Source organism: Prosopis cineraria, unplaced genomic scaffold, assembly GCF_029017545.1.
Source record: "Prosopis cineraria cultivar Desert tree isolate PC_DT_omini unplaced genomic scaffold, ASM2901754v1 PC7, whole genome shotgun sequence".
NCBI lineage: Eukaryota > Viridiplantae > Streptophyta > Magnoliopsida > Fabales > Fabaceae > Prosopis > Prosopis cineraria.
The window spans coordinates 31,708,364-31,769,311 of NW_026555338.1; the positions used below are offsets into that span (position 1 = coordinate 31,708,364).

At 34.1% G+C, this 60,948-nt stretch overlaps 6 protein-coding genes across 12 annotated transcripts; 5 read left to right on the forward strand and 1 right to left on the reverse strand.

Annotated features, from left to right (window-relative positions):
- The first annotated feature begins 4,017 nt into the window (after nt 1-4,017).
- Nucleotides 4,018-7,441, forward strand: LOC129316733 (cell division control protein 2 homolog). Its single transcript, XM_054961121.1, has 6 exons — nt 4,018-4,095; nt 4,473-4,606; nt 4,719-4,815; nt 4,918-4,971; nt 5,150-5,238; nt 7,174-7,441. The coding sequence occupies exons 1-6, from the start codon at nt 4,018-4,020 to the stop codon at nt 7,439-7,441; spliced, it is 720 nt and encodes a 239-aa protein (XP_054817096.1).
- Nucleotides 7,442-15,487: 8,046 nt separating this feature from the next.
- Nucleotides 15,488-19,272, forward strand: LOC129315081 (cyclin-dependent kinase A-2-like). The gene is made up of 9 exons (XM_054958602.1): nt 15,488-15,619; nt 15,970-16,224; nt 16,652-16,769; nt 17,097-17,267; nt 17,708-17,871; nt 17,952-18,039; nt 18,133-18,186; nt 18,734-18,818; nt 18,942-19,272. Exons 1-9 carry the CDS (start codon nt 15,579-15,581, stop codon nt 18,989-18,991), a joined length of 1,026 nt encoding a protein of 341 aa, XP_054814577.1. The 5' UTR covers nt 15,488-15,578; the 3' UTR covers nt 18,992-19,272.
- Nucleotides 19,273-20,120: 848 nt separating this feature from the next.
- On the reverse strand, nt 20,121-26,182 carry LOC129315686 (uncharacterized). 5 transcript variants are annotated; one of them, XM_054959597.1, is made up of 8 exons: nt 25,802-26,182; nt 25,400-25,556; nt 24,456-24,576; nt 23,763-23,818; nt 23,485-23,667; nt 21,603-23,340; nt 21,038-21,288; nt 20,121-20,385 (listed from the first exon to the last, which is right to left on the reverse strand). In XM_054959597.1, exons 1-8 carry the CDS (start codon nt 25,897-25,899, stop codon nt 20,314-20,316), a joined length of 2,676 nt encoding a protein of 891 aa, XP_054815572.1. In that variant the 5' UTR covers nt 25,900-26,182; the 3' UTR covers nt 20,121-20,313. The 5 variants fall into 5 exon arrangements, with proteins under 5 accessions (XP_054815572.1, XP_054815575.1, XP_054815571.1 ...); XM_054959600.1 differs by having other exon boundaries at nt 23,485-23,568; nt 25,802-26,181; XM_054959596.1 differs by having other exon boundaries at nt 23,485-23,831; nt 25,802-26,181.
- Nucleotides 26,183-30,464: 4,282 nt separating this feature from the next.
- LOC129315458 (translation initiation factor IF-2, chloroplastic) lies at nt 30,465-39,920 on the forward strand. The gene is given in 13 exon segments (XM_054959137.1): nt 30,465-32,427; nt 32,513-32,545; nt 33,628-33,741; nt 33,973-34,122; nt 34,228-34,326; nt 34,645-34,707; nt 35,157-35,312; nt 35,469-35,534; nt 36,528-36,764; nt 37,584-37,761; nt 37,764-37,858; nt 38,105-38,293; nt 39,396-39,920. Coding segments are annotated over 13 exon segments (3,069 nt in total). The 5' UTR covers nt 30,465-30,900; the 3' UTR covers nt 39,558-39,920.
- Nucleotides 39,921-43,992: 4,072 nt separating this feature from the next.
- On the forward strand, nt 43,993-49,361 carry LOC129315942 (kinesin-like protein KIN-14Q). Of its 3 annotated transcripts, XM_054960113.1 has the most exons (16): nt 43,993-44,284; nt 44,378-44,455; nt 44,638-44,952; nt 45,049-45,110; nt 45,204-45,402; nt 45,581-45,657; nt 45,735-45,834; nt 45,919-46,017; nt 46,105-46,281; nt 46,398-46,683; nt 46,824-46,985; nt 47,417-47,632; nt 47,741-47,778; nt 47,882-48,045; nt 48,142-48,267; nt 48,372-49,361. In XM_054960113.1, the coding sequence occupies exons 1-16, from the start codon at nt 44,242-44,244 to the stop codon at nt 49,140-49,142; spliced, it is 2,913 nt and encodes a 970-aa protein (XP_054816088.1). In that variant the 5' UTR covers nt 43,993-44,241; the 3' UTR covers nt 49,143-49,361. The 3 variants fall into 3 exon arrangements, with proteins under 3 accessions (XP_054816088.1, XP_054816089.1, XP_054816090.1); XM_054960114.1 differs by lacking the exon at nt 44,378-44,455; XM_054960115.1 differs by lacking the exons at nt 44,378-44,455; nt 44,638-44,952; nt 45,049-45,110.
- Nucleotides 49,362-58,402: 9,041 nt separating this feature from the next.
- Nucleotides 58,403-60,240, forward strand: LOC129316412 (serine/threonine-protein kinase WAG1-like). The gene has a single exon (XM_054960829.1). It carries the CDS (start codon nt 58,604-58,606, stop codon nt 60,044-60,046), a length of 1,443 nt encoding a protein of 480 aa, XP_054816804.1. The 5' UTR covers nt 58,403-58,603; the 3' UTR covers nt 60,047-60,240.
- The last annotated feature ends 708 nt before the right edge of the window (nt 60,241-60,948 follow it).

Below are 60,948 nucleotides of genomic sequence, written 5' to 3' on the forward strand. Positions count from 1 at the left end.
AGATCTTTCTGTGACTTTGTAGATAAAATCATTATTTGGAAATATTCTCTCATGGCAAGAAGTTAGTCATAATTTAATAGAATCTTCTGCCGTTGTTTGTTTTCATTTTCATTTTGAAAAAAAAAAAAAAGCATGTGTAAAATTGGTAGTAGTACATTTAAAGTTGGATGGGTTTTAATGACCAGATTTGAGGCATTTAAAATTAATTTTATTTCGATTTAAAATTTTTAAGTTGTAACTTTTATGTAAAAATTATTTTTTGATGGAAAAGGAAAATTTTATTAAGAACACAGAAGGTAGATGAGAAAACATGACGAAGAGATTCGATACCGTACAGAGAACATGACATTAAGACATAACAAAATATACACAGACGATCCCAAAAAAAACACATCGTTAGACTGTAGCCCGTCGAAGAAACTTCTGCAGAAAACTCGCAATCCGTGTAAAGCTGTTCAGAGAGCATGTGAACTCTGTTCGAATGAGCTACGTGTACAAAGTCCGTCTTGCCTCTTTTTCTATAACATACTTCTACATCAGATATAAATATCTTTGTACATACTGATCGTGTTTGGTGATTGATTGAGCAGCGGATTTTGTATCAAGTACTCTCTGCTGTAGCACATTATCATACATGTAAATGTAACGACCCTCAATTTTAAATTAAAGAAAATTCTTTCAATAAATATATTATTTAAATAAATTTTATAATAAGTAGAATTGGTAGTTTAGAGGAACTCATGATAAAAATTTTTCTGAGAATCTAAAGCTTAAATTTTTCTGAGTAAAAGTTTAGTTTTAAAATTATAGGAAAATCTTGTGCTCTTTTTTGTAAATTTTTTTTGTGCCTCTTATTGTATTTTTTTGGTGCTCTTTTTGTAATTTTTTTCATTGCTTCTTTTGGTCTGAATCAGTTTTTTTACACCAAAAAAAAAAAAAAAACAAAGCATCTCGATTTTTTTTCTCACCGCCATCATACACCTCTCTAGATCCTCATATAGTCGGTTCATCTCTCTGAACCTTACACACATTCTTTGCTCGCTGTCAGCGGTGAATTCACGTTGCTACTGTTGCTTATCTGCGGTCGTTCTCGTCGCTCTTGTTTTCTCGCCACAGTGAAGCCGAGCTGCTGCTTCTCTTTCCCTATCATCGGCTATTCGTTCATTATGTGCTCTCAATGATTTGTTCATCTCCGTCGTGTGAAGTAGCTGACAATCTCTTCCCCATTTCTGCTCTGTTTATTGGGATGAAAGTGTGTGTTTGCATGCTCAATTCTGTTTTTTTCCTTCTTCCTTAGCTGTTAAAAAGTTCGTGTGCGCGTGTGTGTATGGTAGATCGAGGATGTTGTTTTCCGGTTGGATTTTGGTCTCCTTCCTTCTCGTGCGTGTCGAAACCTGAAGCTCTTCTTTGTTCCTTCTTTGCTGCCATTATTGCTTCTGTTCAGGTTGGCTTCCGTGTGTATGTGCGTGTGCGTGTTTAGCTTCACCTATTATTGTTTCTCAAGTACTGAGTGTCTTGCGTATGTATATGTAAGCTCAAATCCTTTGCTTTCTTGGCCACGATAGCTGGTCTTCTTCCTTATCATCCGAGCTGCAAAACAGAGCATTTCGTTTTTCTCTTTTCCTTTTTAGCATTGAATACATGATGGTTCTAAGTTGTCATCACTACACCTCAGGCTAAGGCAAATCATTAATCCTCTCTTCTCCCTCTTCGAGTGCAACAACAGCCATGAAACAATCCCTTCCTTTCCCTAACTGCTTGATGTGGTCCGGTTCCTTCTTCTTGGTGTTTTACCTTCAACTAGGATTGAAGTGTTGCTTTTGGTTAAGGGCTAGAAATCTTTCAATTATGTTGAGTTTGAAAGATAATTAATAATAAAATAAAAATAAATTGAAGATTAGAAGTTGTTGAAATTTCTTGATTATTTATTTCATAATTTTGTCAATAATAAATGCATGCCTTCAAAGTAATTGTAAAAAGTAATTGTAAAAAGGTACAAGAGAAGAATTTGGTGAATTATAGTTTGTTAGTCTTTTATATTATAACTTAATTAAAGGAGTAAATGTAAGTTTTAGTTTAAGTTATTAATTAAAGTAAGGAAAAATGATGATATAGGATGCTTGTTTATTTCTTTTTTTAGTTTAGAGAAAGTTTAAGAATGATTGATATAATTTATAGTGAATTATGATTGACTAGGGTCATAAGGGAGTACAGGGATAAATTGAGAGTTGTCAAATAATTTGACTAACTCAAGTGTACTTGAAATGTAATTGGTTATAGTGTTGTTAGTATCAAATAGATTGAATGTTGATACCCATTAAGTGCTTGTAAGATTATTTGATGAATGATTTTAGAATTTTGACTCATTTGTCAGGACATTAAGAGCTTTATTAGAATAGAGATCAAAACTTAAAGGAAGCAAGTTTTAGAATTCTTGGAAAACATTCAGGTAAGTGGATAGCGTCCCAACTGATTTTTTTCAATTAAAATTTCCTTTATTAAAATATTGCATTTTTTTTTGAAATCATTTTAATAGCATTAATGCGATTATTGGATATTTGTTGATTAAAATTGCTTTATTTTGAGAAATTAGCTTTACCAAATTTGAAATGTTATTTGATCAATTAAATCAAGTTTGGACTTTAATTATGAGATTTTTATTTTATCAAATATTGGATTGATACAGAGAATGATTCTTGCGAGTTCGACTTCGAAATTTTTTTGATTATTTGATAAATACAAGCATGAGCATTGGATATGAATTTTATTCTGACAAGTTTTAATGCTTAAAAGTATTCATGTGAGTTTGATTTTGAGAATGAGAAATGTATCTTGAAAGTGATGATTTTCTCGCATGTTTGAAAATAATTTTAAAAAAGAGACTTTATACGAAATACTGGTTGTTAACGACAGTTCCGTTAGCCCTTGGCACACCATGGTACATCTAGCTAGCAGGATGTTCATAGGAGGTGCTAGCCCCGTGTGATGGCCAACGCACGTGGAACGGAGGGATGGTTATTTGTGAGCTTAGCACTCACGTTTGTTTCATGGCTCCAAGCCGCGTTTGATCAACATGACCCTCGTGGACTGTGTGTCCACACTTGTTTTGTGGCTTCAGCTGCATTTGATTACTTACCCTCCCTCATAGACTATGTGCTCACATTTGTATTCGTGGCAATAAGTCACGTTCGATTATTTATCCTTGTGGACTGTGTGTCCGTGTTTGTTTATTGTTCTAATAAGTCCTTAAAAAATTTGTGAATTTAATTATTTGGTGATTTTATATTCCATTAGTTTTTATCTAATAAATTATTTACAACCATTTATTTCATTTATTTGCTTTCTAAAAATCAAGTGATAAAAATATTTGTTATGATAATTCAATGGTTTAAGATTTTTTTAAATTTTATAGAATCATTTTATTTTAAATTTTATTAAATTTTTATGAAAATTGTTGTCTATTTGACTTACATAATTATTTCAAACTTTCCTTTTATTCATTGAAAAATATTTTTGGTCTCAGATACCTTAGCTGAAGCTGATCCTTATACTGATCTTGAGAATTTTTAAGCATGTTGAGTGGAGAGTTGATGGAAGTCTCTCCTTTTGATGTAATGATAATTTATGTATAATTCATTCTGAAAAATATGGCCAGGTGCTCCATGACTATAACTAGGGTTTCTATTTAATACACACACACACATGTATGTTGCTTGCCAGCTGGGAGGAGTTGAGTTCCCAATTGATATAAGATTTTTGTGGAAATTTTGTATTGTAGAATTTTTGAGAGCTTGTACTTACAGGAAAGGTTTTGTTAAAATTTCTACAAAATGTTAAAGCTTTGTTATAATTATTAGTATCAAGATAGATCTGATTATATTTTAGAAATGAAATTAATTTACGTTTTGAGACTTACGGGAATGTGTGGCACAGTTCATATCCCGTACCGATCACCCTCTATTTTTAGGATGTAACAGTGAGATTGTGATCGGAGATATAAAACCAAAATACCTGCAAATGACGTTCAATATGGAGATCAAGCTAGCCGACATCGGTTTCGCCGGTTCATTTGGAGATCCTTGGACAACTTATCCTGTATGATAATATAGCTCCTTAATTTTCTAGTGAACACTTTAAGAAAAGTCGAGACTGACACGACGTTCTTTGTATTTTTGCTTATTAAGGGCGCGGTTTTTCATTGGAGCTTACAGTTATCTTTAATTTATAAAACTGCCATGGTCTCTGCAATCGGTTTGAAAGAAAAAGCTAGCAACTAAAATCAGGAGACAATACTTCAAAATGGAATTATACATGATTCACGTCTGGGGCATATAAGCATGACATGATGCCTAAAATAATGGTTTGAACATTTTACGGTACCTTATGTATAGTATCCTGTATCTCTATCATTATACTCTCTTTAATCAGTATAATGTCCTCTTGACTTGACAGATAAAAACTTCTCAGTATAGTGCTCCTTTAGATCACGTCGATATTCAAAGGCAGCTGATATGTGGTCTGTTGGTTGTATATTTGGAGAGATGATAACTGGGAAACCTGTATTCCAGGGAAAAACTCAAATGGACCAATTGAAGTCAATTTTTCGGTAACTTCATTATATATACTAGAAAAACACATGTATTATTATTGTTTATGAGCCAAATATATCTGCTTCAATAATGCTAATCAAAATAACAATGGAATTTCAATGTATGAAGCCTGTTAGGTACCCGAACTGAGGAATCCTGGCCTAGAGTGACTGAGATATGCAGTCGCAGAACACTCTTATGCTTTCCCAAATTTGAACGAATAATGGTATGATTATCAAAGTATGATTTGCTTGCTCACTAGATGTCGTGTTGCGGATCCCTCGAAAGCTACTAGGTTTTATTTAACCTTGCATCTCTCGTCTTGTAGAACCTGGCAATGAAGTTCTTTGGTTTTGAACGAGAAGGCATTGATCTTCTTTCCGTAAGTTCATTTTTCCCCTTCGTTCATATTAATATTAGTTCAATTCCTTCTTATATCTAAATTAATTATTCGCATTTAATAAGAACGAGGAAGTGTGACGTGGAAGGAAAGTGCTTGAGGCGGGCAAGAAAACTATTATACATCTTGTAATCTTCTGTGCTTTTATTGTGCATGACAGAAAATGCTTTGCCTGGATCCGCGCAAAAGAATTTCAGCTGCTAATGCTCTTCAACATGATTACTTCAAAGATTTCAATCAGAGAGGAAGGTATGTTAATAATCCTTTTTATTTCTATTAAAGTTACTATTACTATTATTAGCTTGAGCTAATTCATGTTTATTATTTGTGGACGCTCCACAAATACTGTTATCCAAAGGAGCCCACCGAGCAGGATTTTAAATACAGCAGAAGCGATGGGAAGTCATAGCCAGCAGCCACCTAAAAGATCCGCATATTAATCTTGATGTGAAGAAGGAATACTTAGGGCCTGTTTCGTTTTGTAACTTTTAACATTCAGAAAGTATTTTTTTTACTTTTCAAAAGTCAAATGTTGTTTAATTTTTAATTTTTTTTAAAAAGTCTATTTAGAAAATTCTTTTTAAATGTTGCTGAATGTGCTTTTGGTCAACTTCAAATAATGGAGCTTTTTAAAAAATAAATTTAAAATTATAATATTATGTTATCATATTATTTCAAGTTTAATCTCTTATTCTTTTATTTAAAAAATAGTTAATTCATTAAAAATATAATTATCATTTCAATAATAATAATTAGGTATCAAGTTTTTAACATTATTAATTGAATAATTAATTATGTTAATTTTTAAATTAATGTATAATAAAAATTATAAATCTTTATCACATCTTTTAAAGTTACAAATTAAAAAATTACAAATAATTAGAGGTTAAGTTTTTAGCATTATAAATCAAATTTTATGTTATTTAAAATCTTTATCACATTTTTTAAATATTTTAAATATATTATATTTATATAATAAAAATTATAAATCATCATAAATTAATGTTCTTTTTAATAATTGTACATTCAAAAATACATTTCACTATCACAATTCAAATAACTGTTACTGTATCAAATTGAATTTTAAAAAAATATATTCAAATATAAATTTTATTATAACAATTGACTTTTCACTAAATTGATTTTTGCCAAATGAATCTTTACCAAATAAATTTTTAATAAACTGAAAACCAAACACACACTTCAAGTGTCGTCTTTTTCTACTACTGTGCAAGAACAAATACATTTTGACATATATGGTTCAAAATTTAGTACTATATATTCATTCTTATTCTAATTGCTTATGGTATTTGTTTTCTTTCCTTTTCTTTTCTTTCATTAAACTTTGAATTGTTTATGGTTATTTAGAAGCTGAACTTTAGGTTTTAAGGGTAAAAAATGCATCTTCTAATTGATGTGGAAAATAACGAACTTAATAATTTCCGTAGTTTTTATTTTTTTTATTTTACAGTTGAAATAGAGTTGAAACATATTCAAAAAATTATATAGAGGTTGATTAAAGTCTGGTTAAATCTCATGAAAAATTGAAATTTAATAACCAATAAAAATAAATTTATTTAGCTGCCCCTACTGCGTCAATTAAATTCACATCCAATCTTGACCCAAAAAATTTCGCATCGAATAGTTATGTATATTTTTAGGATATGCTATAGTTGATGTAGAATAAAAAAGGATAACTAAAATTTTTATTTATAATTAGAAAACGTATATATTGATTTAAATATATCTATAAATTCAAAACACTACATGACACGTCACTTGAATGTTTGAAATTTTAATTGACATGTGGATTAATATATATATTTTTTTCACTTTAGGAGATAGAGAAGGCTAAAATATATTGCATAACGGAAAGCCCATTATATTCTTTTAGATAATCAATGTGGTGGACTCAGACACTATACAAAATTTTAATCTAAGTTGGCACTTACTTGGCATTTATTTTTTCTTATAAAATTTGTATTGTTTAAATAATTTCAATTGGCTTTCTCTCTGCTCCGCAACACTGTTCTTCATCCATGGTCATACTACGCTGAACAAAAAGTGTCTGTGCAGTAGTGCCTTCGAGACTCTGTGAAATCGGGTTTTTAAGGATTGCTTTGAATACTGCAAAGTTCTTAATCACCAGTTCCTGGTTTTCTATTTCATTTACACATATTTCAGGGCTTTTACTGCAAAGTTCTTAATCACCAGTTCCTGGTTTTCTATTTCATTTACTCATATTTCAGGGTTTTTACTGCAAAGTTCTTACCAGTTCCTGGTTTGCTATTTCGTATACGCATATTTCAAATATCTGACGCTCCGTATGCTCCGCGTTGGCTTGTGGCAAAAAGAAGAGGATGAAGAAGCAGCCCTTATGGTCATAGATTTTATCCATGGAAACCGATATTGGACCCTATCGGAGAAGGCTCTCGTTCGGTTTGAGATGTAGAGAGCGTGTCTAAATCTACAAGACAATATAATGAATAATTTAAACAACATAAATTATCTAAGAAAAATATAAATGTCAGGTAAGGGGTGTTCATGGAGCCCGGTTGCTCGACACGCCCGCCCAAACCTGATAAAATTTTGCCCTGCCCGGCCCAAAAAAAATAGCCCAACATGATTTGGGCATTTTTGGGCTGGGCTGATATTCGGGCAGGGCTAGGCAACGGGCAAGGTATGCTGATCTGCCCGTTTGGCCCAGCCCGAAGTGTGCTCATATATTTTTTTTTGAATCCAAATTGTGGATCTGCTGTCTGCTTGAGTCCATCTGCCCAGTGCCCAGCGTCCACAGCCCAACTCCAGCATTTCAATTTTCAGCCGGACCAATTGACCAAGCAAAGCATCAACAACTCAACAATCAGCATTGCAGTGCAGATTCAGAGTCAGCGATAGCGTCCCTCCTACCTCTTATTCTCTAATCTCTAACCCTAGCCGTCTCTCCACTCTCCACTCCAGAGTCCAAACTCTAGAGTCCCGGCGGCGTCTCAGGCTCAGCAATCAGCAATAGCATCACTGGATCAGCGTCCCACAAGGCAGAAGCACAGACCAACACTGCCACACAGATCAATCTTCAACCTTCATTCTCTAATCTCGTCTCTCGTCGTGTCGTTCTCCCCTCACACTGCCACACCTTTGCCTGCCGTCGTTCTCCCCTCGGCCCTCACACAATCTTTATGGTTGCCGTCATTCTCCTCTCTCCCCTCTCCCTGTTCGAGTATTTCTCATAGTCACTCTCTTCGACCGTTCGCCATCAGTCTCCACTGGCAGTCTGGCACGATATCGTCCGTTCAGCGTTCGTCAACTCCAGCTGCGCGTGTTGATAGATTGCATGTTCTTCGACTTTATCTGTCCTGTTCACCTATTTTGTTGTTCACTCATCTCTGTCTCTAGTCTCCACTCTTAAATCTTATTCAGTTCACGTCTACCCAGTACCCAGGTTTTCAATTTGCTCTTCTTCATTTTTTTAGTGCAATAATCCTTCAATAGCAGTTACAAAATATATATGTACCTAGAAAAGTACTTTACTGGAAACATAATGACATACGAACCTGATAAATTGAGGATGATATGCTCTATAGTTTCCCCAGTACTAGAACTCGCCTCGTATTGAATATGCCTCATGATCCTATTTCATAGTTTTTAAATTCATAAAAAAGGGTCAATTACTTGGATCGTCATGATATATATATAGAGAGAGAGAGAGAAGAAATATTACGTGCCTGTGTTTGATGTAGGAAGAGTTTGCAAAATAGATAGGAGAACCCAGTTGAATAATGAGAACACTTGGGATTAAGGTAGAACTTGGATAATGCTCAATGTCTCTGTACAAAGTCGAGTCTGGTATCTTCCAAGCCTGCATGATTTTTCCATATTAGTCTTTGATTTGATTCGTTTCTGTCTGAAAAAAAAAAAAGCTTTGTTGATGAAAATAATGATATGAGATTGTGAGGGCAATTATGAGTTGAGTTCTGGCTTTATTGTTATAAATTATATTATAATGTATTAATGTTACATATATAATACATTACACACACTTTATCTGATTTGCTATTGATTTGATAAATGAATTTTATCCAATTACTGTATAAGAAGAAAGTTGTTGAAAATGGCAATTTCTTATTTCCTAATCTATAATCATTGCTTTTACATGACTGTTTTGCATCTCTATTATGTGTATTTCTTTGTGATTTTTATATCATTGAATAACAAGCTTGATTTTGTATTTTTATGAAATTTGTGGTTCTGTAATTTTGTTATGCTAGCATGGAGGATCAAGCTTCAGTTACATCACCTTTTAAAACATCTCAAACACCAACCCTTACTGGACCTTCCCATTCACCAACCCCTACCGGACCTACACAAACCCCAACCCATACTCATCCTACACAAACAGCAGCCCCTCCCCCTCTGCCTCCCCCTCCCCCTTAATCTGTCCCTCCACCTGCACCTCCTTCTCTTCCCCCTCGTGCTCCTCCCACCCAAACTCCCACAGAACATGTCACACAAGTAACAAATACTGAGAGAAGGGATCGAAAAAGGAAAGAAAAGGAACCTAAACATACATCGGAGGTGTGGGATTACTTTATTAGGTTGCCTATAGAAGAAACTAATGGGGAGCATAGAGCAGCATGCAAGTTTTGCCACACGACTTATGCTTCTGATCCATCACGCCATGGGACACATTCTTTGTTGAGGCACATCCCAAAGTGTCCAAAGAACCCTCACAAGGCCACCAAAGATAAGAAATAAGGAATGATAAATCTGTTATCAGGTAGGATAAGTGGGCAAGGAAAATCTTTAGTCACTCACTTATATGATGAGAAGAGGTGTAGAAGAGCTCTTGCTAAATTTATCATTTGTGATTCGTTCAGAATTGTTGAGAAGCCTGCATTTAAGAAGTTGTTGAATGAGTTTGAACCTCACTTTCCAATCCCTTCAAGAACAACAATTGTAAGAGATGTGTGGCAGCTATATCTTGGTGAAGTAAAAGTGCTAAAGAAGATCTTGAAGCAATGTTCTAAGCGTGTTTGTCTCATGACAGATTGTTGGACGTCAAACCAAAATTTCAATTATTTGTATTTGACGGCACATTTTATTGATAATGAATGGAAGCTTCGTAAGAGGATCCTAAGTTTTGTTATGATTGAAAATCATAAAGGTGAGACTATAGGGAAGACCATTGAGCAATGCTTGTTGGATTGGGGTATTGATAAGGTGTTTAGCATAACTATGGATAATGCTTCATCTAATGACACGGCTTTGGGATATCTTAAAAGGAGGTTGAGAAGTTGGAAGGGCTTGATTTGTGGAGGAGACTATCTACAATTAAGATGTTATACACATGTTCTTAATTTGGTGGTCAACGAAGGCATCAAACACATGAAAGATAGTTTTGAAGCCATTCGAAGTGCTGTGAGATATGTTTGGTCTTCTCCTTTACAGTTTCTAAAATTTAAAAATTGGGTTGAATTTGAAAAAATAGAAACCAAGAGCCTTGTCTACCTTGATGTTAGCACTCGATGAAATTCAACATATTTGATTTTGGAAGCTGCAATGAAGTTTCATAAGGTGTTTGAGAGGATGCGTGATGAAGATGATGACTATATTGCATTCTTTAGCTCTAGGCAAGAGAGAAGTATTTTCTCTGGCCCTATTCTTGATGATTGGAAAAATGCTAAAGTCTTCATCAAATTCTTGAAGGTCTTTTATGACATAACTTTGAAATTTTCAAACTCCCTTATTGTAACATCAAATGATTGTTTCCACCAAATTGCTCGTGTTCAGCAAATGTTGCAAAAGCATATTGGAAACAATGGTAATACTTTTTTGGGAGATATGAGCTTTAAGATGCATCTAAAGTTTGATAAGTATTAGGGTCATGCAGATAATATGAATCCATTGTTGATTGTGGTTGTGATCTTGGATCCTCGATACAAATTAGTTTATGTAAATCACATGTTTGAACTCCTTTTCAGTAACCCTGAGGAATGTGCATTGATGATGGAGAAGGTCAAAACTTGTTTGTATCGACTGTTTGACGAGTATTTTGTTAGGGTTTCTACTGAATTAGGGCCTACCCATACAAATAATGCATCTACAAGATCATTGCCCTCTCTTAATGATGATGATGATGACGACATTGAGGATCCAGGGGCAATGTGGTTAGAGTCTTTGAAGCAAAGAACTTCAATGGATCCATAAAGTGAGCTAGATAGATATCTTGCAACAGATTCTAGAGCTGAAATCTCATCATCTGATTCTGTGTTTGACATACTATCATGGTGGAAAGCCAATTCTGAAAAATATAAAATTTCTCCCACATGGCACGAGATGTATTGGCTATGCCAATTTCTACAGTGGCTTCTGAGTCTGCATTTAGTATTGGTGGACGTGTAGTTGATCAATATAGGAGCTCTTTATCTCCTAAAATGACAGAAGCATTGATTTGTAGGCAAAATTGGCTGCAAAGTGGCAATCTCTCTCTGAGTTGGTTGATAAGCTCCATGAGTTTGATAACTTTAATGAGACAGAAAATATTATTCAGCTTACAAGTAACATATTTTTTTTTCTAAAGTTTACACATGCACACATACACCCTTTATTTTAGTTTTTATATTAATGTAATTTTTTTTGTCTTCAGATGCAATACTTGGAAGGGAGAATGCGGCTGCTAGTATTGATTGAAATGTTTCTTTACAGGTATATCTTGACCCTTTATTAACTCTTTGAAAAATTAAATAAGTTTATAGATTTGGTTAAGTTGGATGAAGTGAACACTAGTGATAGGTCCCTTATGCATGCATGCCCCCTACTAGTCCCCTTTATTCTGCTTTGCTATTTATTAAAGTTATGCTTCGGCTACTATAGATTCCATTTCTTTTGACTACTTTTATCTAGAAGAGGGCAAATCTGATGCATTCCAGAGCAAATATTGGCTTGCATGTGAGTTTCCTTTTACTCCATTCAAGATTCACCATGCATTTGCCTTGAATAAGGATTTTAATATGTTTAGTTATGACATATTTTTCCTCTTCCATTCATGCAGGTTGAGAGTTGGGAAGAAGTCTTTTGTGAATTGGAGTCTACTCTTTCAAATTGTTGTTTCTCATATGATGCTCTAAGTTTTTATGAATTTTGTTGTTTTCAATGATCATAGCTGTTATTTTGGATTCAATTATGGATAATTTGATATTGTGACTGTTACTGTTATTGTGGATTTATGGTTTTTGACTTTATAGATGCTATTTTGAGTTGATACATAGGACTATTGTTGATTTGTGAAAGTTTTATCTTAAAATGATAAAAAGAGTTGTGATTTAATGGGCACGATGATTATTTAATGGGCTGGGCAAAGCTGCCCAACCAACCCTGCTCAGCCCAAACTAATAGGGCATTTTATGGGCTGGGCTGGGCTGGACTTCGGGCTGCATTTTGCAGCCCATTCATTCTTTGGGCTGGGCATCAGGCAGGCTCCTACCCAGCCCTGCCCTGCCCATGTGCACCCCTAATGTCAGGTGAGTACCGGTGTCGTTTCGTAATTTTGTTGGGTCAGGAGAGTATCTTGGATGAGGGGTGAACAGCTGGCTGCCAATACCACGTCTTAACAAAATCTTAAGGCATTTAATTTATAGGTATTTTTTATATATATTTATATATATTTTCTCCAACCCAACTCTATTCAATATGATGGAACATTTTTCCCAAATTGAGTCAACACAAACATGCCCCCTTCTATTCACCCATGCATTAAAGATGCCAACCTATTACAAAAGGTCAAAACCAATAACATTATTTGTCGACTTTTATGGCTTTTTCTATCATCTTCATACTATATTTTTTTACCAGAGCATGGGTTTGAAACCTCATATTGAAGCATACCAAGATCATACCGAGAAGAAGGAGAATAAAGCTAAGTATGACATCATATATTAATGAAGGACATATATAAGTAAGTATGACATCATATCTTAATTCAAAATATTAATGACTCATTTGGTAGTAAGAAAGAACTTTTGATAAAAGTGAAAGTGAAAATAAAGGTGAAAGTAGGAGAGGAAATGGGATAAAAAAATATATTTAGTATGCAGATGAAAGTGGATAAAAATTTTATTTAATAAACATATTTATATTTGAAAAAACTATAATACCCATAAAATTTAAAAAAAAAACATCGAAGCATGGGCTTGGATCTCTATCAACAACTCCTTAGCACCAAGATTCCAAGAATGAGTTCAAGAAGAAAAGCACGAATGGCAAGGGGCATTAGAGATGAGGAAGGTAATGGAATAAGATCTCTACAAGGGATCGTATAAATGAAGGGTCCAATTTCTTGGATCAAAATTCATGAACATTGGCGGTGGGATAAGATCTTCGTAACGAAAAACTTGTCAGTGTCTTGTCTTTAAACCACCTCGCATGGCCACTGGCAAGAGGAAGAGAGGGATGAACCCTTGCCACCAAGTGACAGAACAGATATTGCAGCCCTCTCCCCATAGTTGAAGTAGCTCACTTCGGCAAGAGTAGGAACTTACTACCTCTACCTTCGGGTCCATTTGTCTTCACCGAAGCTTATCGCTGTCAGTGTCATCTCCCTCTCAATTTTCGTCGTAGGTGGGAACCATCGGAGAAGGATGTGATCTAACGCTAAAGTCGAGACAAAGGAGGGTGGGTCATGGAAGGAGGCTTTAAAGGGTAAAGTTGGAAGCAAGACGATGGAACTGAGGCCCCGTTTGGTAGCTTGGAATCATGAAGAAAGAAATGAAATTGGACATGGAATCTGTTAACATGTGCGTTTGGTATGCAATAATTATGATTCTTTGGAATCAAGATTCAAGAAAATTTGGTAGAATCCAATTCCATCACATGCATCATGGAATCCAATTCCATGGTTCCCTTTCTCCAGTTTGCCCCTACTCTCTCCTCCAATATAATTTTTTTTAATTTTAAAAAGGACACTTTAGTCTTTTCTTATTTTAAGTACTTATATTTTATTAAAATTATATCAGGATTTCATCATCATACCAAACACACTTTTAAATCTAATTCTATTCCAATTCCGATTCCGATTCCATTAAAAACTCTTCCATCATACCAAACATGGCCTGAGTTCTTAAGGGGTTACGATAGAAGTGAGTTCCATCATTTGTGGTGAAAGTGGGTTCTCTGAGAGCTGAGTTCATGTGTACCAAACAAGCAAATTTTAGAGTTTCACTTCTCTGGTTCCAATTCCAATGTACCAAACAGGCATAAGGCATTGATTGTATAAGTCTTTTTCAATTATATACTACTTTTCCAGCTCAATTCTTTCTAATATAGGACTTTTTTTCATGTCAAACCAAATTAAATCACACTTGACATCCTAACAAATTTCTGATGACATGATCACAAAATAAACATCAAAAGATACAACTCATCGTAGTTGATGTCAAAGAACCAAGCATTTCCCCTAAGACAATCTTCATGCAGCTTCGATGAACTCCTCCACTTCCGACTTCGGTTTCATGGGGACTTTAATTTGGTGATGTCCATTCATTTTTTACAAAAAAAAATTTACTTGATTTTTATTTATTTTCTGTAGAACAGATTTATTTATAAATAAGTTTAAAATATATTACATCATCAAGTAATTTATAAATACTTTATTAATAATTTATAATTATTACTTCAACTTTTTACAATTATAACTTCACATATGCAATAGTTAAACTAATCATACGTTACTAACAAAGTTTAATTAATACTAATTATTTATAATTATCTTATCAGTAATTTATAATAATCACTTTAATATTTTACAACTATAACTTCATATATCTAATAGTTAAACTAATTATGTATTATTAATAAAATTTAATAATAATTATTTATAACTAATTTATTAGAAATTTACAACTATTATTTTAACCTTTCATAACTGTAATTTCATATATCTAATGGTTAAACTAATAATGATCATGCATTACAAGTAAGGGCAATATTGTCTGTGCACTCTAATTTCAAATTATACTCAAATTTTAAAAAATTTGACTGTAATTTTTAAATTTTACAAGATTTACCTACAAATGAATATACTCCATGAGATATATACATAATTTTTTTTTTCTTCTAGGCTTCGAGCCTCTTTTGTTTACTCAAAAAAAAAAAAATCTGCGATTTAAAACGTGGCCCATTCAATCTAACAAACTTTTTTCTTCTTTATTTTGCATTTGTTTTTAATATTCATTCCCCAATAATTATTATATAATACGTTTTTATACTGTTTTATTTTAATTAAAGATTAAATAATTATTTTTATTGCATTTTTATCCATTCCTTCTGTAGTTTGTTGCACTTTAATAATAATGTACTCCAATTTGGGTCACGTAGACGAAGCGATTGCTACCCGTAATTGGGGATTCTGTTGTTATTCTTGTTTTTGGCGGGAACTTCTGTTTGATTAGCTTTCAGTTTCAACAATAACAACTCCTTCCGAGTTGATCTCAAATCCCATCATTTCACCCTCATTAGTTCCCTTCCAGTGCTATGCTATCTTGCTCTCTTCAACAAGGCAGAAATCTACATCGTCTCTGCACTCTCTTCTCACGATGAGTAATTCCAGTCAAAATTCCTCAGTATTCATGTCTTTGTGAGTATCTTTAATTCTGAATTGCTTTTGTATTTGCAAATTGGATGGAGGTTTTGATTTTTTTTTTTAAATGTGTGTATTAATTTACTGATGAATCTTATATGTTATCCACTTGTCCTATTCTCAGTGCTGTTGCATTCGAACCGTGTTTTGCAGTGAATTATATATTATGCCTCCTTTCTGAGAAATCATATGCTTAATTTTGAACGGGAGATTCGTTTTGAACTGGAAATGGTTTTTGTAAACAGTTCTTTCAGTCTTAGTTATTGCCGATCGTATAATTTTTTTTTCTTCTTTAAGTTATCTTTGTAATTTGAATTTGCTGGTATTTGTATTTTGCGTGCGTGCAGGTTGATTCGCTTTCTGGAATGCAGATTTTGGAATCCTTGGAAGAGAAAGCCGGACCTCGATCTAGAGGAATTCAACTACAAGGTTCTTGGTCAGATTGGAGACGGTGCGTTTAACAAGGTTTATCGTTGCTTGAAACGTGACCCCGAACGTATCGTGGCCATCAAGGAGATTGTCCTTACTGTGGAAAACGCTCGGGTCTTGTTAGATAGAAAAATCTCTTCTCTTCAACAATTGCGACATGAAAACTGTGTCAGGTTGATCCTCTGTTGCTCGGTTGATTATTTTTGCTAATGGTTTCTAGAGTCTTTACTCTCAGTATTTGAAGTTACGATTTGAAGATAATAACCAATCACGTGAACGTGAAGAAGGTCACTCATGTTTTAGATAAGTTGTTGGTTATTGAAGAAAGCTTTTTAGGTAAGTTAATTTTAAGGTAAAAGAAGGGATTATGAAACATTGCTGACTATTGCTTTATGAATATTTTCAATCTCAATGTATAATATGTCACTGATCTAATTGGAGGGTCATATGCAGTTTCATTTGATTTGAATGAGGAGTTCAAGTCAGACTAAAAATCGCATAAATATTGGCTTTCATTCAGACGCGAAGTGTATTGTAGCCTAAATCATTTTTAATGATAACCAAAATATTTGATTAAACAATATATGATGTTTGTATCAGGTTGCTGGATACTTTCAGCAGGGAGCAATGTGTTTATCTTGTTTACGAGTATTTTCAGTCTGATCTGCGATATTTCATTAATCTACCAAATGACCAGAAGAATCCACTGCAAAGAAATGTAAGTCAACATTTCTGTTGTGTACCCCGCCGAACAAGTTAGCAAGTCCGTTATCTGGAGATGTTCATTTCTGTAACAAAGCCATACTTAAATAAAATATCCTTCTGCTTTTCTGCTCTCCCCCCCCCCCAAGGAGGCATTTTTGCCACGTTCATACCTATATATATATATATAGACACACACACACAAACATTTATATATTCCTCATAGATCATGTTTTGGAACATAATTAGCTCGGCAACAGGGGCAGACTGTGGCAGTCTGAAGTGCTATAACGTAATTAAGATTTCTCAACTCAAATTAATTTTGTTTCCCTTGTCCTAGCAGTACTTTTTGTATCAGATAATCACTGCTGTAGCATATTGCCATGCTCAAGGGATTCTCCACAGAGATTTGAAACCGCAGAATCTACTCATTGATTACTCTACCCATTTAATCAAGCTCGCCGATTTCAATTTGGCCAGTGCATTTGAAGCTGCTGACCACTATTATAGTACTGTATGACAATACAACACCATTCTTTGCTTAGTTTTTACATCCATTGAGTTATGCAGTTTTGTTAAGTGAACTGGTATTTTATGTCTTTGTTTATAAAAAGATACCCATGTGTGACTATTAAATAAGGCAAATTATTTCTCTTATAGGCATGTCAGTTATTACACATTTTTTCTCTTTTCACAGAAGGACCTTGGTTCTACAAAATAAATTTAGAAATTTAAGGTTCTTATTAATAAAATAGGCAAATAGCTTGTCATTTTTCTCCTTAAGCATGATTCTCCCTTGAAATAATATCCTCAACATCGGCAGAAATGCTGTGAACTAATTGGATGATTACGGTATTTTTGGTTTTTTTTTTTGGGGTAATGAACAGTGTATTCTTTTTTATTTTGTAGTTCTGGGACATATTGGTTGTTTTGACTCATATATGATTTTAGCAGATGACGACAATCGAGTACCGCGCGCCTGAAATCTTGCTCGGGTTGAATGAGTATTCAAAGAAGGCTGATGTGTGGTCTGTGGGTTGTATATTTGGAGAGATGCTAACCGGGCAGACTTTATTTCGCGGAATAAGCGAAGAGGACCAATTGAGAAGTATATTTTGGTAACTTCTACTTCAGAAACATATGTGCCAGTTTTGGTGCTAACGATGCAGTCAAATAACGAAGGAATTTCAATATGAAGTTTGTTAGGTACCCCAACTGAAGATTCCTGGCCTGGAGTGACTGCACGGTTTAGTTCAATTTCTTCCTTTCCCAAATTTGAACGAATTGTATGGCTATCAAATCTTTGCTTGACACTGGATGTCCTGCTGTAGAATCATGGGAGGTTACACTGTTTAAACCTTGCATCTGCTGCTATGCAGAACTTGATAGCAAAGTTCCCTGACGTGGACCTTGCAGCCCTTGATCTTCTTTTGGTAAGCTCCTTTTTTTTGCAAGGTGTCATAATAGGCATAGCCACATCAGATATGTTATCCCAGAGTCTTAGACTAAGAGACGGTCTTTCTACAAATTAAAAGTTAAAATCAGATTTTTATATTTATGTATTTATACATTTGAAAAAAAAAGTGAGATTAACAAAAAGTGATGTTTGAGGGTTCAAATCTCATCTCTATGGTTATAATTTATTTTTATTCAGTTTTTTTCTGCATATATATAATATGCATTTACTTGTATGAATATAGATGATTCAAATATAATCTTGTCAGTGTTAGGAGGAAATATCTGATTCAGTCATGAGCCATATACAGCAAAGGACTAGAAAAATGTCCAGTTAGCATAGTGTTGTGCATACAATTTTTTTCCTGAGCTAAAAGCGCCCATATTGTTTCAATTATACACATTTAAAAGGGATGAAGCTGTATTAGATTAAAGAAAATTAAAGATGGACAATAAAACTACATCTAGCAAAAATTCCTGTTCTTTTCACTAGACAAATTTTTTTTTTTTTTTGGTGTACTATAGAAAATGCTTTGCCTGGACCCAGACCGAAGGATTTCAGCTGAAGAAGCTCTTAATCATCCATATATGATCAATATACCGAACTTAGGTATAAATGTGTCCTCATTTTCAGCTTTTCATTCTTGTACACTTCTTTGTTTCTTCAATGTGCAAGGTGTATGTGATTTAATCATTCAAATAGAACTGATTCATGTTCATAAACTGTGCATAGTTCACTCAGTGAGTCAAAGAGATTTCCAGGGGCAAGGAAGGAATACTTGAGATTCTTTGAGGCTAGCTAGAAGTCAGCGAATTCAAATCTCCCCTAGACTAACCACTTCGCTGTTCAATTTGAAGTAGACATGAAAGCATATTTCTCCCTTCATACTTGAAAGCAGCGTCACTACAAGAAAACCATGGCGGATGACCATTCGCTTCGTAATTTCTAGGATTTTCGTTTTTTGGCCGAGTAAATTTTAGGATTAATTGTTTACTTTTCTTATTGATCGACTTCACTTTATGAAAATGGATTTCGAGAGTAATTACTATTATAATTGCTTGTGGCAGAACTATCCTGATTTTTTTTATATATATTTTGTAGAATTACTTGTTATTCTAGCTTGTCTTATGTTCTATGATCTTTCAAAAATATCTTTTAAACCTCTCTTAAATTTAAAATAAAATGGTTTTACGTTTTCAATAAATGAAGCAAATAAATTTAATACATTTATTCTTAATACACGTTTTAAACTTCATTTATTCTTAAGACTATTTTGATATTTTTTTAACATTAAAATCAATTTATAAATGCTTTTATAACAGATGAAAAGTTGTGTACTTGAAATATTTCGAAGGAAAGGCAAATACACCACCCGATCTATAGAATAAGCTTGTCTTATTTTAAATTCTTGCACCAAGGACCTAGAGTGTCCTTTCGTACTTGGTTTTAAATTGCAGTTGCAAGCAATACAACTATTGACTTTAATGTTGTACCAAAAAAAATATATCAACTTTAATGAAAGAATATTTTATATGTACTTTGCAGTATCGTAATAAAGGTTATTGATATATAACAGCTTTAAAAAATGAACATCAGAGTAATGGGTTTTTTTTTTTGAGCCATTTTTGGAATATATCATTCAAACGCACTATGTCTAAGATGCCACACAGAAGGGTGGAGCTTTTAAATGCACCTAGATTGGTATCTTGTGCTAATCCAACTCTTGAACAGATACATTATACCGTGATAACCATGCATAATTTTAAATGTATAATTTTTATAAAAAAGATCGGTTGGCATGCTAAACACCTTGTGACGCACCAAACAGGACCTTAATCACGTGATCAGTTTGGTGTTAACTTATCGTTTGTCTCATTGACAATTCATGTCATCATCCACTATCACCTGGTATAGTTCAATAAGGCAATTTATGCTATAATGCTTTTATCAAACCAGTAAACCAATCCAAAAATCGAATAGAGAATTAATGGCAAAGAAACTACCACCCACATAGAAAGAATAGGGTAACAAACAATAGATCAAATTAGAAAGATGGCCATGAAATGGATTAAGATATAAAACTCATTCTCGGACAAAATGCTCGCTAGTTTTTCCCACGGCTTCTTACAAAGGAGTTGCTTGCTAACAATTTCTGACTGGGAGCTAAGCGGTCACCCTGTGAAAATTTTACAAGTTAGGCTGCATCGAACATTAACGTACGAAAAAAGAGAAATGGAACCCCTTAGCCTAACATGCTGCTAAAGAAAGCCTTTTTTCAACACAGTGGTCTTCCTTGAGGGATCTTTACATATCCGAAGAAATTGCAACATCATATTTTACCCAAAAAAACTAAAGGCCCAAGCCAAAGAAATAAATACACTAGTATATGATCTCTTGGGCTTTATCATGTCCTAGTTATCTCATCACAGAAAACCCATATATAAGTTATAGAAGTTTAACTTTCAACTGCTTTCACAAATTCTTGCATCTTAGAGTTTATCTTCCATTTTTCAGGTCACTTGTTCTTACTTGCTATGAAAGTTTAAAACACTCAATTAAATTGACTTTGACATTACGTTTGGATGGAGAGGAGGGGGAGGGAGGAATCCCTCCCAAACCAAACCACCCCCCAAAAAAAAATCGAGGGGAGGGAAAATGTCAAAAAAATTTCCCTCCCCTCCCCCTGGGGCCCCTTCAAAGGGGAGGGAAATTTTCATTAGAAATTTCATTAAAATTTTCCCTCCCCTCTAACCAAACAGGGGGTTAAACACAGTCTTCCATTAAGCAAGGAAATAAGAATATACTAAGCAAACACAACTGAAACAAACCTTGCATAAGGATGCTGCCGACTCAGACTCCACAGTTTGCACAGGAACAATTCCAAGTGACAGGAAAGAATCCAAGGCATCCAAAGTCAGTTGCCACCCACAAAGAGCTACAGCATCCACACCAGAAAGAGAGCTAGGACCAACACAACCTGCGGCAGCAACATCCCTGTTCACCCAAGGACAATATTCATCATGTTGTTTAATTGGATCAAACTCCACACCTCCATTAATCTTGTCCCCATAAGGAGCCCCTGGAAAAAAAAAAAAAAGGAACCAAGTGCAATAGTTGATGCCATATAAGAAACTGTCAGAATCTGGTGGCAGACACCAACATATTAGACAAACAATATGGCAAAATATATGACATTTTTAATGGGTAAAAACAGTTCTATGATTGAGCATTACGTATGCATTTCAGTAGCAAGGTACCCAGAATGTCACAATAACAATGATTTGGAAGACTAAATACATTTTAGCATTCACATTGTTGTGCATCACAGTGAAGAGTAGTGATAGAGGAAGTACCCTCAATGGAAATTGAAGAAAGAAAGATGCTAAGACATACCCATATCATCCGCAACTAGACAGCCTGATTCAATATATGCACTGTCATCAATAAGAGATGCCTTCCCAGTCTGAGTAACTTCTTCTTTGGATGCTTCATAGGCAGAACAAACAATAGCATTGCAAGAAAGAGATGGATGTGCACCATTTTCATTACCCAACATCCGCATGCTACTACAAGTCTTCTCACCACTTTCAACAGATTCAACCTTAGTTGAGACGATTTTTGAGCCACTGTCAGTCCTTGCAGTGGATTGAGAAACCACAGCTTGACTGTCCCCTTGAGGATCTTCTTGACTCATTTCTTCAGGCACAAAATCACCTATTTGTCCATGAGGCACATATTCACCAGCCTGACCCTGATGTTCAATTACTTCACCCTCAGGTTCTACATCACCTAAACTATCACCTCGGTGGACTGAAATATCAGTCCCATGAATTTCTGCTTCATGGCTTGCACCCATGCCAACACTTCCCCCACTAATACCAAAACTAGGCCCATCCAGAGCAGGAGCAGTTAATGTGTCTGTATTCAAAACTTCCCCACAAGCATTTGAACTACTAACAACTGCATCAGCTCCTGCTCTTTCTAATACTGGCTGGGAACAGGCACCTTGATAGCTGCTATTTAATTCTGAAGTTTCATTTAATCCAGCAGAGTTGAAACTGATATCATTAACATCTAGAGGGAAATTTTCAACACTTTCCATTGATTCATCATCTGAACTGTGATAAATAGTATCCATTGCAATAATAGAAGATGCATGTGTGGATTCCCTAGTAGATGGGATGCCAACAACATTATCCCCATCTGGGTCAAATCGATTGCCTGTGCTTGCATCTGCTTCTATTTGGGTATCCAATGAATGGCTAGGTACTGCACCAAAAGAATCTCTCCTGCATGACAATTGGATTTTGTCCAAACAACTAGGATCTCGGGCACGCTTGGAAGGGCCTGCTGAATACTGCTGACCACCAGTGACTTCATTATCAACAATAATTCCCTCAGCACTGTTTGCCTGTTGCCAGGGCATATGTGGTCTGTCAACTGTACTTCCACCATCGTCCAATTGACGCTTACGTGCATTTGGGCCTTGTGATTCATAAGAAGCTGCCCGATCACCAACCTCACTTCCAGAAGGTTTCCCAAGCATCAAAAACTTTCCCTCACTAGGACCTGGCACTTGATCTGATGCCAAATTTATGTTCACCTGTGAACAAGACAACCCATCAATCACTTTCAGATTTTCATATAGACTTTTATTGGATGCAAGTTGCCTCTTTTCAGGTGTAGTGGCCTCATCATGGCCATCAGTACACTCTTTTTCAACACCATCAGCAGCAATCCATTCATTGATTCCACTAGCTGCACTCACTCCCTGGGTTGATGTCACTTTTTTGCTCATTTGAAGGGCAACAGCACTACAGGGAGCAAGATGTACAGGACGGGGAACAGTTAAGAAATCCCATACTCTAACTGTGGTCCCGCATAAGCTACAATCTAGCAAAGGTGACGTAGATTCACAATTAAATTCTGAACCCATTACTTCAATGCCCCCAGTATCTTTCCTAGATGATGCTGAAAATTCCCTCCTGCTTGGCATGGGATATTGTGCAGATCCTTTGGCTGGATCAGAACTGTAATCGTTTTTGGCAGATTCAGCAGACTGTTCTTCACAGTCAAGCACATTACGAAGCCACCTCGCCTCCCATCCACAGAGACTTATGAGCTTTTCAGCCTATTGAAGTAGAAGATTCAGTTAAAGATCAAGATAATGATAAAATCAAAAGCTACACACACACACACACACACACATATAATCAGCTGTATTATAAAATTGGATTGATGATTAATATGACTGCAACATCTGAGAGTATCTTACATAAGAATATGAATGAAGAGTTTGTTCTCCAGAATAACCAATAGCAGATGCACTTTCTGCTCTATAGCCCATATCTCCAGCTGCCTGAATTTGCAATTGAGCAAGAAAGCGATCAATTTGAGGGCCATGTGTAAGCCGTATCTGCTCAACTGCAGATGAAGATACAACAGGGAGGGAGTAAAACTGCAAGAGTGCATCACACCGATCCTTAAAACCACCAATTAGAGCTGAAGGTGATGTAGGAGGGAAATGCACCAAGCTTTCTGGACAGCTATTACCTCTCCAAGGACAAGTGACCTTGTGTCCTCTATCAAGCTGTTCAGAAAGTTCTTCACTGGAAGAATCAGCTTCATCAAATGCATGGGAAATGATAATCAAGCTCAGGAAATAAAACTAAAATTGAGTGGAATAAAATCAAATTAAGAACAATCGAATGAAGAATTTGGACATAAAGAATTAAATGAAACAAGAAAATATAGTTTTTAACTTGGAAAAACTACAGTTGACGAATCATTACACTCAAAACACACATTATAAGCAATATCAATTAGCATATTAATAGTAGAATCTGCCATTATTATGTTCAACATAGTTGGCCATTGAACATTATTCTAAGGGGTGTTTAGCAATTTAGTTAGTCCAGCTATTGCACATAATCACTGAATCATTGAGATGGTTTAGTTAGATTAAAGATTGGTCTAATTGAGGCATATAAAACCAGACCAGAATGATTGATTTTGGAGTTTTGGTTGGGATGGCACCGCTCACCAATGACCAGACACACAAAAAAGTACCCGTTTTATACAACATTTGCCGTTTGCAAATAATAACACAGACTTCACAACAGCTAGTGGAAACAGTCTCTAGAATAAAGACAGAGACTAATGACTAATCTATATCTATATCTATATCTATATACTTAAGTCGACTCCAACAGTAAACAAAGGTAAAATGCTAGCCATTAAACTCACCAAAATTAATAGAAGACTCTGATGAGGTAAAATCTAATGTTGCACCACATATCTCACACTCAATCTTATCAACATCACTATTCACCCAGCCTCTCTTGGCACAAGCCAATGAACCTGCAACCTGCAGAAGCAACAAGATAACAATAGCACATAAGTCCACCTTGCCAGATGTCATAGAAAGTTAAAGGCAGAAGTGAGTTGTCAATGAACAAATGAGAAGCCAAGTTTTCATTTCTTTTTTGCAATGCCACTGTTCTTTCAGACTAACGGCTTCCAGGACACTTGTATGCTCTACAATTGCACACAGCGTACAATTCATCTCACATACTTCCAGCAGCTCAAGTTATATAAATGCGGGGGTTTAAAGAAAATTGACAACCAGCATTGGACTCGGACAACTTAAATTACCTGGAGTCTAATAGAGGCATTTTCTTGAATGGTGGAGAAATGGTGCTATACATAGATACCTCGGAAAAAAGTAATTCAGAAAAACCTAAATGGACATTTAAGAAAATGCAATTAAGGTCTATAACGAATAAATGGCTATGGTGATATCTAAAATTCTTTCTTTATACAAGGAAAGAAACACAAATTGGATTTTTGGTGATGATTTCTAACGTGGGGTACTTGTACAAGACTCAAGTCAAGACTGCACACAAGTGGCATATATCGCTCTATCCGCATTTAAGAAGCTCCATTTAACAGTTTCCAGAAAAAACCAGATGCAATCATGAATGCCAGTAGTCTGCAGTCATGCGACCAGTTTCATGAAAGAAGCAGTAGCTGGATCCTCATCAACAATCTTTGAGAAACTATCTGAAACTTCACCAAGAAAGATGATATTCACACAACTCCCTTATCACCAAGAGTGCTTTGTGCAGGGAGTGCTAAGTTTGTCTCAAAATCAAATATCTTCACTTCGACAAAATGAATGAGCTGCAAACCTTAGCCTTGCCAGTAAGCTTAAACGTAGAAAGACGCCTGAGTAAATCCCCTCTCTCCCAAGGCCTACATGAGAGATTAGACAATCCATTCAACGTAGTACATTGCAGAAGTGAACCATCATTCGCTGGGGGAGCAGGTGACGAAGCGCCCACAGAACTGCCAAGTGCAAAAGAGAAAAATGAGAGGGTAAAACAAGAACTTCGATTCAGTCAAAAATGAAATATATAAACTTGGATTTGGCGCTAATGACCAGCAAATTATATCAAGAAACCTTAAACAGGAAACCAATTGAAATTTAATTTTGCATGTAGCTATATCAATGTCAGACAAGGAAAAGAAAATTGGGGCTTTCAGCTTTCAGTTTCAAGCATGAGTCGCAATGCCCTAGAGAGATAGAGAACCTGGCAGCAGGAGTTGGAGGAGACAAGGGTGATTTGGGCAGTGACGGATCATGGGCGTCAGAAATGTTATGCTTCGAGCTTACAATGTCTTCCTTCATCCTTCCCTCGCCACTCCTTCGACCTAATTCCCAGGTTCTGTGATCTCCATTATTTCTTATACCTCAGTCTCGCTTCTCCCGCGAGTTCATTTTTGTTATTAAATTGATAAAGGGATAATCACTCCATCGCCCCTACAACAATCGTAATTAACTTAAAGTTCCACCAATTGCGCAAATGTCTTTGAAGTCCCTGCGGGCTTAGGTGTAATTAATTCTTGTTAAATGACGAAAAGGCCCATTTGAGTCCTAGGATCAGCTTCATCATCACCATCCCATGTCCGCGGTGGTCACTGGATTATCACCGACCTGCCGCGTCCCCTAAAAGGAACGAAAGGAATGATACGTTCCCACCGGAAAATCTACCCCTGATCCAAAAACCGTTGTTTCACTCCGATAAATCAAACTCAAGTCTAGGTAGCAGACTAGCAGTGTTTGTGGGACAAGACAGGATTGAGATACTCCTATTTCATATCTCATCTTACAAATTTTAGGATTGGATTTTTTTTCTTATCTCGTCTTTGAAAATTATTTTATCTTGTTAGGAATTAGAACGGATTAGGATGAGATTGAAATATTCTGTCATCACGATAAAATATAAAATATGGAAGAAAGGCCTCAATAATGACATTGAAAATTTTAAATCACATAATTTATTAATTTTAAAATTAAAATAATTTAAAATTAATTTTTAAATTGCATCAATTACATCTCTAAGTATATAATTTAAAGTCAAGTATATATAAAATATAACACATTAAAATAACAATTACAAGTAATCTCAAGATTATAAAAACAATAATAAAAAATAAATCAATTACAATATTAAGTTATTCTTCTTCTTCTTCTTTAGCTAAAACATACGAAGCTAGTGATTATTTAAAAAATAAAGCAAGGAGAGAGATTATCTAATATTATTTACTCTGTGTCATTAAAATTATTAATATAAAAAATTTAATTTAAAATAAAAATTAGATGTAATGAAATATAATTAATATATTCAATAGTTATTTTAAAATAAAAATATATATACACATATAATATTAGAAATGGAACGGGCTAGCAAAGTCTCCTCTCAATTTTTTTCGCTCGGGAAAAATCGAATGAAACCAGGCCAACTAAGACAAGTGTGAGATTGACCACCCCTGGGTTCAATCCCGAAGCGCCAACCTTATCTGAAAATGGAACACCTTTTTTCTTTTTTTTTTTTTTTTGCCAAAATCAATCACTAAGGGATCATAGTATGAAAATGGTTTTTGCAGGCCAAACTTTTGCTTTGCAAATCAAGACACAAGCAATAGGAATAGCGAGAATGAACTTTCGTCGTCAGGAACGTGAAGTTAGAATGGCTAGAATGAAACAATGGGTTTACAAGGAAGAGAATGTGCGCAATTGTGCTTGAAATTGAATAAAATTTGCCCATTGTTCGTGAGGAATAATATATTATCAAGTGTATCAAAGATGCTCAGTCTCACTTAATAATAAAAAGTTTTCAAGCTCCCTTATTATGGTTTATCTGAATATAAAAAATACACAAGAATGAAATAACAAGTATATGATTATTGCTAAAGGATCGCAAAGATTACAAGATTGAAAATGAAATTAAAGCTATACGTAAAAACTATTTGATGAATCTAAAAACTATAAATGTGAAATAACTTAGTATTTGGGTTGGTGTGTTGCTATTTTTCTGTGATTTAATCCTCCTTTTATAATGATTAAGTTGCGGCAATTGCTCCTATAAATTTGAAACGTACTTGCAAAATATTAAGGCTTCACTATGCACAATCTACAAAATACATGGCACGATCTACTCGCAATGCATTCCATTATTTCATGGCCAACCTATGCCTCCTAAATATGTGTGAATAATGGTCATATCTTCGCGAGATTTGAGGCTCATTAAGGTTATAGTTTTACATGCCAACAATCTAAATAGTGGCTTAGAGACTTAATGGATTCAAGGACCTGTGCTTATTTGACTAAATTATTTTCTTGAGATTTGGATTGATCCTTTATTTAGATCATTTATTGGGCCTAATTCCTTAATTACTCAACTCATTTAGGTTATAGCTCTTTATAGATGATGTTTTAATTTTAGCTCACATGGCAATATATTAAATTGAACAAGAGATGCTGTGAAGCTAATCCCTAGTTGTCATTTCACGGAGTAAAAAAAAAAAAAAATCAATCACAATTAAATCAAACTTTAGAAGCATTTGTGTAATTGATGGAATTTTAGGATAATTACAATTACAGTTATTATGGGTGATTTTGGAGTGATTTTCTCATTAACAAATTATTAAATTGAAATTATATATCACACATTTTTATAGCATTCGATTAAAATATTTATTCTTCTCATTCTCATTGTTATTTAAAATTTGTCTCCCAACTTAAAAAAAAAACTTAATAAGCTGCAAACAAGTTAAAATTAAGGCCAAATCAAATTAGAATAGAATAATCCCTTCGTTAAAAAATATAAGGCACTTTTAATCTGTCAACGTGTACTTATTAATTTTTTTTAAAAATATCTTTATTAAATAAATTACTTTATATTTATTTTAAGATAAAACACTTTATTAAGTAAGGGTAAATATAGAAAGATAAAAATTTGAAGGCAAATAATTACTTTATTAAAAGTGAAATTCAGCTAAAAATACCTTATATATTTAAATGGAGGAAGTATAAAAAGAAATTAAAATTCAGCTACACAGACAGAGCAATCAAATAGTTGCTCAGGTATGAAAACCAAGCGAAGATGCTATGTTTTGTTAATTTATATAAACATTTCCTGGAAAAATAGTAAATTGATATAAATATTCATTTTATTTTAGTTAATGCTTAATTATATATGTGAAATTAATGTTTAAAAAGTAATAAGATAAATGTCAATGGAAAAATCATATTTGCCTGCGTTTTGATCAAGTGAAATTATGTAAGTCTTTCTGTATACAAAATATATTTAAAAAACCGCAACCTTAATTTCAATAATTAAGATAATTTAATTTAATAATTTGTAAATTTACAAATTGTAATTCTAGCCAAGCTTTTGAATTATGGACGAGAGAGAAGAATGGCAATCCTGGAACCATTTCCTTGCTCATCTCTTGGATAAGCACACGGTGTTAATTTAAGAGATGAAATTTGGACTGTCCATATTAAAAGTATTATTCTATATTAATTTATTAAAATAAATAATTATAAAAATTATAAAATAATTTTAATATATTTTTTATTTTTAATCTAATTTAAATTTAATTTAGAGGTTTCAATTTAATATCAAAATTTTATAATTAAATATTTTAAATTTTTCAAATGTACTCTGTACAGTTTAGATATTATCTAAACTGTTAGATTGTGTAAAGTTTACATGAATAATCAATATATATCAATTATAAAAATTTTAATATTAAATTAGACTCTCTAAATTAAATCTAAATCAAATAAAAAATTTATTAAAATTATTTTATAATTTTTTATTTTAATAAATTAATATAAAATAATACTTTTAATTTGGACCGTCTAGATCTCATCTCTTAAATGAGCAGGGAAATCATTCCTTGATAGTCTTAGTGTTAGGTGTGTTTGGATTTCAATTAGTAAAAATTGATCATAAAAAATTAATTGCCAAAATTTTATGACATTTGAATAATATTTTTTAAAATTAATTTGATGATTAAAAGTGTTTGAATAATTGTTTTATGAAAAAAGGTGTTTGAATAATTTTTCAAAATTAATTATAAATACTGGAAAATGAAAAACACATACTAACAATGGATTCGCAAATAAAAAAATAGCTTAGATGAAATAAAATTTTAAAAGACAATTAGACTTTGAGAAAATTAAAAGTGTTTGCATATGATGTCAAATGGAGTCTTGAATTTGAATGAGTTAGACTTGACACGGATAGATCTATCAATATCAATGGTGTTGTTGCTTGTGAATGCATCGTTTAAGACAATAAGTGAAATTGGATTAAAGGACTTTCAAAATTTCATGGCTATCATCCTAACACAGCGGCAGAGCTTATAGAAATCTTCAAAGGACTTGACCTCTAGTGAAATGAGAAATTATCAAAAGTTAACGTCTATTCTAATTTGATGGAGGTGTTGTCTCTCATTAGTAACAATTATTCTAGAAATCATCTTTTATCTGATATTATCAGAAAAATTAAAAATTCACCATAAAAGATTGAGTGATCACTTTTGATCATGTTTATAAATAAGAAAATAAATGCATTGATTTATTGGCTCACTAAGCAATGTGTAACAACTTTGGTATTACAATTTTTGACAAACCCCTACAAAACTATAGAAGTCTCTTGGTATTAGGCATGAATAAATTTTAATCTTCATGCATGGTTTTCGTAACCATGTGTTAAAAAAAATTAAGAGTGTTTAAATAATATTTTAAAAAAAATAATTTTAAATTTCACAATTAATTTTGGAGGATATCAATTAGGCCGCTACTCTCTCAGAAGCCACGAAAAATTCCGGCCGAGAGAGGGGGGTAAAAAGCCACGAAAAGAAAAGGAAAAATAAATCCTTATCACTTGAACAAAATTTGACAGGCGGAGAACCACCCACACATTCCCCCCAGTTTCAGCTTCTCCGGGCCATACCATATTTTATCCCGACAACCTCAGCCTCAAAATTGCATCCTTATTTCCTTTCTTTCTTCATTTCCCTCTTCCACCTACACGCTCACGCTTCGCTTCTATATTTGGGTTGTCACTCTGCAGTACCCTGAACATGTTCTACCTCTAATTGACAAAGTTTCAATCTGTGAAGTCGAGGTATCACAACCTTGTTATTTTATCAAGGGCAGTAATATATTGCTCTTATTTTTTTGTTTTGTTTTCTGAGGTTTTTCGTTTTTGGGGAGGTTGAATCCTTTTAGTGGGTATTTCTTCCAATTCACTGAAAATCATACAGGGTTTAGGATGAGGAATTGCTAGGGGCGAGAATTTTTAGAGCCTATTCCATTGTTGTTGGGACTTCAATGCTTATAATGGTGGGCAACGCTCAAGGAGCAATGGCTTCTCTTTCTTCCCCTGTCAGTTTGGGAGGTCTAGTTGGAGTGAGTTCCTCTGGAAGGACCCACTCTACTGGAAGGAGAGTTTCTCTTTCTGGAGGGAGCTTTAAGTGTAGAAGGACATGGCATTGTGTCTCCTTGTCCCTTTGTAGATATTCAGCGACTACGACGGATTTCATACCTGACCAAAGCAATGCAGTGTCCCTTGACTCTAACAGTGACAGAGGAAGTACAGGTACTGGAGATAATAATGCTGGTTTTGTCCTTAAGCCACCTCCAAAGCCTGTATTGAAGTCTTCAGAGACCAAGGGTAACTCCATTTTAGGTGCACACTCTGAAGGGTGGGATCCCTCCAAAGCTAAGGAATTTGGTAATGAAAAGTTAGATGATGTAGAAGAGAGAAATAAGGTGATTGAGTCACTTGGAGAGGTGTTGGAGAAGGCTGAAAAGCTGGAGAGTTCAAAGTTGGATGGCAAAAGAAATAATGGACCGGTAAGCAAACCAGCAATATCTAATACAACCACCAATCCTAAGACTGATAAACTGGCAAACTCAACAACAAACCAGCAGTCTAGAACTGTGAAGAGTGTATGGCGTAAAGGGGACACAGTTGCTAATGTGCAGAAGGTTGCCAAGGAAGCACCCAAGCCTAAAACTAAGAATGGAGGAGGGAAATCTCAAACAGGGGGAGGAGGAAAGGTGACATTTCAGTCGCCTACTCCTCCACGAGCTCCTCAGCCACCATCAAATCCTCAGCCTTTGTTACAGGCTAAACCATCTGTAGCTCCCCCGCCCATCAAGAAACCTGTTTTGAGGGACAATGGAGCTGCTGGCACACCTGTTAAAGATAAAGAGAGGAAGCCAATTTTGATTGACAAGTTTGCTATCAAGAAACCAGTAGTTGATCCTCTCATTGCTCAAGCTGTTCTAGCTCCTAAAAAACCAGGAAAGGGCCCTCCTTCTGGAAAGTTTAAAGATGATTACCGAAAGAAAAGTGCTCCAACTGGGGGAGGACCAAGGAGAAGAGTATTAGATGATGATGTCGTTGAGATTCCTGATGAAGATACATCAGAACTTGATGTCTCTATTCCTGGTGCTGCAACGGCAAGAAAAGGCAGGAAATGGAGTAAAGCAAGTCGAAAGGCAGCAAGACTTCAGGCTGCCAAGGAGGCAGCTCCTGTCAAAGTAGAAATTCTAGAGGTTAGTGATAAAGGTATGCTGATAGAGGAGTTAGCCTACAACTTGGCAATCAGTGATGGTGAAATCCTGGGTTATCTATACTCCAAGGGGATTAAACCAGATGGGGTACAAACTCTGGACAAAGACATGGTGAAGATGATTTGTAAAGAGCAAGGTGTGGAAGTAATAGATGCTGATCCTATCAAAGTTGAAGGATTGGTGAAGAAAAGGGAAATTCTAGATGGAGATGATCTTGGCAAACTCAAAGATAGGCCTCCTGTCATTACTATAATGGGTCATGTGGATCATGGCAAGGTAAGTTGCATCACCCTGTTCTTCCTTTGTGTCTGATTTTTCTGCTTGAATTCCTGTTGTTCTGATACTTGTTATTGATTGGCAGACAACTCTTTTGGACCATATTCGGAAGAGCAAGGTACAACAAGAACTTAGTAATAGTCTTTATGCTTCTTTCAGGTTCTATGAAAAATTGTAGACATAAAGTTCATGTAGATGGTTACTTGATCAGTAATTATCACATATTTTCAATTAACTTTTATATGATATCATTAGGATAGTAAAATGGCACATATATTGATAAATTATCTAGTAGATTACTATTTAGTAAATTGCTCTAACCTCTCTTGATGTTTGATTGAGTTACACTTGATAACCCTATTGTTCCTAAAACAACTCTTAGTTCCCTTAAAATTGAACATGTGTTGCAAAAACCTCCCTTAAAATCTGTAGAACAGCTTTAAAATATTTAAAGTCCCCAATATGAGCGTGAAGGTCCAAAGATTAAGATCAAAAGGGAACATGGAATAAAATGTAAAGTTTCAAGGACTAAGTTGCAAGAAATTTTACAGTTTTGCACGTGACTAGTCTTGGATAGTTTTGAGCAAGTGGAAAAGGGGAGCCTCAACTCAAAACTTCAAGTTTAAAATGAACTTGCTGGGCATTGAAGTAAGATGCAAAATAGTAACTATCCCATTTTAGAGTATGTAGGTCTGATGAAGGGGCTACTTTTTGGTAATTATTGGAATGTTGTCTTCAATATTTTGTATTGTGATTCTAACATATATCTAACTATAACATTTATATTACCTATATATGTTCATATATAAGAATTACAAAGTAATTTGTTGTGGCTAACACAATCATCAATTCTCAGATGCTTGTGAAATTGTGAAAATACTTTCTTCTGATGTCTAATGCTATTGTCACAAAATTGTTATGTGATTAATAATTTGTTTTACTTTCACCTATTGATGATCTCTAGCAATCATCTATGTTTGTGTGTGTGTCACGGCCTAATAGTACATCCAAGCCATGCTGTTTTACTAATCTATTTTTCTGGATTTTTCTATGCGGTTTCTTTTTGCTGTGCTTATGTTTTGGTCCATGAGATTGTTAGCTTATGAATGTGATGAAATCTACATTATTGCCAGAGCTTCATCTTCTGAAATTTATGTCACACATACATTCACCTTTAGCCTAAGTGCTTGTTCTTAACAGTTAGTTGCTTCAGAAGCCGGTGGGATTACACAAGGGATTGGGGCATATAAAGTTCAAGTTCCTGTTGATGGCAAATTGCTGCCTTGTGTTTTCCTTGACACGCCTGGGCATGAGGTAACTATACTGTCAACTAGAACTTTTTCAATTCTGATTTTCTTCTCCAAATATGCAAAACGACTTTTATATTTCTAATTGCTGGATCATAATTTGTTCCCTGTAATATGTATCATGACATGCTAAATTACACTATTCTGGTGGTTTCAGATCAACCATTATCTATATGCCTGTACCATGCATTTCGCTTTTCTTTCCTTTAGATGACATCTACTAAGCACCCTCATGTAGGCATTTGGGGCAATGAGAGCTCGAGGAGCAAGTGTAACAGATATTGCTATTATAGTTGTTGCTGCTGATGATGGAATTCGTCCTCAAACAAATGAAGCCATTGCTCATGCCAAAGCAGCTGGAGTACCCATAATTATTGCTATAAACAAGGCAGGCCAACATGATTTGTCTTGATATGAGAAGACATTTTTTTTAAGTATTCACTTGGTTATGTCTTCATGAATTGCTGATGTAAAATTTTTATGTTTGAACCAGATAGATAAAGATGGTGCAAATCCAGACCGAGTTATGCAAGAGCTGTCTTCAATTGGTCTAATGCCTGAAGACTGGGGTGGCGACATCCCAATGGTTCAGGTTTATATTGTCATTAGCTGGTGGCAAAACCCATTTAAACTTATAAACTAAACTTGCTAAGTGAAAGTTGTGAGTAGTTTGTTTAGGAGTCTAACTAACCATCTCACACAATTTTAGCTTGAAGTATGGACAAGGTATAGGCCCACTAATTTTGACATCTTGTCAAAATACACATTGAGCAAAATTTTTAAGCTTTCATGAAGGTCTATCACACTTTTGTGTGATAATTATTAAAAATTGGCATTGCCCTCGTCATTTCTTTATGCTTTTGTAACTTTTAGCTGCTAATATTTTGTTTCCTTTACCTTTTTCCAACAGATAAGTGCTCTTAAAGGGGAGAATGTAGATGATCTTTTGGAAACTGTGATGCTTGTTGCTGAGGCAAGTTGCTTGTTTAATGTGATCATGAAGTCACCGGAAATTACAATCCCTATCTCTCTTTAGCTGATTATTTTGCAAAATATATCTATAAAAATGATATCAATTGCTAAAAAGCAAACCATTTGATGATTATTAAACTCAACTAAGAACCTCTGTTGCATATAAATGAATATTGATCATGATTCTCTGGTTTGTTACTCGTATCAAAACTTCTTAAAATTTGTGGTTAAAATATTCTCATGTTGAACATCTTATGAAGAAAAGGTGCAGATAAAGAAAGAAAAAAGTAGTTTCAGATATCCTAGCATTCTTAGGCACCCTTCATCATGTAGATGCCCGGATTATGTGTTGGTGTCTCTTTGGAAGTAGGATTTTGGTTAAATTTTGTACATTTTATGGCTTTCTCCATCTTCTCGTTTCTATTCTGACCTGTGGAATTGATGGTTTAGTTGCAAGAGCTGAAAGCAAATCCTGATAGAAGTGCAAAGGGCACAGTCATTGAGGCTGGTCTGGATAAATCAAAGGGACCATTTGCTACTTTTATCGTGCAGAATGGCACCCTTAAAAGGGGAGATGTAGTAGTGTGCGGAGAAGCTTTTGGAAAGGTTGTTAGATGTGTAAATTTTAAAATTCAATGCTATAAAGACCTTAACTTGTTTTTAATAATAAAAAAAATCTCAAGTTATTCTAACATGAGCTATCTGATGTGCTCACTTCTGCAATTTTAATCATCCTTTTTTTTACTTGCAATCCTCTATCAGGTGCGGGCTTTATTTGATGATGGTGGAAAACGTGTTGATTCAGCTACACCATCTATACCTGTACAGGTTTGTTAACTCAAATTCTTTTTCTACTTTCCCATAGGAAAAATACCATGAAGTCTGTTTATTTAAAAATAAATATTATTATTTTGATATCTTTACTGTCATTGTCATGTTAATAAATTTTTTTAAACGTTTGAGTTTGCTGAGAAATGTACCTCATTGGATAACTGCTTGTCAAAATAAAGGATTCACCATACAACAGTGAGGAGAAAAATAAAATGAGGAGAAAATTCGATCTGCTACCACTCATCTTAAGCTTGATTGCAAACTTGGTACCTTACCAATGTTGCAGCTCATTAAATTATATGATCTTTCTGATTCACATTTTTGCACTTTTGTCATGCCCATGAGCTGAATCAATGCATGTATGTAGCATAAGCTTGTCAATTAACTTAAATGGTGGAGGCCAGTGCAGATTTTTTCTTCCTCATTGAGTATTTGATGTAAACTCAATTGTTTAATGCCATACTAGTTAATATGACTTCTCATTCTCAATTGCAAATTGGAAGTACACCCGTGTAAATCTGTGGATGATGTTCTGCTTTGTTCTTACTTAGTATGTCTGTAAATCCAGGGCATGCTCCCATTAAATTTGTGTTTCTTCTGCATCCTCTTATCTTTTGTGATTCTGCTTGTCTCTTCCAGATAATTTTGTTCTCTAGCTCACTTTACTCATTTGGTTACTTCCAATGTTAAGGAACACATTGCTACCTAAATTTGCATTCATTAACCATTTTGGACTCCAAGGTTGTTTACAAAGTCTACATTTAACATTTGTTGAAGGCCTGAGAACTTGACAGCTTAGCAGTACCTCTTGAATCTCCCTGCATGTCTTTTCTTTAGAAGATTGATATACTGGTGTTATCCATCTTCAATAGTTGAGCTTTTGTTCTTCTTATTTTTTAAGTTTACCTCAGTTCTCCCCAAAATGGTCTTGAAGCTTACCATGATAAGTTTTATTAGGAAGCAGTCTAATTGTTCTATACTCTTATGTAGATTATTGGCTTGAATAACGTTCCGATTGCTGGTGATGAATTTGAGATTGTTGACTCCCTTGATGCTGCCCGTGAAAAGGCAGAGTCCCGTGCTGCATCATTAAGAAACGAGCGTATTTCAGCTAAGGCAGGGGATGGCAAGGTCACCCTTTCTTCTTTAGCTTCTGCAGTTTCAGCAGGAAAGCTTTCCGGATTAGACTTACACCAGCTAAACATTATCCTGAAGGTTGATCTTCAGGTATGCTTCACTACTGCATGTTACTAGAATTTGAAGGAAACCACTTTGTTCATGCAATGAATTTTCATCTGAAATTGTTGGATTAACCAAATAAGAGCACAGTTTGTGTGCCTAGTGGAATTACCTTTGATGGTTTCTGCATGTGCTAATCGCATCCATCCTTACACCAAGAGGACTGCAAACGCATATCTCTGCAAACCAAAGCATATATGTGCCTGTAGTGTAGCACCCTGATGTTGCTATTTGTAAGAGATGGTCTAAAATTGCTACAGTCTGGCTCCTTGTATGCTCTTAATACTGGTAAATTGGGCAGGATTGTGGATGTGAACCCTCCTAAAAATTGTATTTGAAAAGGACATTTCAGTACTGATTTGTTGATATTCATTTAAGACACTTAATATTTGCATATTTTTAAGTGTGCCTATTTGTATTTTGATCATTGCCTCTCCAAGAAAACTTTCACTTTAACCATCTACGAGTTAAATAACTTGTCAATAATGCATCAAATTCTTTGTTATCTATTTTGAAAATGTACATGATACCCCACCCATTAGTTGATTAGGGGTGGTTGGTCTGCTTTTATTTTTTGTTGTTTTAGTCTCTTGTAATGTTTTTACATTCTGCTGAATGAGTATGGCTTGTTCATATTCAAAAAAAAAAAAAATGTACATTTGTTATAAGCCTAATATTGACCACAATGGGTAATTGTGCAAGTTGTCTTTTCGTGCTAAAAGTCTACAGGTTTGATATTTTTCATGAATGATCTGTGTGGTTGTTTTTCTACCAGCAATTATAATTTCTTTTTCTTATCTTGGTTAGGGATCCATTGAAGCAATCAGACAAGCCCTGCGGGTGCTACCACAAGATAATGTGACATTGAAGTTTTTGTTGGAAGCAACAGGTGATGTTAGCACCAGTGATGTTGACCTTGCAGTTGCAAGCAAAGCTATTATTTTGGGATTTAATATCAGAGTACCAGGTTCTGTAAAAAGCTATGCAGAAATAAGCTTGTTGAGATTAGATCATATAAAGTTATATATGACCTAATTGATGACGTGAGGAGTGCGATGGAGGGATTACTGGAGCCTGTCGAGGTAATCTACATACTTTTACGATGTGTGGCCAAAATGTCAATTGTACATGCTTCCGCACTCTTTTAATTGAGAATTATTTGAGTATAAATCATGATGGGTTTTTATTTATTTATGTACCATGGAACTTGTTAAAAATAAATTTATTGACATCTTAGATAATTTAACTTGTACTGCTTTCTTTACTCTTATTGAGAGCTTTAAGGTTCATGAAGGATCAACAGCAAGACTAACTTCTTTCTTTTGTAGGAACAAGTAATGATTGGCTTAGCTGAAGTAAGGGCCACGTTCAGCAGTGGTAGTGGTCGTGTTGCTGGATGCATGGTTACAGAGGGAAAAGTATTAAAAGACTGTGGCATTCGGGTCATTCGTAAGGGAAAGGTTGTTCACATAGGTGTTGTTGATTCTTTGAGACGAGTAAAGGAGACTGTGAAAGAGGTATTATTCTACATTTAGTACTACTTGGCCATTAATACGCTTATTGGAAGCCTGTCTTTTTTATAGAAGCTTGCATTGATGCACCTACTGGAAGCCATTAAAATATGTGAAGCCTCTTATCAGATGCCCTGAATTACCAAGTGTTTCTAAGTTCAGATATCCTGTGGGAATTTAGACAAACTGTTGAATGTCCTCAAGCCATCTCCAGATGCTTTTAGCTCATGCTAATGGCGTATGATTCAGTTGGCCAAAAAATGGCGTATGATCATGCTTTCCTTTTGAGGATGATAAATTAATTTTAAATTTATTATCCTTTGCCCATTAAGAATGCTTGTTTTCTGAAGCTAACTTTAGGTAATTACGGGCTAGAATTGCAGCTTTGTTGTCTGTATATGTATTTGTTCATTTTATGTCAAGTTACAACCAATTAAGGATTTTTTTTTTATTTTCAAGTATTTCTTTCTGGAACAGATGTTAAAAATTCGACTCCAATCCTGACTGGTATTATTGAAATAATATATCCGTATAGCAAGGAATGATGGGCATAGTGCAATTATGGACTTGCATCATGATGTACGTTGAGAGTCATCTTATTGTTATGTGCCATTTCAAGTGCATCATATGAACTCTCATTGTAGATATTGGAGTTTTTTTAGCTGCTATGAAACAAGGGTAATGGTCCCATAAAAGACTTTGTATCCAATATCGTAAATAATGAATCTCAAATTTACCTTATAATTTCATGTACTCAGTCATATGCTCTGTGGTCTAAATGTCAGGTGGATGTTCCTTTGAAGTAACCGAAAAAATAACAGAGGACCGAGCCTTAAACAAAGTTGATTAAAACTACGTTTTTTATCACATGGTGACTTAGATATGTTTGTTTCATGAGTAGTTTTTTACTCCTTGTTAGATTTTTCCCTTTTGAAATAGTAATTCCTTTGTAGCATGACTGTTTGTGAATGTTTGTGTGTTTATTCTGATAAGAGTTTTTTAATGCCTTACCCACTCTATATTTTATAGGGTATGTTCATTCATTATCCACCATGTTCATATAGCTACAACCTGAATGCCCGTTCACATCTTTCTTCCTTCTGAATAGGTAAATGCTGGTCTAGAGTGTGGGATTGGTTTAGAAGATTACGATGACTGGGAAGATGGAGATATTGTCGAGGCGTTCAACACCGTTCAGAAGAAGCGGACCCTTGAAGAGGCTTCAGCTTCAATGGCGGCTGCAGTGGAAGAAGTAGGAGTAGAGTTGTAGAATCACATGCTTCCATAAGATTGGCTCATATGTTTTGGACGGAGTGGGTTTGGCGTTCTATTGAAAACCATTGTTCTGTGTTTGTAATGGTGCTTGACATCGGTGAGTGAAGAGGTACCCAAGTCCCACGTCAACATATTTATATTCAAGGCGGGCTGCTGAAGATCTGAGTTCGTAGAATCATAGTCATTCCCATTGTTGCATACAATAACAGTGTATATAACAGCGTACATTAGATTCAGTTTCTTGTAAAGAGGGAACTTATCTTCAAGTCACAAGCTCACCAGCTTGGACTTCTTATGTACTTGTAAGTTGTAACAACCACATGCGTTGAGAAAGAAAAATTATCCAATTTTTGAGTAACTTTTTCATGATGCTCTGAAATTGATGCATTTTTTTATCAGTAGTGTGGACAATTCACAATTGTACTTAGACGTTTGGATTCGGTTGTAAGTATTTGCGTGTCATTTTTTTCGCATCATTTAATCAACGAGAATAGAAAATATGGCGGCTGATCACGAACTACCCAATATGGGTTCTTGCGGTTCTAAGAATATAGGATCCGAATACGTGCATCAACAATTTTGTATAGAGTTGAAATAACTGTCCGTGATCTCTCTATTGGAACTGTAAGCATGGATTTGCCTGGCTTGTCAGAATTTAAGCTCACAAGCTTTCACATTTAAAATAGATCATGTTTTTTAAGTTTAACTCTCATTGATAGAGCTCAAGGTCAGGTTCAAAAACTTGCACTAGTGTTTTATTTAAATTTTTAATGATAATAATACACATTTTAAAAAAATTATGTCATTTTCATATACTCCTTCCGTTCAAAATTGCAAGGCATTTTTTAAGGGATTGATGTTAAAATATGTAAGGCATTTTTAATTTTTTAAGATATAATCATTGCTTTTTTTTTTAAGTGCCCCTATTGAAAATGACTTTATATTTATTATAGGATATTTAACAGAAGGGTAAATATAAAAAGATAAGGTTTGTTAAAAAGTAAATAATTATTTATTGAGGGGTGAAATTCGATTAAAAAAGCTTTATATTTTTTAACGAAGGGAATATTAATTTAAGCATTAAAATAAATCAAATTATTTCAACCATGTTACTTTGTAATATCAACAATTTCAACTAAATTCACATGCTTATAGAAAAAACAGGAAGAAAAATATAGAACTAAAATGGTTAACCCTGAGCCTAAACTCGACTTTAAAGGGCTAAGTAGATAGAAAAAATAAGGCTCATTTTGTTCATACTTATATATATATATACACTCTTTTTGTTAAAAAATATAAGGTATTTTTAATTGAATCTCACTCTCAATAAAGTAGTTATCTATTTTTAAACTAATCCTATCTTTTTATATTTACTCCTATTAAATATCTTACAATAAATATAAAGTCATTATCAATAGGGTTATTAAGAAAAGATAATGATTACACCTTAAAAGATTAAAAATACCTTACATTTTTTAACATTCAACTTCTCAAAAAATACCTTATATTTTTAAACGGAGGGAGTATATATTTGGAAAAAAATCACTTGTGTTTTTTAAAAAATATATTTTATGAGATTTTATGGCGTAGATAAGAAAGAATGTCATAAAAATACAGAAATTTACAAAGATATCATAAAATAAAAAGAAATTAATCATTGATATTTATAATTTTGATTCAATTGTAACTCAATTCTTAAATTTTGACTCATTTATAACTCAATTCCTAAAATTTGAATCTTACAACTTAATTCTTATATTTTTAGTTATTAAAATATTGATCCCTATATTTTAAAAAATAAAATTATAAAGACTAAAATTATGTTAAAACTTTTGAATAATATTTTAAATTACTAAACTCTTTTAATCTTTACATAGATTATAATAAATATTAGAAGTTTAAAATATTTTTAATATTTATAATTTTATTTTAAAACACGGGATCAATATTTGAATGATTGAAATTATAGGGATTGAATTACAAAAGATAAAATTTAGGGACTAAGTTAAAACTATAAAAATTGAGTTTCAACGAGTCAAAATTTAAGAATTGAATTATAATTATATCAAAACTACATGGACTAAATAACTAATTTTTTTAGAAATAAATAAATAGAGAGTTACAGTAAAATATCTACATAAGAAAATTTGAATTACAATAGTGAATTTTATCTAATCGCCATATATTAAAATTTTAATTGATCTAGTTTAAAATTCGTAATTTAAACCTAAACCCTTTTTATTATCAAATACATTAGGTTACAATATTACCAAAATTGAAAATAATTCAAGAATGTATAATCAATTCTCCAAAATTTTATGCTAAAGGATTCGGGATTTTGATTGGAAAAGTAGGATACAGTTTCGGTGCTTTCGTGCTCATCGCTCAACTCAGCGTCATTTCACAGGTTTTTTACTTTTTCCCTTCCAAAAACCACAAATTGATTATAATAATAAAAAATAAATATTACAAAACTATTATTATTATAATATTAAATAAATAAATAATTTTAAACGGTTAAAATTTTAACTAAAAAGTACTAAATGCAATTTTGTTCATAATACATTGAATTACCCAAAAATTCAATGTAGGCACTAATGTTTTTATTTAAAAAAATTTAATTATATTAATACATAATTTAAAAAACTGTGTCATTTTTATATATTAATTCAAAAATTAAAATAAATCAAATAATTTCAACCATATTATTTTGTAATTTTAACAACAATTTCAACCACATGCTTAAAAAACAGAAAATAAAATGCATGACATAGAAAAATTAACTCTAGCTTATGCCCTTTTTAAAAGGCTTATAATCATGGGTTGGATTTTAAAACTCTTTTATGTAAAAATCTCCTTTTTTTTTTTAAAGCCAAATCTTAAAAAATATAAAGACCTACTTGGATTTCCCTCAAAATTCTATTTAACTATATTTGAGATATTTTTTTTTTGTAAAATCTGAAAAATACTTGCTTTTTTCAAATGGACTTTTGGAAATATAAATTAAAAACCAAACATTTCTAAACGGAATGGCCGACCCTTGTTTCATCAAACTCCAGAAAACTGAATTTGATATCCTTTTGGGGAAAAAAAAATTAACCAGCATGAGGGTTTTTCAATTCTTTCTTTTTTTTTTACTGTTTTTTTAACCGTATATATTTACTTTGGTGGATCCAAATTCAGAATCCAAAGTTGAAATCAGAAACTCCAGCTCGAATGTGTGTGGAAGTACCGAAAATGGCCTGGAAAATCTTTTACAAAGCATGGCAAATTGCATGTGTTGCATGGTCAGCGATTCAAAACTAAAACGGCAAAACCGCTTGAAATATTTAAAATTTCGAAAGTCAAATCGCAACGGTCAAATTTATCCATACCAAGCGAATTTGATTAGATTATGTATCTGACGAAATTAACGCCATTAAAGTGAAAACTTTCATCTATGATCTATCTCTTTTACAACGAATCAAAAAAGCAACAACCTCGCTTTGCTCTTTTAGGTATTACTATTGAATTAAAAGTTGTAAAACTTAAAGTTAAAAGAAAATGAAGTTTGCAAAGTGAAATTAGGCTAAAAAAATTAAAGACTTCAATGTAATTTATGTTTAAATATTTTTTTTAAAAAAATTAGTTTGACAAACAAAATCTTTTTTGGATGATAAAATTTTAAAGTAAATTTAAATGTATCAGGACCGAAAACGACATGAGTTTTATGATATATATATATATATAGATATATTTATTTATTTATTTATTTCAAAGTTAATTTTTTTAAAAAAATTAAAAATTTAAATTACAGTTTAAAAGAAAAAATTTAAAATATAATTAAGTATTATTTTTAAATTCTAAAGATAAAAAATAAATTGATCCTACATTTTAAAATATTAAATTCTTAAAAATCTAAAACAAATTGATAACCATGGTTAGTTCAAAAATTCTTTTGAAAGGCCAGAAATTTTTACTTCAATCCTAATTTAAATTTTAGTTCATAAACTTTTTCAAAACTTTGTTAGTCCATATCCTCCAACTTTTTTTAGTAAGAAAAAAAATCTAGATAAATTGAATCTTGACTCACCGGCAACTTCCCAGCTTTTAAGTAAGCTTTTATCACCTTCACAGTACAAGAACAGTTCGGTGTTATCCAAATTCCAAACATTCCTTTTTCGGGATTGTTTAGGAATTCACATGCAAGAACTATTGAAAAATATTATTTACAAAATATGAATTAATAAAAAATTATTTATTATTAAAATAATAACATAAATTTATTTTTTCTTGACTGCTGACTTATTATTGGTTTTTGTTTGCCGATAATATATTTCATCGTTCCTCGCGTGCCAATTTTGTGTTATTATCACTCAATTCAAAGTTTCAAACGCTCAGTATATCCAAAAAAAAGTTTCAAACGCTCACTATTTTATCAATTAATGATTATCAATGGCATCTCCTGTGACTGTGAGACTGGCCTTGATCCATTTCTCACTGACGTCTCTTCTATACCAAAATGTTCTAATTGTAAAGGTCTCTGCCTCCTCCACCTCCTCCCCATTTAAACGTATTCACTATTGAAGTGACAACTCGATCTGAAGCTTCCTGCTTCATACCCTTCGGTATATATGTTGTTTCCTTTGTTGATTCTCAGACGTCTCTGAAAGAATCATTAAGCATTGGGAAGTTCAACGATGGCAGATCTTGAGAGCGAAGTTCATGGCAGCCAAAGTGACGGTAAGCATTGTCAATGTGATCCGAAGTAGAATCATTTCTTGTTTTCAGCGACTTCAAAACTTGGATATTTAAGGTTTCGATATTATAATGTAGAATTTACTCGTAAAAGACGAGGCTTTAGAGCAAATGGTGTCCACTTCGCCGACCCAGTTGTAAACAATGTGCTTGATGGTAAGAGAGCTTCTAATCCGCATAAGGTTCTCGACTTTTGGAGAAGCTGCATATTACTCCTCTAATAAAGCAGGAGGTCTGGCTAAAAAAAAAAACATATTAAGGAATGATAATAAAATATTCCTGGATTTTCCCAGCCATGGTTTCTCGAGAAACTGATAGAATCGGGGATGAATTTTCAGGGCAATCCATTTTGGGGAATTCTTTAACGCCCCCTGATTTGGTCATTTGTGCTGCTTCACCAGATATTACCAGTGACAGCTATGTGGAGTCCCCTGAGTTGTTGGAGAACAAAATTCATCAGAAAGTGGCTATGGAGCTTTCTTTGGAGAATGGAATCAATGAATCTGTTTCTGGGATTGCTAATAACCAGAAGACCCCGACTGTTAAATTTTCTAATTTTTGTCAAACTTTTAAAGAACTATCTCCTGAAGCCTCTTTTGAGCTTCCTCCTCCCCCTATAATACAGTATGAGCCATCACAAGTGGACCCTTCTGGTTAGTTTGACATTTGCTTATTCTTGCTCTGTAAGATGAGATTTTGGTGATCTTGATCGAAATCTGCTTTAGTGACAAAATATTTTGTTACTTCAGGAGAAAATGAGTTGTTAGAAGATATTGAAGGGTCCCAACAAGTTGAATTAGAGCCTTCAAATGTATGCTTTCTAGAAAGCGACTACTTTCTTATACTTGCAGCGAAGTTAGACTATTTTAGTGTGCGCTATATTTTTACTTTCCTCTTCTGGCAGGATGCTGGAGATTTTGAGTTTCTGAAGCTGAAAAGAGAGTTTGATAGGCAGAAAAAGGATCTGGCTGAAACAAGAAGGGTTTTGAAGGAGCTGAAGAGAGAGAATCAACAGAAGGATAGGGAATGCCAAGAAGCTTGGAAGTCCTTCAACGAGCTTCAAAACGAGCTCATGCGCAAGTCCATGCATGTTGGATCTTTGGGTATGCGCGTACCTTTTCAAGTGTTCTCTATGAGGTTCTTTTACAAAAATATAATATGTGAAAGTGTTTTCTTCTCCTCTTGTGATTCTTTTATTTTAGAATCTAATTGCAAAATCTTAGCAACTGTACCTAAGTTTTCATATTATTCGTCTGACATATTCTTTTCCCCGCTCTGCAGCTTTTGCTGTTGAGGGGCAAGTGAAGGAGAAAGGCAGGTGGTTTTCAGCACTGAAAGACTTGATTGAAAAAGTCAAGGTAATGATAGATGCTTACTGACAAATTTAGAGGACGAAGGATATATCTGCAATGTGTTAATCAATTTTGTTGAGCAGGTTATGAAAGTGGAGTACCTCAAGCTTTCAGAGGAAATAGAAACATATAAGAAGTATCTTGCAGATATGAGTGAAGTGGAGCTAATTATCATGTCCAAGAGTAAGTAGACATCAAGATATCGTATCCATCTTAAATGTTAGCTAGGGTTTTACATTTCCACAATCCTTATACCTCTCCTTAAAGTAAATGGGCAACAGGAGTCACATGAAGACCTCAAGTCTAAATACCTTGAAGGGGCTAAGCAGCAAAAAGAACTTTATAATAAGGTTTTGGAGTTGAGAGGTAAGCTGTTTGCGCTTGATCTTGTACAATAAGAATTATGTGAGATACGAATATTTGAAATGATTTTGCAACATTTCTTCCTCACAGGAAACATCAGAGTCTTTTGCCGCTGTAGGCCTCTAAATGCGAAGGAGATAACAGCAGGACTTACTATGGCCGTAGGTTTTGAATCTGCTAAAGATGGTGAGCTTACTGTAATGTCAAATGGGACTCCTAGAAAGACATATAAGTTTGATTCTGTTTTTGGACCCCAAGCTGATCAAGGTATTGTAATCATGAATCAATGCCATAATTTCCATGTGTAACATGTCAGTATTCTGATATTGAAATCAAATGCTCATTTGAGCCACTTCTATAGTTTTCTGTTCTTGGACATGTAGCTGACATTTTTGAAGAGATGGCACCATTTGCAACATCAGTTCTAGACGGGTTCAATGTGTGCATATTTGCCTATGGTCAGACTGGGACAGGAAAAACCTTCACAATGGAGGGTACAAAAGAGGCTCCTGGTGTTAATTTCAGGACCCTGGAGAAAATGTTCAACATAATCAAGGCGAGACAGAAACTCTATCACTATGAAGTCTCTGTAAGTGTCTTAGAAGTGTACAATGAGCAAATTAGAGATTTGCTGGGGTCAGGAAATCAGCCAGGAACATCTAACAAAAGGTAAGCTCTAAAGAACAGGACCACTTTGGACTTTTTTATCACAAATCAGGAAAGAAATATGAATTGGAGCTATATCTCGTATCACACGTATGGGTTTATGATCTATAACGATTTGTTCCCTGAAATTTGGTTAATTGCAGGCTTGAAATAAGGCAAGCAGGTGAAGGAGTGAACCACGTGCCAGGGTTGGTTGAGGCACATGTCAACAATATGACTGAAGTTTGGGATGTCCTGCAATCTGGTAGTAATGCAAGAGCTGTTAGCTCAACCGCATCCAATGAGCATAGCAGCCGTTCCCACTGGTCCGCTTTATACTTTAAACCCTTCTCTTGGATTCGTATTCCTTTTGAGTAAATTACCTTTGTATTCTGTGAGGTTATCAAAATCCACACTCACGCCTGCTCTAGTTTTGATTTTATCATACAACCCCTTGGTTTATAAAACCTACCCTCATACGCCTTCTAATTTTAAGAAACTGCTCCAACTCCCTTGTGAGCTTTCATTTTAGCCTTTTTTGATTAGTACTGCACTGAATTAGGCTATTATAAGTCTGCTTGAGGAATAGTACATAGGTATAAGATTTGTTTATGAACTCCAATTAATTTTACTATAATCTCTAACAAGTATATGTTTTAAATCCTTAGGGTGGTGGCCATAGTTTACTCGTGTTTCTAAATATAATGATTGAAGGGATATTTGCTTATCAGGAGATTTTTTTTATTGGTTCATGCAGCATTCACTGCGTCATGGTCAAGGGGGAAAATCTGCTAAATGGTGAATGCACAAGAAGCAAGCTATGGTTAGTAGACCTTGCAGGAAGTGAGCGAGTGGCGAAGACAGAAGTGCAAGGTGAACGGCTAAAGGAGACTCAAAATATTAACAGGTCTCTCTCTGCATTAGGCGATGTTATATCAGCCCTTGCAACAAAAAGCCAGCATATCCCTTTCAGGTTATTGATATAAATATTCACCTTTGTTTCCTGAATCAAATGCTGAAATAAACAACTTCTTTCATCCATTATCTGCATCTGATGTTTCTATTGTTCTTCATGGTGCAGAAATTCCAAGCTCACGCACCTGCTGCAAGACTCTTTAGGTATTTCTTTTTTTAGTTTCTCTGAAAAAAACCTTTGTTATGGCTTGCTTGTATTGTATATTTGATTATCCTCTACATGTGATGAGCAAACTTGCTTTTTTAGGAGGAGATTCCAAGACACTCATGTTTGTACAGATCAGCCCAAATGAAAATGATTTGAGTGAGACAATTTGCTCTCTGAACTTTGCCAGCAGAGTGAGAGGAATAGAGTTGGGCCCAGCAAAGAGGCAATTGGACACTATTGAACTCCTGAAATATAAACTCATGGTGTGATTTATTTTATATCTCTTAACTTTTGAAGATGGTTCAAGCCCATCCCACTGCTTTTTTTGTATTTTCAATAATTTTACTCTGCTTTTTTAGGCTGAGAAAACAAAACAAGAGGTCAAGATGAAGGATTTGCAAATCAAGAAGATGGAGGAAACAATTCATGGATTAGAATCAAAGATAAAAGAAAGAGATGCTAGAACCAAACTTGTGCAAGATAAGGTACCATTTTGGAGCACAATCTTTTATTTACCCATATAAATTGGATTTTTTTTTTTTTAATTAACTTCAAGATGGCTTAGCTTTATTTTTTGCTCATTCTGAAGATCAAGGAACTGGAATCGCAACTTCTGATTGAGAGAAAAGCAGCAGCAAGTCAACAACATGTTGATACAGAGAAAGCTGAGAAGCACCAAGAGCAAAATAAATCACCTTTGAGGCCAGCTCTCACAAATCAACCAGGAGGAAGTAAGAAGAATTTTAACGATGACCAAGCAAATTTAACTCGACCAATTACGGAGAATAACAGTTTAAAACCCTCACTTCCCTTTTCTACAATTGACAACACTATCATGAACGTTGATATCTATGCTGAGAAAGAAAACATCCTAGAGATGGCTGAAAAACCCTTACTGCCAAAAAGAACTGGTAGAGTTTCTATCTGCACTATGACGCCAAGTATTCCTTCAGCCAATACCCTTAGGAGAAACTCTTTGATTCCACTCCCAAGTGCAGCCCATCAACTGACACAAAATCGAGCTGATCAGAAAGAAGTCAATAGTGAATCAGAAAGCAACGGCTTGCCATTACAGAGCCATTGTGAGAGTCCAAAAGAAATCAGAGGTGAAGGTAGGAAGAAAGGAAGCAAGCTAAGAAGAAGCCTGCTGAAGAAAAATCAGGAAAAGTCTCAAACACAGCAAAACATAAGAAAGGTTGGGGTTAGTGTAGGGATGGAGAAAGTTAGAGTGTCCGTGGGAAGTCGAGGGAAAATGGGAAAGGGAAGAGCTGGAACTAAAGAAAGACAGCAACAAAAGAATAGTCAAAAGGAAAAGGAAAGGAGATGGAATGTTGGAACTTTGGTGAAAACGATTATCTGAAAAAGAGTTGTAAATGCCCACTTAGGTTTTTTTCACCACATTGATTTCATAACTTCTTGTATGTGTTGATTCTTTGGATGATTCTATCATCCGTTTGATTGTTTGCATAGGACTTGAGATGCACCGAATTTTTGCTGATTTGCCGGAAACAAGGTTATCTTTGGGGAGTGGATACGTTAATTTCCCAAACAGCTGAGCTGAACGTTAAGCATGATAAAGGAGCCTATTCTTGTTCTTTTATGATTGATTAGTCTAACTTCTTTTTTATTTCTCTCTTATATCCAAAATCTTTAACCTAAACCATTTATTTAAGACTCAAACGCTAGACCTCTTGTTAAAAGAGATCAACCCCCTAATCAATTGATCCAAACACCTAATAATATTAGTTGAATTATTTTTTTCAACTAAATACATCTAAGAATTTATCTTTGTATTCCATATTACGACTTTTGTAACATTCTCATGCACCCTAATCCAAATCAAATGCCATCATCTCATACACACTATCACAATTACACCACACAAGCCACCTTCCTTTTTTTTTTTGGGGGGGGGGGGGGTGGGGCACACTCACAAATTATAAATGCAGCTAATAAGCACAACGACTCTGAAATATAGTAGATATTCAAATAATGATCAGCATTATATCCGTGTCTGTTTTTGTATCTCAACTAGTAAACCAACTATTCTGTCAAGTAAAACTATTAGTTCCATCTCATAAAGTTCTTTTGTAATTTCAAATTTTCATTTTTCATATTGTCTTCTTATAAACTCATAAATCCATTTTCCTAAATAAAATGAAGCCCATGGTCTTGTTTGGTTACTAGATTGGCATTGATTGAAAAAATCAAAATAAAAAATGAATTAAATCACCATTTATTTATAATAAACATGATAAAACTCATTAATATATATTATAAGTGTAGGAATCATCGTATCCTTTAAAAATTTCATTAATCATGATTATTTATCTCATAAACTAAATTACCTTTCCTTTTTATAAATTTACTCAGATATTCTCTTTGATCATCTTATTTTAATTTTTATTTTTTTAATATATTTTATTTTATTTTTTTTAGTTTTTGGTAAATAAACGGGACCTATGTACTAGCTTTCCAGTTATCCCCCCCCCCCTACTCTGATGATCTGATTAGCCCGAGACAGGTGGTTACTAACTGAAATAACTACAACAACTTGTAGAATCATCAGGTTTTATTAAATTGTCGGATTCTTCAAACATCTTTCAAGCATCTCCTCTTGCCCATATTTTATTTATTTTCTTCACAATAATACCGCCATCTGGAGAGAGAGAGATATATATATATACACACACACATATGATTAATTCACCAGACAAAGAAGAGTCTTTAGCCAACTGTGATAGAAACCATATTTGATGATCTGAAGAATTTTTAATGAGTTTCAGAGGGAGGCATCCTATTAATTAGTTAAGGGCCATGATTAGTTTCCCTGGCCTATCTTTCTCTCTCTTATCATTTTGATAACCCCTCAAATTTGATTTAAATAATAGAGAGGCATCTAAGTTCATGATTGAGAGAGCTTCTTCTCTCAGGGTATGTATAGACAATGAAGGGTGATGCATGTGACTGTTTGGGAAGAGATCAGGACACTTAAAACATTAAACAAATCTAGAAAGGTCAAGTACTATTTATACATAATATTTGTATGTGTCACACACATATGGTTTTTGTTTAATTAGAATCATTCACTAACAACGATTATAATTAAAAGTTTAGGGGGGAGTAGAGCTAAATACAATGTATCAATCCTAAAGCTATTGGAAGAAAATGGCACAAAACAAAACAAAAAACAAAGAAAATAAACGAAAAGAAAAGTCCTTAAGCTATTGGAAGGCCTGGGAGTATGTCTGTCTTGGGTTGTACTCCTTGACTACATGCAACTAACCTAAAACTTCATTATTTTTTACAAATTACTTTTGTTACTTTTTGACTTTTTCTTTGATATTGTGCGCGCGCGCATTTTTTATTTGATTTTTACAAAAATTAAGTTCACAAGAAGGAATTTCATATCATTTAATTTAAATTTTACTCAAGCCACAATACTAATATGAAGTTCTGAACCAATCAGACATTAAATTGCTGGTTGCTGTTTCTTCAGCTTTAATTTTCTTTAATGAATATTTTGGTTATTATATTGAATACAGAACATGCCTTAATTTTTAAATATTCTCGAGTTTCTCTAAATTATCTTTCTGAATGTCTTATAAGATGTATAATTTGTTATATTTATCTACCATATTAAAAATCTCTATTCATTATTTCATATTAAAAAAATTATCGCAAGAGAATTAATATTAGACTAACTCTACTCCATTGCGGACAGTTATCCACCATGGGTCTAACTACCCTACAACATGGCATTAATTAGTTACCGGTTTATCTAATCCATGTGAATAATTGGCAAGTAGACTTAATTATTCAAACTCATACTGCTCACATTTTAAAAAATAAAATAAAATCGCAGTCCAAACACATGTATCTCCCAACGATTCGATGATCTTTTCATATGAAACTAAAAAAAAAAAAAATAATCCTGTGTTGGCAAGTGCTGCAGTAGTATCAAAATTTATGCATACGACCCCATCCAAAAATTTCAACGAAAAATTGGCAAGTAGTCTTAATTAAATTCAAACTCTTAATCCTCATAATTTTTTTTTAAAAAAATCATATATAGTGCAAACACACATACTTATTCTTCCTGTGATTCCTTAACCTTTTAATGTGATTTTCTATAGTAAATTTACAATACTTATATCATCTATATATCATGTTATTTCTCTGATTTTATTTATAAGGTAGAAAGAGAATTGGCTTTATTTATAGGACATTTGTCAATTTTTAATGCTTCTTTTTATATTTTTATCCTTATCAAATGTTTTGAATAAAAATACCAATAATAAGATTTAAGAATATTTATTAGAAATGAAGGTAAAAAATTATTAAATTTTAAGATGAAATTAACGAGATTTAAGGTCTTCTTGATTCTTGTGAAATATGCTTAAAGTCATTTATAAATAGGATCAAAGAGAGTATGATATAGATTTTCAACAATCATGTAATAATATTTAGACTTGTCAGTGTAGACCTCGATTATTATTATTGTTGAGCAATATTAACAGGTCAAACTTTTTGAACGAAAAAAATCATATTGTAAGGTAAAGTAGCATCACATACCAAATAGTTTATTAAAAAATATAAATCATTTTTTGACTTTAGATCAATGGCATTGAAATGTTTGTGTTCATGGATATTCAAATCTCGGGCCACGCGACACGCGATTTTCATAGAGAAAAACTTAGGTACTGATAAATGTGTGTTTTCATGTGAGTGTAGCAGACACACATTGTGCCATGTCTTGAAATGAATCAATTGCATTCAATGGAGAAGCTAAGGAAGGGTCGGCCAGGTAAAGTCACGATCCACGCACACACCAACACAACGGTGCGAGGCACGTGTTTATGTTATAATCAGCTGACTTCATTATTGAATAATTATTATGATTATTATATACTATTCTCCAAAAAATTTGATAAACATGTGCTTTTGTCTCTCAACATATATGTATGTGCACATATTAGAGAGAGGCTTACGATTATATTGAATTATTAACCACTAATATTCTATATTGTTTGCACTAATTGTAATTTCTGCTTTCATATTTCGCTAGAAAATTTGAAAATAGATGCATCGTACTGAAGAGTGTCGATATTTATAAGGTATACTCGCTACTATACCTGTAACCTATATTTCATGCCGACAAATTAAAAGGGATCGTAATGAACAAAAATATCTATATTTTTGTGTGACGAAATTAATAGTGATTACGTTTTTCGAACCGTGGCCAAAATTGCTACTATTGAGTTAAAACCCTGCTAAAAATTTATTGAATTACTGTACAAACCAAATTAGAGCAGTATTTGTGTATGTTGGGGAATTGAAATCAGTCACATTTTAAGACTTAATTATGAACCAAATATTTCCTTTTTATATATTTTATATCATTATTCGAATTTGAAACCATTACAACCTATTAGAAGATAAAAGAAAGTCCCGCATCTAAAAATTAGAAAACAAATTATAAATATACAAGCTTAGGAAATATCAAATTAAATGATTTAAGTTATTTTAATAAAATATGTTATCCTTAAGTATACTTAATATAAAAATTTTAACATGATATCAAAGCCATTTGATCGGGGAAAAATGAGAAAAAAAGGAAAAAAGGAAAGATGAAAAAGAACAAGAGATTAAAAAAATGAATAGACTTCAAGCTTTTGAGATTTTTTTTTTAAAGTACAAGCTTAGACAAAAAGAAAAAAAATAGAAAAGAGAGAAAAAAAGCAGTAGAGAGAATATTAGAAGATAAAAAGGTCTGATCCAACATCTAAACATTAGAAGACAAATTATAAATATATAAATTTAAAAAGTATTTAATCAAATAATTTAAACTATTTTGATAGAGTATACAATCTTTAAATACATTTAATATAAAAATTTTAACATGACCTCCATAAAAAAGTGGATGCATAAGACTTAAAAATTAACACAAGAGATGACAATTTTGATTGAAATTTTTAGCAGTATGGAAGGAAATTAATTATTAAGTCACACACACACACTAGGTGAACAAGTTGGGAGATGGTTAAGTAATTAAATGCACATGGTTAAGCAAGATGCCTGAGTTACGCGCGCGCGCGCAGTTGTGTTGTGTGTGTGTGTGTGTAATTTCGTACATTAACGTTGCATAAATATGAAAAACTATGCAGTGTGTCTATGTATGTATGCAGTAGATCATTGGAAATATTTTATTTTATTTTTATTAGCATTTCCAAAGACTCATCAGTTTGTGTGGAAAGAAGAATCCCATGTTATCTGCATGTATTTATTAAACTTAGCTTGGCCAAATATTAAGCTTATAAGAAACAGTTAGTTCTAGAGCTGGATATTTATAGGCAAAAGCTAGTATAAAACCTTGCAGCTAGCACGTCAAAGTAATATTTTTTTCTACGTGCAGGGCAGTCATGAATATCCTAACATATTATCTATATATAAATTTTCGAGCCACGTTCACTTAAGCTAACAAGATATTGAATTCATAATTGTTTATTTTCGGGATCTGAGAATACTATTTTTTTTTTTTTGCCATAATCAGAGAATACTATGATGATTTATACTTATTTATGCGCAAAATCACCCCTCTTGGCGCTGATCGTAGAAACGTCAAGAGGGAGGCTGTATAGACTACAAACCGACTCTGAGTTAATTCACGTGCATCTCATGTGATGCGGTCTACCTCAGCGACCAGCGCCTTGCAACAAGCAAAGGTTCACTTTAATTTACTTAACACACAAGTGCACTTTCGGTTAACTTATAGACCCAAAAAATTGACGTCATTGTGACTGATCATAATCATAATAACTTCTCCCTCTTTGAAAGATGTAAACCATTTTTTTTTAAGTTAAATATTAAAAAATATGAGATATGTTTAATATTTAAATATATGATTAATGTATTTTTTTAAATATTCATAATAAATTAATCGCTTTATATTTACCTAAAAATAAAATACTTAATTAAAAATGAATAAATATAAAAAGATGATATTAATTTAAAAATAATTAATTATTTTAATTTTATTGGAAGAAAAGATTTGATTTTTTTAATGAAAGAAATTAAATAAGTCTTGAACTTTTTAAAATGTAAATGAGTGGGTGTGGGAGGGCGTTGAGTAGAAGTCAGAGATATCCATCACATCTAATTAAGAGGAGATTTGGATTCTTAATTATGTGTTAATAATAAGGACGTTCTTCAACAATTGAGAAATGAAGAGTCAGATGTAGATAAGAAATAGAGTACAAGTTCAATAGCTCGATTTATTCATATGCCTTTTATTTTCATCATTTCTTTCAGTTATTTTAAGAGCTAGATCAAGGATTTACATCACCTTTTTTTCTAAGGATTAATGTCACGCATCTTTGACATGGGTTAAATCTAAAAAAAAAAACTTCTGTCGTTAAATATCTAAAGTCGATCATCAAAGATGGTTGGAGTAAGTAAAAAAATTGGATTCCCCTTAAACAAGGGGCGATTTTTTTTAATTGAGTCCAACAATATTACATTAACTCGGAAGTTCTCAATAATAACAAATAAATTAAACGTGTGAAAAAACAATATGAAATCCATCCAAACTTTTTTACTAATTTTCAAATTAAGACAATAAATGAACTTTCAAACAGAAAAAGGGGTGATATTTTTTAACACAAAGAGCAAGCTCTCTCGTCAATAGCAAAATTATGTCCCCAATATATTGAAAGTAAAGTATAAACTTCTCCCAATTAAGTTTTTATATACACAATAGTTGAAATTTGAATTCTAATCACTTTTTTTTTATGAAATCTAATCACTTAATGAGAGTAAAGCATATATTTCTCCCAATTAAATTTTTATATATACATGACTTGAATTTTGAACTTCACTTAAGTGCTTGTATCTCAACTAGAGTCGATAATTCGGGTCAAGTCCGACGGGCTAATCCGAATTGGCCTGAAAAATTTTAGGGTCAGGCTTAAAAAAAGGTATTTTTTTATGTTCAGGCCTATTCAGGCCGGCTCGAATAGGTTCGAAAAAAATTCAGGCCAAGCCCGATCGGGTTCAAGCTTGGCCCGAATACCCGAATAAAAAAATTATATTTTTAAAAAATATATATAATATAATAAATATTAATTAATTCTCTAAGCTTTAGATCATTTTATACTAAAATACCATATATTTGAGTCCTAGACATCATTTAAGTATTAAAAAATATATTTTATATTTTTTATAAAATAAAATAATTAATTTTAAAGTAAAAAAATAATTAAAAATAATTTTAAAAATTAAGTTTGAGTATTCGGGTCGGGTTTGACTATTCGGGCTTTTTGAGGAGTCGGGCCTGTTCAGGTTCGGGCTTATTCAGGTCGGGCCTATTCGGGCCGAGCTCGGTCCGACCCGCTCGAATTTCCGGCTCTAATCTCAACTTTAGTAGGTAAAGTATGATTTTTTTTCAGGACAGCATGTAAAATCTATCTCTAAACAAATAGGCCCGGCTCGCTCGAATTCTCGATTCTAATCTCAACTTTAGCAGGTAAAGTACGATTTTTTTTCAGGACAGCATGTAAAATCTATTATTCTTACAGCTGGGAAAAAAAAAAAAGGAAAAGAAATATAGAATGAATAATGTAGGGTGAGCGACAATGTAGGGCCATGTTGACCACGTGGCAGACAGCATCCGTCACGCCCATTCGGCTCCCACGTGGGCCCCAGCCTTTTATGTGCTTAACCGTTTAAGTATTTGGCCCATCACATGGGGCCATCTCTCTTCCCATCTTGCCTTTCCCATTCATTTCTCACCTCAACCCCTCATCGCTTAACAAAATTATATATAATACCAGTGAATTGATTATTACTTAACATTACAATCATATTCACTTTTCCTTCTACTCAAATTCAAGCCAATACTTAATATAGGGTGACATAATAATCAGTACAGTACTAATCAATTATAAATATGCATATCTTTATCCTCTAGATTATATTGAATATATTATTATTTTATGTTTAATTTACATGAAAAATAAAAAGAACTATATTTACCTTTATCAGATTCAATGAAAATCTAGTTTTGTGACCGATATATATATATATATATATATATTGTTGGAAAGGTTTTCACGAAGCCCCAGTAACAATTGGTGTTTTAATTAATGAAAGGAAGAGGGATCGTGTGGAATAATATTTTGTACAGATCTCCTTAGTGTTTATTTTTCACATTACAATAAAGCCAATCAAAAGATTACTATAAGGATATTGTCGAAATATTAAATGATTTTGAATTTTCAATATGTACGAAAAAAAAGTTGGAATTTTCTTAAAAAATTATGTCACGACGACTGTGTAATTAGTCTATTTAATTAATTAAATGGTATAATAAAATTAATTTTGTGTTGTTTTTTTTTCTCTTATTTGTCGTTGAGATCCAAGTTTGAATAATTTCAATTAATAGATATAAAATAATCTCATATTCATTGAATATATGTGTGTTACGTACTTGCTATGTAGTTATAATATAACCATTGAAATCAAGTCGCAGACAAGCGCACGTCTCAATAACAATACATGACCTAAAATATGCACTAATCTATTTATCATCTTACCTGTTTCACCTTAATACATAACAATAATTTCTTTCATGTAATTTTAATGGTGCTTCTTAAAGGGATGAGCACAAATAATCAATTAATTGGAGTTACACATATATATTTTTTAAACTACAAAATCAATCCCCTGACAAAACTTTCGAATTTTACAAAAGAATGATGTTATGATCATCAAAGAATAAACTTGTCTTGTTAGCCAGGAAAAATAGAAGAGTTTTTTTTTTTTAATTATGGCTCAAACAAATTTCACGTGAAGATTTGTTTATTCTGACTACTTATTACCGTGGAGTCATAATTCGAACCTACTTCAATTATTATTTCAGTTCATTGAATGACACTGATGTCTGATGTGAACCCATGAGTGGTCGTATCCCAAAACACGAAAAGATAATGAAATGAACTAGGACAAAAAGAAAAGAAAAATCGAACAAAAAAAGAACTAAATTAAAGTGACATATATGATATGATGATTAAGTGTGAAGAATTAATGAAAGTATATTATTATCTGAGGAAAAAATTCTGCTAACCAAAAGTGAAATCCACGTCCACCTGCTGCAACATGACACCCACTTCGCTGATATGCTCTATAATTTTATAAATATGTATATAAGAACCGGCGATACATTAGGAACGAAACACCCTCCATGTTTTCTGCTCTCATTATAGTTCTCGAAGTGGACTGTATCTAGCTGCTATATGAGCATCAAAGTCATCAAAACCATGCAAAAATATGTTTATTTTAAGAAATAAATTGGTGCCATTATTAATTAAACTGAGCCGCCCGGAAAGAGAACTTGTTTCAACAACTTGAATAGTACACAACCTGAGGTGGATCGCACTGTCATTTCGGGACAAACAACGTAGATATAAAGCCATACCTACTAAATACCAATACATCCAACTTAACCTCTTCTAGTCTTATTCTTTTATAATACACACCATTCCCCAATGCACCCATACTCGTATGCACTACTCGGATTCCTTCTCTCTCTCTCTCTCTCTCTCTCTCTCTCTCTATTTTAACATGCAAGACCTCAGTTTGGTCAACCTAACACCTTCATCTGTCCCTGTCCTTGTATTAGGGTCAACCTGGTATATAATTCAGCTTTTTTCCTCATTTTATTTTATTTCATCTTGTGATTTATATATACTCTGTGTCCTTCCTTATGCATACGCCCCAAAACACCCACCAAGCTTTCACCATTAGAATTTAGAAGTGTTAACCATGGAAGAAGATACCTTTTTCCCTCCTGATACAGATCTCGACCTCAGCTTCACCAGCACCACCTCCGCCACCACCGATCGCACTTTTGCTTCCTCTAGTGCTCGCACAAGCTTGGCTCGCAGCAGCTTGACTCTCAGCTTTAACGAACGTCTATCCACCGCCTCCGCCTCCGCCGGAACTTCCTCTTCTACACTCTTCCTCCGACCGCATCGAGCCTCCGATCCTCATTGGTCAGCCATCAAAGCTGCTACCACTCTCTCGTCAGACGGTACCCTCCACCTCCACCACCTCAAGCTCCTCCGCCACCTCGGCACAGGGAATCTCGGGCGAGTATTCCTCTGCCGTCTCCGCGACTACGATCACGCAAACTTTGCCCTCAAGGTTGTCGATAAGGACTTGCTAAGTAGCAAGAAGCTCTCCCATGTGCAAATGGAGGGGGAGATCCTGTCCATGCTGGACCATCCTTTTCTTCCTACGCTCTACGCAAGATTGGAAGTCTCGCATTACACGTGTCTGTTGATCGATTACTGCCCCGGCGGCGACCTGCACTCTCTCCTCCGAAAACAGCCTGGGAACCGGCTGCCGGTTCAGGCGGTTAGGTTCTTCGCGGCGGAGGTTTTGGTAGCGTTGGAATATTTGCATGCGCTTGGCATAGTATATAGGGATCTGAAACCAGAGAACGTTCTATTACGTGAAGACGGCCACGTCATGCTGTCCGATTTTGATTTGTGCTTCAAGGCCGACGTGGTCCCCACATTCGAGTGTCGTGCAGGGCCCACTAAGAGAAAGAAGCTCGTGTGCAACTGTTTAGGTGGTGTCAGAGCGAGATCGCCGGAGAGAGTGGTGGAAGCAGATTTCGTAGCGGAGCCAAAGGCAGCTTTCTCGAGGTCCTGTGTTGGGACGCACGAGTACTTGGCACCGGAGTTAGTCTCCGGCAAGGGCCACGGCAACGGCGTGGACTGGTGGGCGTTTGGGGTATTCATTTGTGAGTTGTTGTACGGAACGACGCCGTTTAAAGGGCTGAGCAAAGAGAGCACCCTGCGCAATATTGCATCGAGTAGAAACGTGAGCTTCCACGTGGCAGAAGTAGAGGAAGAAGGAATGGCTGAAGTGAGGGATTTGATGGAGAAACTGTTGGTGAAGGACCCGAGGGGAAGGCTAGGATGCGCCAGGGGTGCGACCGATATTAAACGACACGCGTTTTTTGGTGGAATCAAGTGGCCGTTGATCCGAACCTACAGACCACCGGAGGTTCGTGGACTAGTGACCAAGAAGAGCAGGTCGCATATGAGCAGTCACATGACGCATAGGAGGAGACCGTGGTGGTGGAAGGGGCTTGATTATGTTCTCAAGAATAAGAAGGGATATAAATATAGCTTAATCTCCAACTATAGTAATGGCAATTACTATCGTTACGTTAATAGTAATCAAGCAAGGAAATAATGTGCTTGGGATCCATTGCCAAAATTTAGGATTTTATTTTTGGGGTTCACTTGAGTTGTACCTGTAGTGGACATCTTAGTAGACACAAGGAAAGATAGGAGGGATTGAGTGATGACCGTATATATGTATTCAATTTTGCGTGTGTTATAAATATAGATCATGGGCTGTGCTACGTTGTATATGAAATATGAATCAAAAGGATATACACTTTATTATGCATCTTTTAATCTTTTTTTCTTGGCAGATATAACCAAATTGTGACTTAGGGCATTTGATTTAATTAGTCGAGGGATTTGAATCAATATCTTGAGATCTCAACTATACATTCATGTTAAATAAATATGTTAAAAGCATAATGAGGTATTCGTGAAACTACCATTAGTAATAATAATTTCATATTATGAAAGAACAGATTAATTTGAGTGGGAGATCGTAATACTTCTAGATTTCCCAGACACCAAGCAATGGAATTAAAAAAAAAAAGATATAACCAAGTTGTTTCCAAAGATTTAATTATCAGCATTTAAAATTTTATGAATATTGTTGAGTGATAATTTACTTTTAAAGGTTGAAGAGTAACGAAGGTGCATTCGCAGTGAAACATTTGAAACGCACTACTCTCCTAGCGTGAGCAACTGGGCATGGTAACTTCCACTGTGGGAATAGCCTAATGATAAATTACAAGTTGATGATCTTCTCTTACTCTTCAGCCTTCAACGTGTGGTCATGTTTTCTATGGTCCTTATACGTGAGAGGGAGCCCCACTAGGCCTATTAATTATTAAACCATCTATCCTATTTTTAGCCATTATTTTTTGTTTCAGCACAACTAATTATTAAACCATCTATCCTAGTTTTAGCCATTATTTTTAGTCATTATTTTTTGTTTTAGCACTTAAGACT

Coding starts and splice junctions, on each gene's coding strand:
- LOC129316733 (XM_054961121.1), top strand. CDS start 4,018: ATGACGTTCAATATGGAGATCAAGCTAGCCGACATCGGTTTCGCCGGT. Junction 4,607..4,718: donor CAATTGAAGTCAATTTTTCG/GTAACTTCATTA, acceptor CAATGTATGAAG/CCTGTTAGGTACCCGAACTG. Junction 4,816..4,917: donor CCAAATTTGAACGAATAATG/GTATGATTATCA, acceptor CTCGTCTTGTAG/AACCTGGCAATGAAGTTCTT.
- LOC129315081 (XM_054958602.1), top strand. CDS start 15,579: ATGAGTAATTCCAGTCAAAATTCCTCAGTATTCATGTCTTT. Junction 18,040..18,132: donor TTCCCAAATTTGAACGAATT/GTATGGCTATCA, acceptor GCTGCTATGCAG/AACTTGATAGCAAAGTTCCC. Junction 18,819..18,941: donor GATCAATATACCGAACTTAG/GTATAAATGTGT, acceptor AACTGTGCATAG/TTCACTCAGTGAGTCAAAGA.
- LOC129315686 (XM_054959596.1), bottom strand. CDS start 25,899: ATGAAGGAAGACATTGTAAGCTCGAAGCATAACATTTCTGACGCCCAT. Junction 24,577..25,399: donor AGCTTACTGGCAAGGCTAAG/GTTTGCAGCTCA, acceptor TTGCTTCTGCAG/GTTGCAGGTTCATTGGCTTG. Junction 20,386..21,037: donor CGGCAGCATCCTTATGCAAG/GTTTGTTTCAGT, acceptor AAATTTTCACAG/GGTGACCGCTTAGCTCCCAG.
- LOC129315942 (XM_054960113.1), top strand. CDS start 44,242: ATGGCAGATCTTGAGAGCGAAGTTCATGGCAGCCAAAGTGACG. Junction 44,285..44,377: donor TCATGGCAGCCAAAGTGACG/GTAAGCATTGTC, acceptor ATTATAATGTAG/AATTTACTCGTAAAAGACGA. Junction 47,633..47,740: donor AGCCAGCATATCCCTTTCAG/GTTATTGATATA, acceptor TTCATGGTGCAG/AAATTCCAAGCTCACGCACC.
- LOC129316412 (XM_054960829.1), top strand. CDS start 58,604: ATGGAAGAAGATACCTTTTTCCCTCCTGATACAGATCTCGACCTCAGC.